The sequence below is a fragment of the Leucopleurus acutus genome (assembly GCF_964270905.1).
Source record: "Leucopleurus acutus genome assembly, chromosome: 10".
Classification (NCBI taxonomy): domain Eukaryota; kingdom Metazoa; phylum Chordata; class Mammalia; order Artiodactyla; family Delphinidae; genus Leucopleurus; species Leucopleurus acutus.
In genome coordinates this window covers 105,239,847-105,310,859 of record NC_139153.1, presented here as the reverse complement: position 1 = coordinate 105,310,859, position 71,013 = coordinate 105,239,847, and the positions used below count along the sequence as shown (strand labels likewise).

The 71,013-nt window shown below is 47.6% G+C and overlaps 1 protein-coding gene across 2 annotated transcripts; it reads left to right on the top strand.

The window, feature by feature from the left end:
• The first annotated feature begins 21,156 nt into the window (after window positions 1-21,156).
• Window positions 21,157-68,228, top strand: DUSP22 (dual specificity phosphatase 22). 2 transcript variants are annotated; one of them, XM_082847954.1, is made up of 8 exons: window positions 21,157-21,575; window positions 33,465-33,498; window positions 37,559-37,641; window positions 55,911-55,960; window positions 64,602-64,676; window positions 66,271-66,442; window positions 66,877-66,949; window positions 68,129-68,228. In XM_082847954.1, exons 1-8 carry the CDS (start codon window positions 21,555-21,557, stop codon window positions 68,173-68,175), a joined length of 555 nt encoding a protein of 184 aa, XP_082704080.1. In that variant the 5' UTR covers window positions 21,157-21,554; the 3' UTR covers window positions 68,176-68,228. The 2 variants fall into 2 exon arrangements, with proteins under 2 accessions (XP_082704080.1, XP_082704079.1); XM_082847953.1 differs by lacking the exon at window positions 68,129-68,228 and having other exon boundaries at window positions 66,877-67,613.
• Window positions 68,229-71,013: the final 2,785 nt, after the last annotated feature.

Here is a 71,013-nt window from a genome sequence, read left to right as displayed (position 1 = left end):
CATTTTTAATTTAATTCTAAGTATTTTCTAATTTCTTTTGTGATTTCTTCTTTGAACAAGAAAGAAGAAATCTTTGCTTGTTAAAGACTATACTTTTACATGATTACATATTTGTAAATTTTTTAACATCTTTATTGGAGTATAATTGCTTTACAAGAGTGTGTTAGTTTCTGCTGTATAACAAAGTGAATCAGCTATACGTATACATATATCCCCATATCTCTTCCCTCTTGTGTCTCCCTCCCACCCTTCCTATCCCACCCCTCTAGGTGGACACAAAGCATTGAGCTGATCTCCCTGTGCTATGCGGCTGCTTCCCACTAGCTATCTATTTTACATTTTATAGTGTATATATGTCCATGCCACTCTCTCACTTCATCCCAGCTTACCCTTCCCCCTCCCCATGTCCTCAAGTCCATTCTCTACATCTGCACCTTTATTCCTGTCCTGCCCCTAGGTTCTTCAGAACCACTTTTTTTTTAGATTCCATATATATGTGTTAGCATACAGTATTTGTTTTTCTCTTTCTGACTTACTTCACTCTGTATGACAGTCCCTAGGTCCATCACCTCACTACAAATAACAATTTTGTTTCTTTTTATGGCTGAGTAATATTCCATTGTATATATGTGCCACATCTTCTTTACCCATTCATATGTTGATAGACAGAATTTTTTTTGTTTCCTTTCTGTTATTAATTTCTAACTTCAACTTGTGTTTAGAAAAGGTATTTTGTGTGATATCAATTTTTAAAAATCTATTGAGACTAGTTTTGTGGCCTAACGTATGGTCTATCCTACAGAATGCCATGTGCACTTGAGAAGAATGTGTATGCTGTTGTTGCTGGATGAAGTGTTCTGTGTATGTTTGTTAGATCTAGCTGGTTTGTTGTGTTGTTCAAGTCTTCTGTTTTCTTACTTATTTCTGTCTGGTTGTTCTATCCATTATTTTTTTTTAATAAATTTACTTATTTATTTATTGGTTGCATTGGGTCTTTGTTGCTACATGCAGGCTTCCTCTAGTTGCAGCGAGCAGGGGCTACTCTTCATTGCAGTGAGCAGGCTTCTCATTGTGGTGGCTTCTCTTGTTGCAGAGCACAGACTCTAGAGGATGCGGGCTTCAGTAGTTGTTGCACACAGACTCAGTACTTGTGGCTCACAGGTTCTAGAGAGCAGGCTCAGTAGTTGTGGTGCACAGGCTTAGTTGCTTCGTGGCATGTGGGATCTTCCTGGACCAGGGCTTGAACCTGTGTCCCCTGAATTTGGCAGGCAGATTCTTATCCACTGCACCACCAAGGAAGTCCCTGTTCTATTCATTATTGAAGGTGGGGTAATGAAATCTCCAACTATTATTGTAGAACTGTCTATATCTCCCTTAAATTCTGTCAGTTTTTGCTTCATATATATTTTGAGGGCCTGTTATTAGCTGTGTAAATATTTATAATGGTTATATAATCTTGCTGTACTGAAACTTATTAATATATAATGAGTTTTTTATCTCTTACAGGCTTTTTAAAGTCTATTTTGTATGATATTAGTATAACCTCCCCAACTCTCTTGGTTATTATTTACACAGAATACCTTTTTCCATCTTTTCACCCTAAATCCTTTTGTGTCTTTGAATCTAAAGTGAATTCCTTGTAGGCAGCATACAGTTGGATTATTTTTAAAAATCCATTCTGCAAATCTCTGTCTTTTCATTTGAGAGTTTAATCCATTTACATTTAAACTACTGAGAAGGAGGGGCTTGCTTCTGTCATTTTGCTATTTGTTTTCTGTAGGGTTTATTGCTTCTTTGTCCTTCATTTCCTGCATTACTGTATTATTTTGTGTTTAACTGAAACATTTTCCTTCTCTTCTCATTTCCTTCTATGTACGTACTATAGCTATTTTCTTTGTGGTTACCATGGGGGTTATATTTAATATCTTAAAGTTATAACATTCTAATTTGAGGTTTACCAGTTTGAGTTTAATACCATACAAAATCTCTGCTCCTATACAGCTCTGTCCCCACCCTCTGTCAGTTACTGATGTCACAAATTACAAAGTTGCACACTGTGTTTCCTAAAACAATGACTAGTAATTGTTTTTCTATGCATTTGTCTTTTAAAACTTGTAGAAAATAAAGAAGAGTTACAAACCAAAAATACAATAATACTAGTTTTTATAATGTCTATGTATTTACTTTTACTGGAAACATTTATTTCTTCAAATGGCTCTGAGTTCCTGTCTAGCAACCTTTTATTTCAACCTGAAGAATTTCCTTTAGCATTTCTTGCAAGAAGGTCAGATGCTAATGATTCCCCTCAGCTTTTGCTTATCTGAAAATTTCTTAATTTCTCCTTTATTTTTGAAGAAGAGTTTTGCTAAATGTAGAATTCTCAGTTGACAGTTTTCTTCTCTCAGCACTTTAATTATCTCAACCCAATGCCTTCTGGTCTCCAAGGCTTCTGGGTGTCATGTGTATGATGAATAACTTCTCTCTTCTACTTTCAAGATACTCTTTGTCTTTGTTTTTCAACAGTTTGAGTGTAACTTACCTCAGTGTGAGTGTCTTTGAATTTATCCTGCTTGGAGTCCATTGAGCTTCTTGGATTTGAAGATTCATACCTTGCTTCAAATTTGGGAAGTTTTTAGTCATTATTTCTTCAAATATCTCTCTGCACCTTTCTCTCTCTCCTCTTCTGGGACAATGCATATGTTCCTTTTCTTGATGATGTTCCACAGATCCCTTAGGTTCTATTCCTATTTCTTCAACCTTTTTCCTTTCTGTTCCTTAGACTTGATCATTTCAATTTTCCTTTCTTCAAGTCTATTGATTCTTTCTTCTGCCTGCTCAAATATGCTTTTGAATCCCTTTAGTGAATTTTTCATTTCAGTTATACTTTTCAATTTCAGGATTTGTTTTTGTTCCTTTTATGCTTTCTGTGTCTTTATTGATATTTCTATTCTGTCCATACATTGTTTTCCTGATTTTGTCCATGTCTTCCTTTAGCTCTTTGAGCATCTTTAAGAAAGTTGCTTTAAAGACTTTGTCAAGTCTGGCATTTGGTCTTCCTCAGGAATCACTTCTATCCATATATTTTGTCTCTCTGCATGGGTCATACTTTCCTGTTTCTTTGTATGCCTTATAATTTCTTGTTGTTTTTGAAACCTGGACATTTGAATCTTATAATACGGTGACTCTGGAAATTAGACTCTCTCCATTCCCCAAGGTCTGCTGTTTTGTTTTGTTTTTTTCCCTATGAAGAAAGGCAGACAAACTTTTGAAATATTGGGAGCATCATATGCCATGCATTCTGACCTTTACATGTGACATTTTATTGCTGAAAACTATTTGTGAATGGAATGAGACCTTTCCCTTATGTTAAAAAATGTATAGTGTAATAAATCTTTGACATTTGCTAGATTATTTTGAGATCTTTTCCATTTCCCCAAGTTTGCAAATATCTTTCTGTCATAGCAGTTGAATTTCTTCTGAGGCCATCTCACAAAGAACAAAGCTTTTATCTATGTATGGTGATGAATAGAGTACAACACACCCTAAACGAAATTTGGATACTGATCAGTGGGTAAGCACACATATCAACTAAGTGACTTGGTACTACACATTATAAAGCAAAAATGATTCAAATTTGCCTCAGAAAATTATACATGACCATATGTTAAAGAACTTTGACATCTCTCATGTTTAATCTTTAAATGCCGTGGTGCAGATTTAGACCATAAGTAGCATTTATATTTTTCCTTTGTTCATTTTAGTTTTCTCTCTCTCTCCCTGCCTTCCTCCATCCTTCCCTCCATCCCTCTTTCTCTCTCTCATGGCAGAAAAAAGAAAATCTGAGCTGCTTATTTAGGACAGGTCTTGTCATTGTGCTTAATTTAAAAAGTCACAACAGCCTTAATAAAAATGATAGAATCCTTATATTCTGTACATAAAAACGACCACCAAGTACTTACCATGGGCAAGACACTGAGTTGTTTACATGTTTCTTTGCCCTGCCCATGCAGTATAATCACCCAGGGAACTTTTTAAAACACAGATACCCAGGTCTAGGCTCAGACCTGCTGAACCAAAGGCAAGTAACCAGTGGATTCCTGGGCTCCTAGCTACACTAGCCACTTTCATACATGTCACTTAGTTCTCATAACTGTGCTAGGTGGTATCTTGTCACACACTATGCCTGAGATGACTGACTCACTTTAGCAACTTGCCCAGGGTTACATGGCTGTTGAGTGTAGCAAGATTTAAACTGAACTCTGTTTGATGCCATAGCCCATGTTCTTTCCACTGTGTGATAAGTTAACAAATGCTACAAAAATTTAATCTCTGTAGGTGTTTTTTTTTTTTCTCTTTCCAGCGTTTCCCCTTGATATCCTTGGCTGTACTGTGTGTTTTATTTAAATGGAAAAATATATCAAGAATTTCCCTTTTGTAAGAACCTCTTTTATTTTTGTGGTTCCTATAATACCAGCTCCTCCTCCATTTCTCTAATTCTTTTTTGTTTGTTTTATTGAGATATAATTAACACATAACATTGTATTAGTTTTAGGTGTACAACATAATAATCTGATATATGTATATATTGTGAAATGACATCACAATAAGCTTAGCTAACACATATCACCTCACATAGTTACAAATGTTTTCTTCTGTGATAAGAACTATTAAGATCGACTATCTTAGCAACTTTGAAATATACAGTATAGTATTATTAACTATAGCCACCATGCTGTTCATTATTATATCTGAAGAACTTATTTATCTCATAACTGAAAGTTTGTACCTTTTGACAATCCTCACCCACTTCTCCCACACCCACCCATTGCTTCTGGCAAATACCAATCTATTCTCATTTTCTCTGAGGTTTTATTTTTTCCCCCATATATAAGTGAGATCATACTGTATTTGTCTTTCTCTACGTGACTTATTTCACTTAGCGTAATGCCCTCAAGGTCCATTCATGTTGTCACAAATGGCAGGATTTTTAATGGCTAAATAATATTCCATTATAGATATAGATCTATAAAATCACATTTTCTTTATTCATTGATCCATTAATGGACACTCAGATTGGTTCCCAGCCTAGGCTATTTTGAAAATGCTGCAGTGAATATTGGGTGCAGCCATCTCTTTGAGATAATGATATAGTGATTTCATTTCCTTCAGACATATACCAAGTAGTGGAATTGCTGGGTCATATGGTAGTCTTATTTTTAACTCTTTGAGGAACCTCCACACCATTTTCCACTGTGGTGTATTAGTTTACATTCCCACCGATGGTGAACAGGGATTCTGTTTCTTCACATCCTTGCCTGCATTTGTTATCTCTTATCTTTTTGATGACAGTCATACTAATATGTGTGAGGTGATAAATCATTGTGGTTTTGATTTGCATTTATCTGATGATTAGTGATGTTAAGCATTTTTTCATGTACTTATTGGCCATCTGTATGTCTTCTTTGGAAAAATGTCTAGTTCTTTTGCCCACTTTGTAGTTCAGATTGTTTGGTTTTATGCTGTTGAGGTGTATGAGTTTTATATATTTGGATATTAACCCCTTATCAGATATATGATTTGCAAATATTTTATCCCATTCTGTATGTTACCTTTTTATTTAGGTGATGTTTTCCTTTGCTGTGCAGAAGCTTTTTAGTTTGATACAGTCGTATTTGTTTATTTTTGCTTTCATTGCCTTTGTTTTTGGTATCAAAACCAAAAATCTTTGTCAAGGTCTATTTCAAAGAGTTTACCCTCAATGTTTTCTCCTAGGAGTTGTATGGTTTCAGTTCTTATGTTCAAGTCTTTAATCCATTTTGAGCTGGTTTTTTGTGTGTATGGTATAAGATAAGGGTCCAGTTTCATTCTTTGGCATGTGGCTGTCCAGTTCTCCAAACACCACTTATTGAAGAGACCATCTTTTCCCCATTGTATATTCTTGACTCTTTCATCATAAATGAATTGACCATATGTGCGTGGGTTTCTTTTTTGGCTCTATATTCTGCTCCCTCGATCTATGTTTCTGTTTTTATGCCAAGTCTATACTATATTACAAAGCCATAGCTTTGTAATATAGTTTGAAATCAGGAAGTGTGATGCCTCCAGCTTTGTTCTTCTTTCTCAAGATGGCTTTGGCTATTTGGGGTCTTCTGTGGTTCTCTACAACTTCTAGAATTGTTTATTCTATTTCTTTAGGAAAAAAATGCCATTGAAATTTTGATAGGGATGACAATAAATCTGTAGATTGCTTTGAGTAGCATGGACATTTTAACAATATTAATTCTTTCAACTTATGAGCACAGAATACCTTTCCATTTATTTGTGTCATCTTCAATTTCTTTTCTCCATGTCTTATAGTTTTCAGAATATAGGTCTTTCACCCTCCTGGTTAAATTTATTCCTACGTACTTAATTTTTTTTGATACAATTGTAAATGGCATTCTTTTCTTCATTTCTCTTTCTGATAGTTCGTTGCTAGTGTATAGAAATACAACTGACTTTTGTATATTGATTTTGTATCTTGCAACTTTACTTGTTTATTAGTTCTAACAGTGTTGGTAGAGTCTTTTAGGATTTTCTATATATAATATTATGTCATCTGCAGATAGAGAGTTTTCCTTCTTTCTTTTTGATTTGGATGTCATTTATTTCTTTTTCTTCCTAGTTGCTCTGGCTAGGAATTCCAGTACTATGTTAAATAAAAGTGGCAAGAGGAGGCATCCTTGTCTTGTTCCTGAGCTTAGAGAAAAAGCTTTCAGCTTTTCACCATTGAGTATGATGTCAATAGAATCCTCCATATAGGTAAATAGTTTTGAGAGGGATAAACAGGCAACAGTAAAGGTTACCACTTCCGAAGTATTAGTGTAAAATCTCATTCATATGCTTCATATTTTTGGTAGAATCATCACTAGACATTTCTTGCATTAGCCCATTAACTTTAGTTCTCACCAAATAATATTTCAATGTTATTTGGAAAAACTTCTGCCACTACATTGTGTTGGCCATCATTATCACATAGTAAAATCATGACCCAGTCATCTAGTCAGAATTTCAATTTTTAAGTTTCATCCATATTTACTTTTTTAGCGTTCACAGACATCACTTTGCTAAAGCTTCATCTAATAATTACCATTGCTCTAGAATAGTCTTCAATACACAGGGTTAGATGTCCAGGGTTAGGCCTTGTCTGCACTAAATGTCCCTGACTTCAGGGTCATAACTGATAAACCCAGGGGTGGGCATCTCACCTAACCTGGGCCAATCAATTTTTTTTCTCCCAGGGATTTAAAGTCTAGAAGTAAAAATGCAGATTTATATTAGGAGTTGTTCGAGGAGAGTCACATTATTGTATTATCTAGGGAAAAGCTTCACAAATCCCTCCTGCTCAGATCCTTGGAGACATGCTGGGAATTTCTCTTCTGACTATTGGTTGCTTTATTTTTCATTTGATTCTGTGAGATAACTCATTGTTCACTGCCTACTCAAGAACCCTCCCCTATTCTTCTTTGCTTAAAACCCCCAGATATTTCCCAAGATGGTCTCTCATGAGATGACTTATAATTGCTCTAAGACTTTCCAGACAATATAGTTCATCTTTGCCAGGTACTCTATTTTTCATACTTTCTTGCAACAAGTGTGGCCACATGACCCTGTTCTGATCAAAGATACACAAGAAAGTTTGAAGGAGAGATTCTGTAATAGCTCTCCCTCTGTTTTCTAACCTTGAAAGCAGACATAGTGCCTGGGACTGCAGCAACATCAGCAAGTCAAAACACTAAAGATGGTAGAGTAGAAAGATGAAAGAGGCCAGACCCTGATGGGCACCCAAACCTAATCTCACTGCCTCCAGACCCCATTCTATCACAGAAAAATAATTCCTATTGCTTTAACTCACTAGCAGTCAGGTTTTCTATTTGCAGCTTCAAAATTCTTAACTAATCTCTATGTATGGCAGGCAGAATACATCAAAGATGTCCATATCCTAATCCCCTGTGAATACACTGCCGCCTTACTTGGCAAAATGCACTTTGCAGATGTGATTAAGGTTAGGAACCTTGAGACAGAGATATTATCCTGGCCCAGTCTAAACATGTGAATCCTTAAAAGTGGAAGACAATGAAAAAGAGTGGTTCAGAGAAACGCAATGTGCAAAGGATTCAGGCTGCTAATGCTTTGAAGATGGAGAAAGCAATCTAGTGACCTCCAGAAGCTGGAAATGGCCCTCACCTTACAGCCAGCAAGAAAACATGGACATAGGTTTTACAACTGCAGGGACTGATTTCTGCCAGCAGACCAATGAGGAGGACCAGATTCTCTTCTACAACCTCCAGAAAGGAAGGCAGCCTGCCAAAACCTGGATTTTAGCCCAGTGAAACCCATGTCAGACCTCTAACCTGCAAAACTGTAAGCTAATAAATTTGTTTCGTTTTAAGCCACCAAGTTTGTGGTAAATTGTTAAAGCAGCAAGAGAAAATTAATTAACATAATATTATCTCAGGAAATTCAATTTCTCTCCCCTAGAACTAGAAGAATTTTTGTAATTCAAGAATTCAGTTTTATAAAATTAAAACCGTATCTTCTCTGCATTAAAAGGAAACTATGCTTTCCTGAGACTCTCAGACATGTGCCTGGCTGTGCCCAGTATTATCACTTATTTGTTTTGGTTTAGTTTTTTTTGTTAGTCTATACTCTAAGAAGACATGGAAATTTCTATATTTCTCTCTGTTATTCTTCAGAATTATATCTGGAGTTGTGGTTCCTCTTTGTTGCTTCCTCCACCAACTTAGACAAACTCAGCCAAGCAGAGACAAGTATTTAGATGTTCTTCTTTTAGCAGAATTAGAATCACAGTAGATGTCTAGAAATATAAGTGTGTGAAATAAAAAACAATAAGTTCTAACCTGTGATTCTATTAATCAGCTCAACGTATGGAAAATTTTTAATATTATTAAAAATTAAGAACAATTCTATTATTTAAAAAATGGTTGTTAGAAATCCATGTGGGGTTGCTCTGTAATTATCTCTAATGAAATACAGTGTTGTAAGTAAGTGTGCACAGTACAGAAAGAGTTCACATTGGAGTAGCAGTTAAGTGCTGGTGCCCTGAAGACACACCACCTGGTAGAAACACCACACTTTCCACTTACTCAGCACATGATTATGGGGAGTTACCCCCTTTTAACTTTAGTTTTTGGTCAGTTAAAATGGGAATCATAGAACCGTAAGCATTAATAACCCATACTAATGCTAAAAAATTATTTGTTGTATATGTAAAATTCAAATTTAACTTTTTTTTCTGATAACCCTACCCATACTTGAGCTGCCAAAGATATGCAGAATAATTTGACTCCATGGGAAGAGGGGAAGCCCAATCAGGCACACAGGACCCATCTGAGACTGCAGCTAGACCAGGACAACAAAGCATTCTCCCATTTCCCATCACAAAGATAGTGAGCGCTAAGGAACAAGCAACGGCCGTCTACCACTGGGAGGTGACATATTTACACAGAATTTTTTTTATTGTTTTTGTGAAATTCAGATTTAGCTCTAGCTTTACTTGCTAAACCTGGTAACCCTAGTGTTGCAGTTCCCAGCCCTCTCCCAGTGGCAGGAGCCCTCCAAGGTACTGGTATGGGATCCTGGGCCAGGACTGTTTTCTGTCCCTTCCCCAGAGATAGATCGTTTTTATTTTTAATCTTTCCTCAGACACAACACATGCTCCTTTGTGCATGTCCCTCTCCCAGGGACGTAGAGCTTTAGTCGCAAAGGGGAGACAGGCCTGGATGGGACTCGGATTTCCCTGGGCTGGCAGCACTCCCCTCGTCCACGTCTGCGCCCCACAGGGGCTGCCTCCCACCTCCTACCCCCAGCCCCAGTCGCACCGAAAGGGATCTGATGAAAGTCTGTGGGGAAGAGGCTGTGAGTGGGCACAGACTCTCCTCATGTCACCTGGAGGCCTTTCACACTAGCTTGTACTTGGCCTCTAGCAATCTGTTACCAAAATTTTAGCTCTTATCTACTTGTATGGTGCCCGGTATCTTTTCCTGCTATCTTCTACCATGGGTGGGCAAGTGCTTGTATCCTCTCTATCCTTGAAAGGGCCTACGTTTCCTTGGACTTGGGGCTATTTAGTTTACCTGTGACCTCAGGTCTCTGATGGGTTCAAGTAAAGTTATAATTATATAGTTTATCTAGTTTTTACTTGTTAGAGTAGGAGCAATACTCCTTGTCTTCTGTATGTTTAGAATTCCTTGCCTTTCTATTTATGTCTTAAGTGAAATTTCAGTTAGGATATAACAAAGTACATAGTTTTTTTATTGCAATAAATAAAATGCATGGTGCCTTATCTTTCTTATTATCCAAATATATATTAGGGGCATTTGTTTGACCAACAGTATAACCAAACAGATGCTTTTGCAAGGGACTTTTAGGAGGACTGAGAGCCATTTCTCAAGGAGGCTGTCTCTCTTTTATACTACTTGGCACCTGAGGAATACCTGCTGACCATAATTATGGTTGTCAGAACTACCAAGCCACTGAAGTTGAGGTGGATGATAAAATAAATTATTTCGAATTAAGATCTCATAAAACCATCTTTGGAGTCTCTTATTTAGAATACACAGGCACCTTTATTATCTTTACAAGTTTCGGCATTGCATAGTTTACTTCCTCATTATTTGTTGCCTATTAGAGCTAATTTGAAATGATACACTAGAAAGAGGCCTCCTGCGTGACATGTATAATTTGCTCTACCAGTGGGGTTTAAGAGTTGTTGCCTTTATCTGGCCCTTATTCCTATTCTTATTTTCTATTGCTGACAACATAACTGGAATGTGATTTATGAGTAGCTTAGTCATCACGCTAGTGTTCAGTTGGAAAACTTGAGGCATACCATGTCCATATTTAATTCCATCCTCTTTGGGTCACTCTTTTGTTTCATTTTTGTAACTCCATCAGTTATTCCTGGAAGACTCTATTTTATTCATCTTTCACTATTACCTTCCTATCTCCCAATACCTATTTTAGTACTTTATGTAAAATTGGAACAATAATTGCTTATTTAAAAAATTACTGAAATAACACGCTTATAACTATGACCTAATCATGGTGGTATTTGCTTATCTCTCAGAACAAAGGTAGGAAAAATAGTCACTTTCTACAGCAATCAAGATATTGTGATTTACGCTGTGAGACACAACACAATTTAAGTCATCATTGGGTTTTCTATATTTTCTGGAGTAATTTAGCTCTGTATTTTCTACCTGGATAACCCAGAGTATCTGAAACTCGGCATGTCCAGACAATAATCATCACTCTCCGACTAACCCTGTTCCTCCTCCTGTGCTCCCACCCTTGTGAATGGCGCTACCATCTATACAGTTACCAAAGCTAGAAACCTGGGGTAACCCTTTGCTCTTCCCCCTTTCCAATCTCCTGTATCCAATTAATCTTCAAGTCCTACGAATTCTCCTTCTTCCCTTTTCCCCAACCAGCCCTTCTCTCCATCCCCTCTGCCAATCTTTATTTAGGGCTCTCATTATTTTTCACCAGGCAATGGCCTTCTAAGTAATCTCCCCATCTTCAGTCTCACCTACTAAAATATGACATACTCCAAAAAGCCCGCAAGATGCTCATTCTAAAATCCAAATCCTGCAAAGGGTCCCCAACATCTCTGAGAGGGAGCCTAAACTTCCTGGCATGGCATATGAAGATGTCTTTAAACTGGCTCTGCCCCCCTTCCACTGATGTCTTGCCTCTCTCCACTTTGCATTCCATGTTGCCACCTTGGTAAACCACCTCAGGTCCCCAAAGGTGCCACAGTCTCTCTTGCCAACATGCCTTTGTGTCTGTAACATCCTCTTTCGGAATTGTCCTTTATTCAGGCTTCATCATCTGGCTGACGGCTATCAGGGATGCAACCTGGACTGGTGGCTTCTGAGCTAGGCAGGCTTGAGTATGAAAACGGGCTTAGCCATTTGCTCAACCTCTTTGAGCCTAATTCTCTTATCTGTAAAAAGGGGAAAATAATACCAACCTTCCTGGACTGCTAGGATGAACCAGAAATAATAAATAGAAAGGGTATGGTGGTAAAAAACAACACCACACACAACTCATATTACGGTACGAGTAAGCTTCTAAGTACTTTATTCATATTAACTCATTTATTATTCCACACCCAGTTCAAGAGCCACCTCCTCCATGGAGCCCTTCTTTTCAAAACTTGATGAGATGTCTTTGCTGATCATTTTCTATTTGTCCCCCCGAATCCATTCTTACCCTTCTCTGTCCTGCAAGTGCCCTGGGAGAGTGTACATATGGAGCAAATCACTTGGGCTCCTTTGCCGGCCTCCAGGTAGGTTTATTTTTTAAGTGAGATAGACAGCAGTTGGAGAGAGAGTCTAGGGCATCTCTTCCCCATGGCTTCCCTGACAACGTCACGGTTCTGGCAGTGGCTGCTTCCTTCTCTGTATTAGTTTTCTAGAACTGCTGCCATAGCAAAGTACCACAGACTGGACAGACAACATCTCTTATTTCTTTTAACAGCAGAACATTATTGTCTCACAGTTCTGGAAGCTGGAAGTCCAAGACCAAGGTGTCAGCAGGGTTGGTTCCTCCTGAGGCCTCTCTCCTTGGTGTGTAGGCAGCGGTCTTCTCCCTGTGTCCTCATAAGGTCTATCCCTCTGTGTGTGTCTGTGTCCTAATCGCCTCTTCCTTCTTAAGATAGGATGCTTATTTTTATAGAAAAGAAGAGCCAGCTAAGGCAGTTCTGAGTGCCCTCCTCTGAGTTCCAAAAAGCAAGTTTTACAAACTCAGCGTATACCATATTCCATGGAAATCATTTATGTGTAAGTCCCTATTTCCAATGAACTTATAAATAAATGTGAGTTGAGTGTGGGGCAGCTTTGTTTTTATTTCTGTATCCTCAGCTTCTGGCACAATGCCTAGAACCTAGTAGGTTTTCAATAAATGTTGGTCGAATGAATAAAAATGTCACCTTAATGCTTGGAAATGGGGTTGCAGAAGGATGTCTAAGGCCGTGTTACCTGGGGAGCAGTAACTAGGCTGAGGGACAGTAGGCAGTGAGGGGGAGTTAAGAGGAGAAAGAAGATGCTCAATTAAAGCATTTATGTACCCAAACCCTCCGCTTTGTGAAAATCTAACTGCTTTTAGGAAACTGTCCAGTGTCCTTGAAATAAGTACTCTTTCAAGCATTGTGATCTCGTCAATTTAATACTATAAGGAAAATCTATTAGGCTCTCATGGTTACTCTGAGAGAGTTTCTAGGGAAAATATTCAAATTGAACCTAACACAACTATTGATTTGTTTTGGGGAAGATCAATATGCATTTTTCTTCAGGGAGAAATACTGACATTGACTTTTCTTTAGCCAATACTTCCCTTCTGGAAAGTAGCAGCTGCTATAACTGTTAAGGAGAGACCAGTTCCTGCCACATAGAAGCAGCTGAAGACAGCCTGGCTCTGTCCAGTAATGGGAGACAACTGCTCCTTTTCAACATTTCACACCTGGAACTATTTGTAAATAAAGAGGAAGGTGCTTAAGTAAAAATTAAGTATTTTTTCTTATTTAAAGCTAATGTGTATTCCCCCAAAATACATCATAGATCTAGGGTAACCAGCTGTCCTGGATTGCCAAGGATTAAAGGGCTTCCTGGGACATACGACTCCCAGTTCTAAAATGAGGGAAATCCTGGGCAAACTGGGACAAGATAGTAACACTCATGACAGATGCTTTATACTGAGTGAAGGGACCAAACTGTCCCCTCTTTTTTTTTTTTTTTTTTTGCAGTACGCGGGCCTCTCACTGCTGTGGCCTCTCCTGTTGCGGAGCACAGGCTCCGGATGCGCAGGCTCAGCGGCCGTGGCTCACGGGCCCAGCCGCTCCGCGGCGTGTGGGATCTTCCCAGACCAGGGCACGAACCCACGTCCCCTGCATCAGCAGGCAGACTCTCAACCACTGTGCCACCAGGGAAGCCCTGTCCCCTCTTTTTTATGTGATAACTAAACATTTTAGAAATAAGAAATTTCATAAAATTAAAAAGAACAGAAAGTGACGGATACAAACTAAAACCATATATTTTTTAGGAAATAGGTAAAGAGGGCTAAGGGGTTATTATCTTGACTCAGTGAAACTTTACACTTAACAACCAGAAGGGAGCACGGTCTGTTTCAAGGTAGTTCTGCCTCTACCACACAGCAGACAGTTTACCTCTGCAGCCTGTCATAGCCAGATATGTAACCCTGGAGATCAGAATCAACGCTTACACCGACTCTGAAGTCCTAGAGTTACTGTTACTCAAGGAAAAAAACCACACACATACCTTTATACCAAAAAGAAACTTCATACATGGCTTGAATAAAATAACCACAAAGCAGAGAGCTTCCTGCCCCGTTTGCTTGGTTGTTACGACTGCAACGAACATAGTGAGATTTTAAAAGCAAAGGTCACCTTAAATTGTGCATGTTTTTGTTATATTCAATATCTTGCAATAACCTATAATGAAAAATAATCTGAACATGTGTAATATATATAACTGAATCACTTAGCTATACGCATGAAACCAACACGACATTGTAAATGACTATACTTCAAGAAATTATACACATTTTTAGAAGCACTGCAGTGAGGAAAGACGTCCACATACCACACTGTCTTGTATATCAATTATCTCTCTCTCTAAGCAACCACTGCACTTGCCCTCGGGCTGCCTTACAAAACCTTGACAAGCAGGAGAGGAGACTGCTATTTAAAAGTCACAAAGTTTTCTATGTTTAGAGACAGAGATCTCACATCACCTTGAAGACAAACTGTGCCTTTGATAGGGTAAGCACCATCGTGGACCCTTTAATTACAAGAGAGGTAAAGTAAGGACTCCCTTGTATTTTGAAGCAGAATGGGGAGAAACTGATGCCATTATAAAGCCAAATATAAATGTTTTTAGATTGAGACATTGCTCTAGTCTGTACAGTATGCAAGTTGTATGTTGGTGAATCAGGGCGAGCATTGCCTCAGACCTTCCTGCCCTCTTTCAGGGGTTACTGGATGTATGAGAGGTGAAAGAGAAACACACCCTAACTTCCTGTGAACCGAATACACCTCGTGCTACCGTGGCTTGACCCTCCTTGCAGCAGTTGCTCCTGTGCTAGTGGCTGTCCATGCAGATCTGGAGTTGAAGCCCTGCATAGAAAGGACACACAGGTATGACAGAGATGGTAAAAAGTGCAGGCCAACAAGCACTGGAAAGGTGCCAGTCTTTGAACAGCAATACGCAGCTCTGAGTGAAACTGTCTTGTCTGGGTGGAGGCAGGTGGTCTCCTGCAGACCAAGAGATGGTCAGTGAGAAAACACAAACGCCCCGTCGTGTATAAGAAAGAAAATGATCCTGATCTATTGTTTAGCCTGAGTAGCACTTTGTGTATAATGGTCTTTCTGTAATTCACAGGGTTTTAATGATGAATGACAAATCAAAATAATGATAAATATTAACAAATTGCCTAACAGAGTGTTGAACAATGACACCACTATGTCATATGAAATGGACTTCCCCTCTCACGACAAGTGAAATTTCTCTTGGGACATTCCATCCTCTGAGGAAACCCCCTTCTCCATCCAGCCCCCTACCCAGACACTTTTTAATGTCTTCAGATCTAGTTCAATTTCTGTTTCACATAAAAGGGGGAAAAAAACAAACAAAACTAACCAACATGAAGCTCTTCAGTAGGAAAGAATCTACAGTAACATTCCGCAGGTGCGGATCAGTCTCTCTAAGGGGAGCTGCCCCTGCCCAGCTGTTTCTCAGAGCTGGGGCTTCTCTTGCCATGTTCTCTCGTGTCTTCAGTTCAGGGCTGCCCCCAACCACCAAAGGCATTTGAAGAAGCAGAAGTACGCCTCCCAGAGGGCAGCTGGGCATGCAGGTGTGGTAAATGCAGACGGATCCTCTGGCCAGGGACACTCAGGGGCTATCCCACTCTCCACTAGATTGCAGGCCATGCAGTCACTTTGAATAGGGTTTTAGGAAGATCTGGAGACCGTGAAAACCGTCTGAATCACTTAGCTACACACATGAAACCAGCTAACATCACCTATTAGTGTACATTTGAGTGGTTATCAAGTAAGAGAAAGAGAGAAAGAGACACACAGAGAAAGAAATCTCGTCCCTAAAATATCTCATCCCTATGGGCCCACTGCACAAACAACACTGGCAGGGGCTGCATTTGCTCTCCAAGGGCTGCAGACGTTTCTGACCATCATCAGGGAAGTACTTGGTGTGTCTCCTTGCACCCAGATGAGCTAGAATACAAAGTAAGGCCCAGGTTGTATCTTATGCCAGCCTTGTCACACACAGATGGAAAGGGCAATTATTCTACTGAACCTAAAATACATTAGTTGTTCAGATTTTGTCAGCTGTTTTGGGCTGGGATCATCAACCATGAAAGGCTTCTGTTTTTTTCACCATGAAGAGTTTTAAAGGACCTGTTTGTTGTCTCAGGTAGACCTTCCTTAGTAGAGAGAGGGGAGTGCAGAGGTGGAGTCAAACTATTCCAGACAAGAAAAGGAACCATAGCCAACCTGCAAGATGATGTTCATAAGCCAGGACTGCTTTCCTAACCAAAGCTCAAAGAACAGCATGATGTCAAGGGCAGAATTACAGAAAGTGCTGGGCTCTGCCAACCACAGCTATGGCTGCAAATCAAGAGGAAGGGCACAGCAACACATGCAAGCACTGTGTTCAATCTCCCTCCCTCCCTCTCTCTCTCTCTCTCTCTCCCCCCCGCCGCCCCACCCCTCTCTCTCTCTGTCTTTCTGTCTCTCTGTCACCAGTATATACTGCATCAGTTTCAAAAACAAAGCACAGTAGGACTTTGGCCACTCCTAGATCACAGCCATCCCACATGGAAATTGCATTGCTCTAGAAAAGGCAGGCTAAGTAGATACAGCATTGACAGAGTATCTGGCATATAAAGGGATGAATTATTTGTGAACCATACATCTGGATAAATGCAACAATCTCCCAGTTGTGTTTTCTCTCCTTAATCAACAAACATCTGGAAGTTTCCCCACATAGTAGGGGCTATTTCAGGTGCCGGATACTACTATTGATGACAACTTGTCCCTGCCCTCCTGAAGCTTACAATTTTGGAAACTAGGTATACTGACAACACACAGGCATATGTGCTACAACCTGTAGGCTGACAGCAGTGTCCCCTTCCTCCAGTCTTTAGGGACCCGGGCTCTGTCTTATTCCCCCTTTGCCTGATACTCTGCCTTACAATCTGCCTCACAGCTCCATTCCTCCACAACTGGGCAGGCCTTGCCTCTGCCAACCCAGCTGGGAGCTCTACATGTCAACGTAGTTGACTGATGCCCAACTACGTGCCTGCTGGCATCTCTCCACTTACCTCCTCCCAGACTCTCCACCACGTCTCTCCGCCCTGCTTACCTACCTGGGTATTCATTCCTCCTGCTGTTTTCCCCTGACGCCACACTCTCCAGTTGTCAGTGCTCTGAGATCCGCGGTCCCCAAACCTCTTAAGTGGAAGAAGGAAACCAAGTTCATGTTCAGGAGACTGCTTGGAGGCTGGAAATCAGTGGCCTTTCAAACGCTGAGGTCACTGAAGGGGCCACCCTTGTGCTCACACTGCTCGGCATGGCCCCAAGCACTCAGCTGGATGCCCACTCTCCTTCTGGACACTTCTGGAGAAGCAGAGGAAAATGTTTTGTGCTTTTGCTTCAGTAGTTATAGACTCTTTTTTTTTTTTAATTTATTTCCACAATTCATTAGGTTCTAGCTTTTTCTTTTAACTTTCAGTCATGTTTTGGCTAGATTAGCTCTTCACCTTAACCTCTTGCTCTTAATTTGTTCTAATTTGACCGTGTGGCCTGAGGATTCTGCAGAGGGCTAACATCACCTATTAGTGTACATTTAAGTGGTTACCAAGTGAGAGAAAGAGAGAGGGCAAGAGGCACACAGAGAAAGAAATCTCGTCCCTAAAAGATCTCACCCCTATGCGCCCACTGCACAAACAACACCGGCAGGGGCTGCATTTGCTCTCCAAGGGCTGCAGACGTTTCTGACCATCATGACAGAGGGGTGCCACTGGCATCCAGTAGTAGAGGCCAGGGATACTGCTAAACATCGTACAACGCACAGGACAGCCCCACAAGAAAAAAAAAAAAAGATCTAGCCCCAAATGTCAGCAGTGCTGAGGCTGAGACACTCCAGACTGCAGTATGTTCAAAAGGCCAAGGAAGATTGCTTCACTGCTTCCCACTTGGGCCAAGGTTGATCTCAATTCTCCGAATTATCAGCAACACCCGCATGACCTGGCTGTGGCTCTAAGGGCTGAGCTTCTGCTTGTGGGCTTTTGCACACTCCCACCTTAAAGTTCAGAGTTATTGCTCACTCAATACACCACTAACCGGTTACCCTTAACCACATGCGTATGGTCCCTGCTGGCCCACGTGACTGGTAACCATTCCGCACTGTGCACACATGACAGCTTTATTTGTTTGGGAGTTGCTGCCAAAATGTGTGGTGTTGGCTGTGCTGAGACACAGGAAAACAGCAGGAAGAAAAGTAGAAGTAAAAATCTTACATGGAGTGAAATTCCACTAGGCTTATGATGCCTTAACAATTTTACGAATAAGAATGCAAGTGAATAGATTCTACTCTAAACGTGAATCTAAAGAGATTCTAAATAGATTCTACTCCAGCTTCCTCTAGGAGTCTTCTTCCCTCCCTTCTTTCCATTATCAGCAGCTATAAAGAATAAAAGAGGAAGACAGGAAGGAGCTTGGAAATGAGTATGTCACCTGTTCAGCATGAGAGCTGAACCTGAAAATCTCTGAGGTGGTGCTATGAAAATTAAAAGAGAAAACCAGGACATGTCAAAATGGATCAGACTTTCTCTTTTCCTTTTCTTTAGTCACAGAATTGCAACACATGACAATGATAATTTTGGGGTTATGATGCAGAGAGTTGGGGTTAGCTTCAAGGATAAGGTGGACGGGAGTGCAGGGAGATAGAGTCCCTTGTGGAAAACTTTCCCGACACACCCATGCACGCACAGACACACGTGCACACACACGCACAAAGACACAGACACACACACAAATACAGACACACAAACGCACACACACGCACACACCATAGCTGGTTCTGAGCTTAGGAGAGCTTGTTAAGCAGATGGTCTGAGCTAGAAAAATAAGTTTTTAAGAAATGAATAAGAGAAAGAAAATGTTCCAAATGGATGGCAGAAGAAAAACTGGGTGTGGCTCTGTCATTTATGGGCAGATACTAACTCAAGAATTGTTCATGTTTTCGAAAGTTCATCTGAACTGGAAGCAACGACAGCACAAGCAGAGGAGGGAAATAAAAGTCGTTCACTGATTGCTGGCTAGGACCTTTGAAAATTCACAGTCCAGTGCTCTATTTTAAGGAGGAAAAAAATGGTTCAGAAAAGCTGATCATCTTGCCCAAGAGCACTCTGAGATTTAGGGACACAGGCTGGTCTTGGGATTCCCCAGGCAGCCCACTAACCATGCTGTGCTGTCTATAAGCAGGAAGGCAGTACAAGTAATGATGGTGAGGGGCAGAGGAGGTGGGCTGTCCAGGTGACTGGGATGGGGGAGGGAAAAGAGGAAGTGAAGGTGGTGGGGAAGGAACACCCCAGAAGCAAGGGATAGGAAAGGTCCTATCCTACCCATGGGGGACAATTTGGGTGCACACCAAGGGGGGCTTCCTACACGTGGGGCTCTGGTACCTGTTGTGGCCCAGAAGACATCAACAAGGAGGGAAATGACTAAGATGGAGTCTGCAAGTTCTTTTCAAAATGTCAGCCTTCCTTAGAGCCTCACTACTGTTTCCTCAGTCTTCTGGAATTTGTGAACTTATTCCACAAATATTTACTGAACACCTATTTTGTGCCAGGCCCTGTCCCTGGCCATGTGGCTGCAGCAGTGAATAAGACAGACAAGGTCCTTTTCCTCTGCAGGATGCTTTCCAGTGAGATAGATAGCAAATAAATACGAGAATGTCCACTCATCTTAATTGCTATGAAGAAAACAATACAGGGTAATATGATGGTGACTGGAGAATCTCCTTTAGATCGGGTGGTCTGGAAAAGCCTCTTTGAGGAGGTGACATCTGGGCTGGGAGCTTGAAAGGAAGAGCCAGCTAGGGACTGAGACGGCTGGGTGGAGAGCACAGCCCACACAAAGGCTCAAGGCCATGGTCAAGAGATCAAGCGCCAAGGGTGGCACGTTCAAGGGACACACAGAAAGTCTGTGTGGCTGCGACTCGGGAAAGGAGGAGCAGATGAAATGAGGTCATCGGAGGTGAGCCCGGCCGTATCAGAATGAGGCATCCGTTCATTTAACAAATAATTATCAAGCACCCACGATGTGCAGGGCATTGCTGAAGGTATAAAAATGAAACGGCTAAACGCCTAGTTCAAGGATTCCGTCCGCAGGGAAGAAGTCAGTTTAGTAAGGGTGACAGACTACTTACACAATTCTGCTACAGGTTAGAAAGTGTTCCACTCCAGGCAGAACCACAACGCAGACATTGCCGTGCTGCTTAGCAAGGAAAGGGGCTTTCCGGAAGCAATTGTATCAACATACCCATGCAACTACTAGAGCCAGTTTACAATCTGAAGGGAGCACACTGGCCGTCCAAAGTCACGGTATGACGTCTGACATCCGGACATCTGCTCCGCCAGGGTCGGGAGGTTAGGTCATCCCAGAGATGAGTCACCGAGCCCACCTCCTCCACCGGGTGAGCCTTCTCGCTCTTCGTGGGTGCGGCAGGGCCGTAGGAATCCCCCCACCCGGACTAAATCGGTAGCACTCAGAAAACCCAGCCAGGGGAGCCTGCAAGACCAAGGCTTCGATTAGCACCTGATTCACCCAGGCAGTCAAGGCAGGGCGGCGACTGCCGGTAACAGGCCCCCAGTGGCCCCGGGGAAAGGCCTGCCGGAGTTTTGGTGACCCTGACCCCCGGGGAGCGACCCGTGACACGCCTCACTGGGTAGGGGCTGCGCCTGCGTGACCACCGGCCCCGCCCCGTCTCGGAACGCGCAGGGCGACGGCGGTCGGGGCGGGGGTGCGCGTGCGCCCTGGGCCCGGGCCCCCGAGTAGCCAGAATCCTGGAGGCCCCCGCTTCCAGGAGTCATGTCCCTGCACCCCGGTCCCCGGGAGACATAATCCCAGCGCCCCGGCCGGGCCCCTAGGAACCGCGTCCACAAGTCCCGGGGGCCGGCGTGGCAGGCGCCGGGCTCACTCCGGGAGGGGGCGGGCGCCGCGAGCCCCTTCCCGCAGGGGCGCCTGTGCCGCTGTCCGGCGGCCGGGGAGCCCGGGGGCCGCGGGGGACAGGAGCGCAGCGGACAGAGAGGCCTGGGCGCCGCCGGTCCGTGTTGCTGTTTACGCTGCGGGCGCGCAGTGCCCCCTGCCCGCCCTCCCGCTGCTCCCCCGCCCGCTCCAACATGCCCTCAGTGCGCCTGCCGCCGCGCCCCGGGCGCTAGACCGCGCGGCCGCCATGGGGAATGGGATGAACAAGGTAACGTGTCCCTCGTTCCTGCCCTCTGCCTCCACTCCTCAGCCTGCCTGCGCGGGGCTTTGCCGGCGAGGGGAGCCCTCCGCGCCCCGTCCGCGCCCCCGGGCCCCCGAGAGGCGGGGGCCGCCGCGTGCCTGCGTCTGCGAGGCCCCCGGGCCCCGCCGCTTCCGGCTTGTGGCTGAGAGCTAGCCGTGCCCTTTAGCGGTGCCGGCGCTTGTTCTGCCCCGACTTGGGCTGAGCTCACAAGGATTGTGGTTTCTGCCTTTTCTCCCCTCCCCTTCACCCCCAGACTCGGCTCTTGAAGCCTCACCACCCACATCATTACTAAAGTGGAGTAGATAAGTGTCTTCTCTTCCGTAATTTCCTCTTCCCAGATTTTTTTTTTCCGTGTACGCAGATAACTTTTTCTTGTGGACAGAAAAGTTGACAGAGGCCTAAATCCTGAGGTGCTTTTAATTCCCTGGGGGGCGGGGGGGGGCGGGTGGTGAGAGCACAGATTCAGAGCTGATTTATCCGGATCGCGTGGTTTCTGCGCAGGGCGACCTGTGCCTTCTAGAATAGAACACCCGGCTTGCTCTGCTCTCCGGCGCCCCAGACCCTTCTTCCGAGGCCGTGGGATGGTCTGTGCCTTTCCTGCCGGTGGAGGGGATCAGATTCCAGCTCTTACAGTTGAGAGTTGCTTGGGGTGTATTCATGTCAAACGCAAGGTTAAGGAGCTTTTGATCTGGTACTTCTGGTTTAAAGAAAAGACTTACAAAACTTTTTTTTTTTTTAAAGCCCTCATCTTCACGGGTCTTTGAAATGGTCCTGGATCAGAGATTAGTCTCTGGTCTGTTTCTCTTCCCCGGTGTATTCCACTCACCAGCGTCTCGGCGCACTTTCAGCTTCCCTACTGGGTGGTATAAAGCTGATTTGTCAGCCCTGGGGTTCTTTCAGCTGGAGTGTTAGCAGTCCAGGCAGGTAGGAAAGGTACCCACTTAACTCTTCACCTGCCACGTCAAGTTCACTGTCATGGAGACTCAGTTTATATAAAAGGGGATTGTGTGGTTTAGGCCTGCGTACCGGAGGTTTTTTGGTAACCAGAATGGTATTCCTTGTGAGGGCTTTTTTGGTGGGAAGGGTGGGTGGAAAGAGACTCTCTTTCTTGGATAAGTACTCGCAGTATGTATGTCCCCATTAGCACTGGAATCCGTCAGCACCACACGCTTCTGCTTTTTTAATGCAAACAGAACAATAAAGGGGCTTCTGCGAGTTTGTGGGCTCTGTTTGCCTTCCCATTAGTTGTGGTCACACCTCAGCTTTACTTTGTTTTTTTCCTACAGTTATTTCCCCTTGAGGTGTTCACTCTCCACCTCTTTCAGCATTAATTTGTAATATTTTTCTATTATAACTCAAAGAACGTGTTTAGGCATACAAATCATTGCCTAAGTGTTCAAAATTAATTGCAGGCTTTTCAGCAAAAGCAGTCATATTCATATCATGATTTTTACCTTTCAAAGAAAGCACTACATTTCTTGATGATGTTATTCTCATGACCATCTTATATTGTACATAGAGCCACTATCTCCAATGTAGAGACGGGGAAACATACATACAGACAGATTTAGAGACACCATTAAATCAACGAATTGTTATTGTGTACTTACCATTAGCCAGGTGCTGTACTGGTTGAGGGGGCTAGGAGAGGTGCAATGGTAAAAAACACAGACAGAGGTCTTTCACAGAACCTTCAGTATAGACCAGCAGTTGCCCGATAGAAATATAATGTGAGCTATATATGTAACTTAAATTTTTCTAGTAGCCACATTAAAAAAGTAAAAAGAAACTAATTTTAATAATATATTTAACTGAAATATGTTGAGAATATTGTTGTTTCAACATTTAACCATGATAAAGTTACTCTTAGAATGGTTTGTATATAGTTTTTTGGGCTAAGTCTTCAAAATCTGGTGTGTATTTGATACTTAAATCACATCTCATTTGGGATTAGCCACATTTTAAGTACTCAAAGCCACTGTGGCTAATGGCTACTGTATTACACAACACGGGTTGTGTGAGTGTGTGAGAGTGTGTGTGTGTGTGTGTGTGTGTGTGTGTGTGTGTGTGTGAGAAAGAGAGAGAAAACAAACACAAGGTGGGGAGGAGTGGGGGCTCCAGAGGATGACAGGCAATTTCCTGAGAGTCGGGTAAGTAGATGTGATGAGCACAACCTAGAAGCAGCATTCAGTCCAGGCCAAGGATCATGCTGGAGAACAGATGTTTAAGCTGAGATCTGAAGAATTGCTCTAGGTTGCAGGGTTATTTAGTGGCAAAGTAGATTGCTGGAAGCGAGAAATTAAAAGCCTTAATTAGAATTTGCTCATGTGTTAGTGTGTGACTTGGAACTAGGCTTCATTTTTTCTGTTAAAAATTTTAAAAAAGAATGGTTGATTTGCAGACCTAGTGGAATTAGTATAAGGTGCTAGCCGTAGAAATGCTTTTCTAAGAACATTTATAGATAAAAACGCAGTGCCTTTGGAACTGAAAACTTTATTTGCCGTGTGTGTGTGCCCTGAGGTGCCTGGGACAAGATTTATTTCCAGTCTCACAAAAGTCGGTCATCCTTGGCAAAAGGAAACTTATGAACTAAACAATGCAGCAGTTTTTGAATACAGCAGTTTTTATTTCTATTCTTTGTCCTCGTGGAGGATCTCCTCATCAATACGCCCCCAGTCTCCTGTGTGGCAGAATATCGTGCCCATCTCAGTTAGGTGTACACAACGTGCTACTTGGAGAGTGTTAGGGGAAGAAACATCTGTGTTCTGGCCAATTAAAGATGATGAGGAGGGCTTCCCTGGTGGCGCAGTGGTTGAGAGTCCGCCTGCCGATGCAGGGGACGTGGGTTCGTGCCCCGGTCCGGGAAGATCCCACATGCCGCGGAGGGGCTGGGCCTGTGGGCCATGGCCGCTGAGCCTGCGCGTCCGGAGCATGTGCTCCGCAACGGGAGAGGCCACAGCAGTGAGAGGCCCGCGTACCACAAAAAAATAAAAAATAAAAAAAAAATAAAAGATGATGAGGAAACAGAGAATACAGCAGTTGTAATCTTTTTTTTTTTTTTGAGCCTCATACAATGTGCCTGCAGTTTATAAAATCTAAGCCTCACTATAGCCCTAGGAGTCAGTCTGTCTTATCTTACTCTCTGTGCAGATTAGGAAATGGAGACTCAGAAAGTAGCATGTCTAAGGTCCTAATGCTAGGAAGTGGCCGAACTGGGTTTTGAACCCAGTTCCCACTGATGTTGAAGATAGTGGAAGTCTTTCTTTGAACTAGAATACCAGTTCATTCCAAGTGACTTCTGAAGACACTGAGAAAAGCTCCCCGGAGTCCCAAATTAGTTGCAAAATAGGAAAAGCCTTCTCCTCTCTCCCTTCATGTTTGATATTGATATAAGGAGGAGAGGGTTAAGTCAGGCAACTACAACTATTTTTTCATTGTTTTTTGTGCAGTTTCCAAATAGATCCTCTAAAGTGACCAAAATTATAGTCACTGATGAACTTACGGTGTGCCAAGGCCTGTTTTGAGACTTCACCACATGGAGTAACTCATTGAATCCCCACCACAACTCCACGAAGCAGGTGCTGCCATTTTCATCCCTGCTTTACAGATGACCTGGCCAGAGTCACCCACTGGGTGAGTGGCAGAGCCTGGACTCAAAGCCAGGTGGCCTAGCTCTTGGCGTCATGCAGGTTGCCCCGCCTTGCTGCTGAAGGCCAGTCTAGCAAGTGTCTCTAGTAGGATTAGGTCAAACTAAACAGGCTGCTGCAAGCAAATGTGTTTCTGTGGAGCCTTTGAAAATTCCTAGTTGAGTCGAAGTTTTCTCAAAGGTCTGACCCCCAAATCTTTTGGGGGAGGGCCTATAAAGGAAAGTCCTCATTCTCATCTTATTAGTCTTAAGTACTATAATAGCCCATTAAAAACAAAAATCTAATCTCTCTGGCCAAGCATTCTATTAGAGAAATGTGCATGTTTTTATCTTGAGCAACCTGAACTAATGATCTAAAAGTGGGCTGAGGCATTACCATTCTAGGGCAGGTTGTGAGGACCCAGCGTTGCTTCAGTTCATCCAGCACACAGCTGCCCAGTCTGGCGGCCTTTTCGTTCCTCACTGCCCTGTTTCCCCTGAAAGCATCCTACCTGGTGGAAACAGATGCTGCCCAGTATTCCATGGGCAACTTGCTCATGGCAGCGGGAGGCAAACACTTAGCTTGTTGCATCACTTTTCTATGAGAAGACCACTGTTGTGAAGGAGGGGGCAGAGCTGTCAGAAAGCCTGATCTGTGGTGTCTCCCACTCTGCTACTGCATGGGTGTGTTCTTGAACAAGCCACTCTGTTTCTGAGCATCAATGTCTTTATTGCCCTTGATCCATAGGGATGGTGGTTTGCTTAACTAGTCTCCTTATTTGGCTCTAAAATGAGTATAATGTTACTTCCCCCAATTACTACCCAGATTCTTGGGAGAAGCAAATGAGAATGTATTAGAAGACGTTTTTGCAAACTGTAAAGTACAAATATGCACTGCTATTAGTGTTCTTGGATTTTTCCCATCAACGGTGACAGCGAAGACATCTGCTTTAGATATGGTTGACACCTGTTTTAGGATGACTTCTCTTCTTAGGAAGACAAGGGAGTACAGTTGAGAAAGGGGTATAGTCCAAGGGCAAAGAGCAAGGAGAATGCGTCCCCCTAGGCATAGCCCGTTCCTCAACCTCTGCACTGTTGACACTTGGGGCTGGGTCGTTCTTTGATGTGGACCCCAGTGGGGGCTTCATGGCGTTGTGGTGAACAACATACCAGCCTCCACCCGCTAGATGCCAGTAGCACTCTCCCCTCATGGTGACAACCAGAAATTTCTCTGGGCACTGCCAGATGTCCTCTGGAGGGTAAAACTACAGTTGAGAGCCACTGGCCTGGGGTTCTCCATTCACAATCTCCCGAGCCCTGTGTGATATGGAACTGAATCGTTATCAGAGGGTGGAATAAGGCTGAAAAGGTTGGGAAGCATGGTTTTAGTTTGGGAAGGGGCTGGAAGGTCAGACGTCCTCGTGCTGTTAGATGCTGCTGTTTCCACAACGGAGCACCCGATGTGGCTACCTTCATAGCTCATTCGTCTGTCCGTTCACCAGTTCATCAAATTAGGTTATGGAATTCCTGCTATTGTCAAGGCACCATGCTAGATCCTGCAGTGGGAAATAGCGTGAAAGACGAGACCCTGCCACCCAAACTGGTCGCAGGCAGCCTACAGAGGAGTCCTGCAGGAGGGAGCACGCCGCAGGCGGCGTGGCTGTGGGCCTGGCGGATGCAGGGTTCCATGCTGGTGGTTTCTGTCTTCTGCACACCACCCCTTGTATGTTTTTTCTTCTCAACATTACAGTTTTATTTCATTTTAAAGAAATAGATGCTTAAGGCACTGTTCTAAGTGCACGCAAGAGTATTCTCAGATTCTTCCTTTCATAAATGCAAACTGTTAAGTTCATGGCCAAATGGTATTAAGAAAGTCTGTGACATTTAGACCTTCAGGGAATGCACCAAAGTCTTCCCCGTCGCCCCTGGCTTTGAAGCCCACAGAGTCCTTTCTAACCCAGGAAGAATTAAGATGCCCCGCCCTGTGACCGTGTACTGCTACCTGATCAGGCATTTGATCTTACATCTGTTTGGGGGGTGCCCTCGGATTCCATGGCATCCTGAAGTACTAAGAAAAATGTTTAAAAAATAAACTTAAAATATTTCCTGTCTTAGAAGCAATGTTGTTTTGTGCCCAAGTGCTTTTTTGTGGCGAAGGATTTGATTTTGTCCATGTGTCTGTGGTCAGTGTTAGGACAGTGTGGCTGTGAAGGAGGCTGACCAAGAGGAGCCGTCAGCCATGGGCAGGCCGGGTTTCTGTGGGATAACCTTCGTTATCTCTCCCAGACAGTGTTCTAGTAGAAAACAAGGATCATTTTTGACCAGCAGAATGTCAGAGAGTGTTTCCCTTTGTGGTGTGTTTCATCACCTTTTATTCAGTGGTTATCGCTTCATGTGCCCATCTCTGGGCCTGGCTTTTGGGACACAGCAGGGAACAAGACAGACACAACCCCTGCTTTAAGGTCAATCAAAAAAGTAAGGAAACAAATGAAAAAAATTTAGGTACTGATCAACGTGATAAAGAAAATAAAACAGGGTAATGTGACAGAGGGTGCCAGGGAGTTTGATGGTCAGGGAAGATCTCCCTGGGAGCTGTTACCTCATGTGAGACCTGAGTGACAAGCAGCCACCCAGGTGGATGATGGGGCATGAACATCCTCAGCACAGGGAAAGAACAGTGGTTTCCAAGGCCCAAGGATGGTTGGGACCAATTCTCTACTTTTCTTTTAGAGCCGTAGAACATTCCCACGTGGCATTTACAGACGTTTTCCTTGATCTATCCTTACTTCTCACTGTGTGGTGATAACTTCACTCCCCCTGTGTTCTTGCTTCTGGCTTGAGTTCAGACTTTCCATGAATTCACTGGTCAGCCGCTTTGTCCCAGATGCACACTCTGCCCTTCCCTGGCCTCCCCCATGGGCCAAGAAGAGCCATGAGCCTGCTGGGAAAATATTTCATTTCATTTTCTCTTTCTCTGCACTTAGGGCTTTACCAGCAACAGTAATACCAGGGGAGTCAACCAGTCAGATTTTTTGAGTTTTAAGTTTGAACTGAGGCTGACTGGTATAGAAATTTAAATATTTACGGGCTTTTTTTTCTCCTTGAAAACAAAAATGTAATTTCTCTGCCTGGCAATGGCCAGTTCTCCAGCCTTCCTGGATCTTGTTTTGTAATTTTATATGGAAGAAACTACAGAAACTGGGATTGAGCAATTTGCTTTCTATTTCCAGCCCCTGAATCTGTAGCTTATTCTCCTAGTCTGGAAAATGGAGTTAAAAGTTTACTGGCACAACTCTGTCCTCTCCTTATAATTAAAATATTTAAGTGCATGTAAAATGTGCATCTTACATGATTTTTGGTAAGTTGCCTCCTTGATGTTGCTAAGTTCAGACCTCTGTCCTTGCCAGCGCTCTGCCCCGGGGTCTCTTCTGGGAGCCGCTCTCCTTTAACACCAGCCCCAGAGCCACTGGCCCTGAACAGAAAACTTCCCAGAGCAGAAAGGGGTAAAGCTTGATCTCTCAGGCCTCACTCATCATGGTTTTCCATCTTTCTCTTCCTTGCTTGGCCCCCTCCCACCTGACTCACGTTGTCTACTTGTTCATTCGTTTGTTGAAGAAACATTTACTTAAGTATCTACCAGTCAGTGGAGAACCACTCAAGTTTAGAGAAAACATATTCACAAATACGATGCAGGCAGCAGATAGAGCTCATAAACTAGATGTCTATGGGCCATGCTTAGCCTACAGATGTTTTATTTATCACAGTATTTAAGGTTTTAAAAAAATACAGTTGACAGTATTTGAAAATTGGGCTGTTTCCCATAAAACCCAGATGTTGGAATTGGGGATCCTGGCCTGCATCTCTGCATCATCACCTTGGCCAGGCATGGGGCGGAGGCTAAAGACATAGAAACCTCCATCCTTGAAGGTCTTTCTTGCTGAGGTGTCGAATTTCTGATAGCTACTTGGAGCGCTAAGGAGATTTTAGTGTGTTGAAGGAGGCTTGAGGAATCCTTTGGAGGGACCAGTCCAGAGGTATGGAGGACTCTAAGAGCTGTTGCAGTAGGTCAGGCAGGAGCTGAACAAAGGCACTGCACCAGGGCCCAGAGGCGCAGACTAGCTGGGGATCTGTGGAGGAGTGGAAGCTAGTGCTGACTGAGGCAGGCGTGGTGTCCAGAGGAGGGAGGCGTCTCCTGTTGGCTCCTGGAGTGCCAGCGGGGCTGCCCTTGTAGGTGGGTGGGGCTTTGCTAGTCTGTGACTTGCTTGAAGGTCTGTGCAGTTCATTTGCATTTGTGCGTTTTTCTGGGTTGAACGGCCAACATCAGGGTCCCTGGTTGTAAGCAACAGAATCCAAATGTGACTCCTTTAGGTAGAATAGGTCAGAAGGCTGGGAAGTCTGGAGAACCAGATTTAGGCTACCTGCCAGGAGCAGATCCTAGAACTGGTCTGGTGAGAGCATTTCTGCGGCTGCCCCAAGATGCTACTGCTGCTGCCAGTGGGTCCTGCGTGTTCCACCTGCCCTACTGCAAGAGAGGATGCTCTGAGTTGTCTCTGGCTTCGTCTGGAGGAGCCGTGGAGACGTGTTGCACTTATGTCCCATGTCCCTGCTGTAGCAGGAAGGCAAATGGGAGTGGGGATCTTATGTAGGAAGAGCTGGGCTCTGCTTCCCACTAAGACTCCAGAGTGGGGATGGGGATTCTCCAAACACAGGAAAGGACTTCAGAGGCTAGGAAACCAATAAAATAACTGTCAATTACAGGGTTTATAATTTTCAAACATACCCATGGGATGAGGGACCCCAAAGAGTGAGCATCTCTTCCCTGTTTAGAGAGAGTATTGGGAGCAGAGCAGGTGATGTTCCAAGGTGGAACCAGGAGGGGATATTGGGAAAATAGGGGTTATCTGGCCTGACTGCAGATGAAGAGAAGTGGGGAATCCTTTAGAGGTAGGAAGCCACGTTGAAATTCTCAGCTCATTTTCAGTTTTGGCCTTCATTTTCTTGGGAGAGGGTTTGCCAACAAACATTTTGACCTAGAAAATGACCCAATGAGAATATGGCTTTCAGAAATTAATTTGATGAGACAGAGAAGTTCGGTGGCTACTGCTCTAGCCTGCGAGGTTCTGCACTGGGACCCTTGGCCTCACAACCAAGGGGTAAGGGCCGTGATGGGACTTGGTAGCTCACTGAGAGCTACCAAGGGGAGGGGTAGCTGGGAGGGGGCTCCACGTTTTTCATTCTGGGTGACGGGGAGAAGGTGACACCGTGAGGGCACAGGTGGGATCAATAGTGGGGGTGGGAGAATAATGGGGTGCAGGGTCTGGAAGACGCCCTGGAGGTGAGTTCCAAAGGATGGATTCAAGGAACATACAATCAGTTCGAGAGCAGTAGAGCCCAGAGATGAGCTAATCTCATGCCCCTGTTTTATTTTATTTGAAAATAATATGAAATATATTAACTTACGTTTAGTAGAGAAGGTAGTAGAAGTACAAAGAAGAAAAGCAAAAATGGGCCATAATCTTTTCCCCAAATAACCCCACTTGACTTTCTGGAAAAACTAAATTGAAGTAATGCATGTGCACGATATGTGAAAGTGCCAACGGAAATCTAGACGTGGTCTTTCCAGACCTCCCAGCCCCCAGTGTCCCCTGCCAGAGGTGAGCACAATAAGGAAAGCATCCCTTTATATTTATCATGATCTTCCCCAGATACAGTAGATAAAACTACTTCTCTCTAACAGCCACACACACCTAGCATCTCAGTGGCACTTAACCTAGAGCCTGCACACTTGCAGCGGCTGCCCCTCCCCTGCCCCTTCCATCTCGCCTCCTTCACGCTTGCTCCCAGGAGAGACGGGCCTTCCTTCTCAGGGCTGGCTGTCTCCACCGCCCCCTGCCTGTCCTGCCTCTCTCCCAGCCCGCTTCTTTTGGACATCAGGGCCCCTGAGTGTCATCGGCTCCTGAAGGTCCTCGGGGACCCCAGAGTGGTCAAGGCGCCTCTTCCCTCCCTAAGCAAGCAACTCAGCAAGGGAAGTGGGACACCGGCAGGGCCATGTCTCTCGGTCACACTGTATCCCGAGTGCCCAGAGGGTACCCGTGTGTGACAGGAACTCAGGAAACCATTCAGCCACTCTGATGCATTCTGCAACTTTGGGGAAGCAAACGTGCTCCATGATTGTGTTCTGGTCCATTGTAACTGTCAGCTGTATGAATTGGGAGACTGCTGTGGTCAGTGTTAGGAAAGAAAAATAATTTTGACACATTGGAAATGGCAAGGATGAGTCTATTCAAGACCATTACAAGTGGGAGATGGAGCTCCACTCCCACTGCAACCGGGGCAGGTGAGGGAGTGGGTGGAAATCACTGATGGAGCTTGATCAGAGCCAAGGGTGGAGGAAGAGGGGCTTGACTGATACCAAGAGCGGGTGGGCGCTTGACACCTGGCTCAGCAGGGTTCTTGGCTAAATCTGGCCAAGGACCAGCCAGGTGGAGAAGACTCGAAGTTCGGTCAGGGAGGAAGTCTGTGTCCCCATCAGTCAAAGGAGCTGGGTGATGATTTTGCCCTTGAGTATCTAATGAAGATAGGAGAGACCCTGGAGAAGCGCAGATGACACGTGAAAAAGCTCTGTGCAGGCAAGAGCTGCCAGAGAGCATCAGTTCGAGGCGTCTCCCGGGTGAACTTGCATTGTTCTTACGTTGTTTTAAACCAGGAATGGTGAACTGTTTACTCCACCCTTCCTCCCAGGAGAATCCCAAAGACTGATTATGTTTCAAGAAAGACCTGTCAAGTGTTTTAGTTCCTTGGCAGTTTTCCATTTCCTGGTTCCAGGGCTAACCCTGCCCGCCTCGGTGCCGCGACTCTCTCAGTCCCCTGGGGCACTTTCCAAGCCAGTTTTGCCTCCCCGGGTATTGAGTCAGCCAGAGTGACCACACGTCTCCATGACGACGATGTCACTTCTGGATTTTGCCTTTTGTCCTAGATTATTAATAGTACCTCTTTTCACTCCCACAAGTGTCCTATTTTGGTCGATTAGTTCTTTGGTCCCCCATGACAGACGCTGACCCTGGACCCAGTACTGCTGTGTCCCAGTAGATCCCCACAGTGACTTTTTCGTGGGCAGCTGGTTGTCAGGAAGATGCTTGAAGGAATCCAAGCACGTGAAGGACGTTACTACCTGCTGCTTTCAGCTTTCTTAGTGGAAGTGGAAAAAAACAACAGAGAGTGTGAAGCAGATGGGGCTGAGAGGTGTGTGTGGCAGTGGTGCTGATGAGGGTGTCGCCAGGGCACCAGGGGTTGCACTGAAGTGTCCCCAAGGCCAGTGTGCTGTATGCACTTGGAAACCATATACGTGGTGTAGCTTCCAAAGCAGTGTCCATATTTGGATTTCAGAGGTTCCATACAGAGTATTGGCAGGACAGGAATTGGCTTCGTGTTTTGCAAAGTGGGGGTGCTTTAAGGTGAGAATTACAGTCACCCGTTTCCGTCTCAGGTCTACTGAATCATTCTGTGTGGAGCCTGGGGCTGGGGGCTTCCCAGAAACCTGAAGTTTTAATAGATTCCGCTGATTCTGGTGGATAGGCGGGCTTGAGAACCACTGCCTTAGAAGTAGATGTTTTGCAGCAAATGTGTGTTCTTATTAACGTGCCCGTTTAGACAGTTCTTTCATTTAGCAACTCTTTATTGAATGGTAATCACGGGCCAAGCCCTGGGCCGGGAGCTGGGTGTGCAGCCCAGCAGAGGGGACAGGCCTCCACCTAGTAACGTCCATGACAGCATCACTGCAAGGGGAAGACGGTGGGCGCTGAAGCAGGGCTCAGGACAGGCCTCCCCAGGGCATGGGTCGGAGCTGGGGCCTGAAGGATAGGGAGAGCGGGAGTAGAGCTGCTGCCTGGCTGCGGAACAGCATGTGCGAAGCCTCAGACTGCAGAGGGCGGGTTTGCTGGAGCTGAGAGAGGAGTGGGAGAGGGGGAAGCAGGGGGCGGGCAGGCAGGACGGGTGGAGGGGATGCTGGCGGCGCTTGGTTTGGGGCTGGACTCAGAAAGCCGGCGAGCACTGCGAGCCCTGGAGACAAGGATGCTTGTCGTCCGTGCTGTCCACCTGGGAAGGTGCTGGGAGGTGGGTGTGGTGGGCACAGGCCTGGGCTGCGCTCCCACCTCCTGGAGGGCCCCGCCTCGTGCCAGATGCCGTCAGCCGCGGGCCTGTAACACTCGCGTCTGGTCTGTGTCTCCCTCTAGATCCTGCCTGGCCTGTATATCGGCAGCTTCAAAGGTGAGTTCTCCTTTTTTACTATTGTGGTAAAATACGTAAACTGTTAAATAGGCCATTTTAACCTCTTTTGAAGCGTGCAGGTCAGTGGCATTAAGTCCATTCACACCGTCGTGCAGCCGTCACCACCATCCGTCCACAGAACTCCCATTTTCCCAACTGAATCTGTCTCCATTGGACACTAACTCCCCATCCCCCACCCCAGCCCCTGGAAACCACACCCCTCCTTTCTGTCTATGAATCTGATGGCTCTGGGGACCTCGTGTGAGTGGAGTCATGCAGTGTTAGTCCTTTTGTGACTGACTTATTTCACTGGCATAACACGGTTGATTCACTTCTGTAGCCTGCGTCAGAATTTCCTTCCTGTTTAGGCTGAATAACGTTCCAGTGTGTGGATGGACCACACTGTGTTTGTCCATCACCTGTGGACGGACACTTGGACGCCCCTGCTAGTGGTGAGTTCAGTGTTTTAAAGATTACCTTTAGGCTCTCACGCATGATGGAGTCCAGGTGTAGACGTCAGTTCATCCAGAGTCTGCTCTGGACGTGGCCACCACTGTGCTCTGGTCCTTGTACCCCGACACCTTGGCCAATGGCTGGCAGAGTGGCGTGGAGCCCTGCAGATTCCACCTTGACCTCTGACTTTTTTAACTCTGCACGCTTGCTGGAGCTCTGTTATCAAAAGAGGATGGCTAAAAGGCACATTTAGCAGCCATGTAACTTTTTTGTCATCTTTATCGCTTTTATTTTCTAGTTATTAATAAATTTTCAGAAACCCATTTTTTAAATTACCTGGGGGAAACAAGTGGCAGTTTCATCTCTAGCAGATTATTCTTATCCTGTGTTGACTTTTCTGCTTACACATGTCTCTGCAGCTTGTTGAGTATTTGTTGATATGCTGTCTGCTACTGACCTTTTATTTTTAGCTCGTTTGTCTCAAAATGCTCTGTAGATGCAAAGGTGAGTAGCAACCCACGGAGCAAAGTGCATGCGGAGGGGAGGGGCTGGTCCCCACCTTGTGAGGCGTTTGAGTGTGTGTGATGGGGAGCCCGGTCTCCCTCGCGCTGGAGATGGACTGTGCGTCATCCATGGACTTGGCCCAGGACGTGTGCAGAAACAAGCCTCCTGTTTTGGTGGCGAGGGCCCTCCTCACCACGCCTCGCTCCCCAGACAAACAAGAACACACTCCTGTCTGTTTTCTGGTTGCTTAAATCTGTGAGCTCAGGTTCACATCGATTGTTAAAACAGTCTCAATGACTTCTCTGCATGATGTTCATTTCCTTTTCCCCCTGGGCTCCGAGGGCAGCTAACGGCCTCAAAGAGAATTCAGCACAGTGAGCTGACAGCTGCTAATTGCTGCTAGAACCTGTTAAAAATAGTCCTGGAGTTCCTAAATTAGTAAGCTCTGTAGTTCTGAAAAAGCAGCAGTGCTTTGTGGCAGGTGGGGGAGTGGTGCTAGAATGCATGAACATCTTTATGGTTATTTAGTGAATTATTATTAACGCTTTCATGGGGAGAGGGGAATGTCTTTGTTTTTGAAAACAACAGAATTTAAGATAAATTCTTGGAAGTAGAATTGCTGGGTGAATATTTTTACAAATCAGAGATTGTAATAAATACCAACCAAATTCAATACTCCTGCCAACAGTTTCCATCACGCTCACAGGTGGTGCCAGGCTGCTGCTTGCCAGACCTCGGTTGGAGCAGCAAAGGACTAAGTTCTCCAGAGATTTCATGCTGGGGGGGCTTGTGCACGTGCACGTGGGCTAGCTGATGACCCCACGGCCCACCCTCCAGCTGCATTCACACCGCTACCACGGCGCCCATGGCTCTAGACAGCCATCCACCAATAACATGTAGTCCTGAAGAATAAATGTCATCATTCCAGGAGTGTTGGCTGAGCACTCATGCACGTAAATGGGCGGACAGAGCCTGTGCTTCTGGGAAAGAGTAATCCGAAGGTGGCGTATGCATGCGGACGGATGGCGCTGCAAGAGAGTAGAAAGGAGTGCAGAGCAGAAGGGGCACGAGCGTCCCCAGGAGTCACTTCTGTTTTCTCTGGGGCCCAACAGTCAGTTTTCTCATCTGTGGTATCAAGGGTGGTAGTATTCAAAAACAATTTTATCCCCAAACCACCTTTTTTGTTGTTGTCTATCTTAACCTGTGTTACAAAAGTATATTTATGGGGCGATGAAAATACTCTAAAGTTAGATTGTGGTGATGGTTAAACAATTCTGAATATACTAAAACCCATTGCATTGCACGCTTTAAAAGGGTGACTTTTATGGCATGTGAATTATCTCAGTAACACTGTTTCTTAAAAAAGGAAAACACGTATATTTAAACAGTCTTTAAAATTCAAGTCCTGGGTGGAGTCAGAATCTGGAAGAGCCTGGCCTGGAGTGCCTTGCGGGGAGACCCCGCCCAGCTGCTCCGAACGCCTCGCTGCCCCGCCTTGTCTGGGCGCCAGCAGCTCCAGCTTGACCTTGTTTCACCGCTTGTCTAAAATGCACGTACTGGTGGGGACTGGAAAACCACACCTCGGTGAACACGTGGGGTCTGCCTGCCTGTGGGACCCTAAATAATTTGAGTTCCCGCCGAATTCAAAACTCACTGAAGCCCCGGCGTGGCGGAGCTGGCGGAGGGTCTGCCGGGCCGGGTCCTCTGTGATGGCCGTGGAGGCGCTTGGGGTTGCTGCGGCAGTTAAGAGAGCCTTAAAGTAAAACCGACGTTCTAAAATTACTTTTAGAGATCATTCTCTTGACTCTAAAAGTGTTACATGCTGATCGCAAAATGTTTAGAATGGCCTTTCGCAGTTTCTGCTTAATCACCAAGGCTTGTTAGAAATGCAGATTCCCAGCCCTGCCCTAGACCTTGACCTAGGTTGGAGCCCAGGAGTCTGCCTTTCTAAAAGAACCCAGGTAGTTCATAGGCATGTTAAACTCCTACAACCACCTGTGTTGGATACACACAAAAAAACTACAAAGAAAAACAAATTAAAGCACTTGTAATTCCACCTCTTCGAGATTATCACCGTCTGGGCTAATTCCTTAGAGCCGTTTCCCCACTGTGTGTGTTTGTCTTTACGTGTTCTAACAAACTGAGTTTATATTGTATCTGTAGTTTGGCACCTGCTCCCCCCTCCCCCGCTAATACCGTATCCTGAGCATTTTCCCGTGTCATTGATATTCTCCAGAAACATCATAATTAAACATTTGATTTTCAGTCCATTTTACCCTCTGTCATTTTCAAAGGCTTGCCCCAGGCCAGAGCAGGGGCAGAGGGGGAGCGGACCTCCTTGATTCTTGCTGGGCCCTGTTTTGTAGATTAGCAGAAGTTCCAACTTGAGGGGATTTATTCCAACTTTCTTCTACACGTATGATCACTGGAAGGGAATGTAATTTTGGTGTCTCCTTAGTGTCATCTGCAGATAATTTAATAGCCAACTTATAACTTATGGACTATTTTGTTTGGAATTTCCAGAAAATGTTCCATTTTTAGTTTTGCCATAAAGTGAATGTAGATGTTATAAACCACAGACTTATCTGCATCTGGAGCCATTCCCTGGTGTTTGACATTAGGGTTGATAAGTCTGGCAGATTCCTATATCTTATATAGTAAGTTGCTTTTTTGTATTTAATTTTAACTTAGATTACTAATCATTAAGAGGTAGTTAAAAAATATTTGAAACATCTTTCCTATTACATGTTTCACGTAAAATACTAACCTAAGGGTCTACAACTTAACAAGTGTCAACTACAAAGTGACTCCCTCTAAACAGTAACACTCATGATTGTAAAGTTTATTAATCTAAATATATTTCAAGTTTTATATGACTACTTTTTAACAGAAGATGTGCCAATCAGAAATAAACTTAGTTATCTGCAGAATACCTCAAAGCAATAATCCTAGATTCCCTAAGTCTAGATTATTCTGGTCTAGTCAGTTATGAATTTTTAAGAGAGAAGCAGGCAAGTCATTGTGTGTTCTTTTGCCGGCTAAACTTAAGGAGTACTTCACTTGCAGAAAACACTAAAATGTCCTCCTCTTTCTTCTGTGACAGATGCCAGAGATGCAGAGCAGTTGAGCGAGAACCGGGTAACACACATTCTGTCTGTGCACGACAGCGCCAGGCCAGCACTGGAGGTGAGAGAACTGCGGTGCACGCGTGTCTGCACTGTGCTCCTGGGCCCAGGGGGCACTGACGAAGCAGCCATGTTCTCTGCAGCACCGCTGTGCCCCTGTGTCACCGGCCGTGTTAATCTTGCGCTCAGGCCACGTCTGTGCCTGGTCCGTGGCGTGGCGGGAGGACGCCTTCTCTTCCTGATCGTCCTTCTGTTACGCTGCTAGCTTGGCTTTCTTGGCTGCATGCCAGAGGACAGGCTGATGCTGCGTTTCCCTTTGGACCTTAAGGACATTTAAAACCTGTTTTAGTTCCTTTCAAAATTATCTCCCGTTTTAGAATCCAGAAGAATTCGGGCTGCTCATTTCCTGATTTTTTCCATTTAAGCTCAATTATTTGCTAGGAAATAAAGGCAATGGAGGGTAAATTGTCCCTGGAGATTTTCCAGGGCTTCTCTGCGCAGACTGTCAGTGCAGAAGCTGTTGTTGTGTTTTAGGTTTTAGAGTAAACAGGGTGTGTCTGCCTTCACACTAATTCCAAAAGCATCTTCAATTTTACCCTAATGGACGGTTTGAGCTGTTGGCTGGGAGCAAAATATATTTCTGTTTATTAGCCTTGACAGAGCCCAAACTACCTCTTTGTAGAAAATAATGCGAGTGTGGTTGTGATGTGTTTTTCTATTTTAGGGTTGGGTATTGGAGAGGGAGGTGTGGCTTGTTCTGAAAGAAATAATCCTAGTTCAATCAGTTTACACTTAAATTCATATTATGCGAGAGTAGGTAATATATTTTTATTTCAAATTTATCTATTTTACTTGTCCATTACAGCTGCCAGATTTCAGTCAGTTTCAAATAAATGAGGATATAGAGTAATAAGTGATTCTACTGACATCACCATACAGAGGACGGTGGGATGTGAACAAACCTCTGTTCCTTTCTCCAGATTTTTGAGCTTGCACTTCCCTTTGTTGTTTTAGCTCATGGGTTTTGTTAAGGTGCTATAACTTGTGCTGCAGCGTGATTTTATTGGAAACAACAGCAACAAAACATCATTTTTCTGGAGCCTAACATTTCCCTAGAAAATAGCTACTCCACTTTTCATATATCAACAGTAGTTTATATTAAACATATAGCCAAGCTATGGCCTAGATGATAAGTTAAACGTAAACTGGTCATGATTTACTTCCTCTTAAATCACAAGATGAGGCTTGAGGTTTCCTTTATTTTAATAAATTGCATAGATGTCCTCCCCACCCTCGCCCTCTAGGCTGCCTCGCACCCTTGTGCCCTGGTCGGCACAACACGTTGTCAGGTAGGAACACGGCCCCGGAATCCGTCCACACTGTGCCTTCCGTCAGATACCAGATCGTCAGGCTCACAGAACTTCCTCCTTGCGGGAGTTCTGTGAGCCTTGCTGCCCTGCCCGACACTGGAGGTGCTTCTCTGATGGATGAGATCAGGTTTGCTTATCCTCTGAACCCTGGGGTGATGTGGTCAGTGGAGGGAAACAGGTCCGAGCCTCCAGGTACCAGATCTACTGCCTTTTCCCCACGGGACTGCTCTTATTTGGCAACATCCTGTTTCAGCCTTTGGGTGCTTTTATTACCTCTCTTGATAGTGAGTACTTTCCTGTGATTTCATTTTATTAAGGGTTAGACCTTCGTTTTATAGCATGACATACTTTAACGTTGCCCCTCTTACTTTATTCATTTTTAACTTCACAAGTAATTCATGAATATATTCTTAGTTTAAAAATTAAAACGATAAATTCTCTGATTGCACAGGTGGGGAAAACTGAGGCGTCAAAAGTTATCTGATCGGGCGTGCTTGCCTTGAGTGGTTGGGGTCGAGGACGCTCTCCAGGGCCCCAGAAGCTCCGGACCTTTGTGTAGCCCTCTGCCTGATGCATGAAGGCAGTTGTCTCTCTTAAGTTTCAAACTCAGGTCCAGAAGCCATAATTTCACCCAGCCTGAGATGAGTCAGGGAAGTTACTTGTTTGCAGTCGGTAGGGAATTAATGGATAGATTTTATGTTTCAGCAGCTCCATGTTTTGCTGGCCCTGATCCTTGGATGGAAGTAGGGCAGGAATGAGGTGAGAGGGCAGGTGGTTTCAGGGCCCTGATAAAGGGTGGAGGGATAAGAGATAGGAGAGAAGGGAGCTGGCACCTCGTGCCCTTTCTGAGATCTTCAAAGCCATGCATGTTTATAGAACAGGCCCTAACCTTCTCTGGGCAGCCCTGGGCTGGGCTGGGCTGGGCTGGGCTGGAAGTGGGGAGGTAGTTACTATCCAAAATAGAAAGGTTTCAGTCCTGTCACATCCATGCAGGGGTTCTGTGAGCCTTGCTGCCCTGCACGGCACCGTAGGTGCTTCTCTGGTGGATGAGATCAGGTTTGCTTATCCTCTGAACGCTGTGGCGAGGTGGTCAGTGGAGGGAAAGTGGTCCAGGGCTCCAATTACTATCTTCTCTCCCAGGCCAGAGATTTTCCCAGAATGTTTCACTGCCTTGGTCCTCTTCTAGCATGACTGATGCTTCTGACTTTGCTAGCAGTACTAGTAGATATTGGCACATCAGCTTTGGAAAGGTTGTACCATTTGTACCCCCACTGGCAGTATATCAAAATACCTATTTCCCCAAACCATCACCAGCACAGAGTTTTGCTCTTCTTTACTTTTAATTAGCAGTATTTTTGTTTTGTTTTATTTTCTGTGAATGCCTTCCTCACACCGTCGAGTCCCCTGTCCAGACAATTCTTCCATTTGAAGGCAGGGAGCGGATGGTTTACTCTTGAGCTCCTGCCGCAGGCAGGGCCCTGGGACGGGTGCTAGAGATAAAGTGATGCCAGTGTCTGCCATGGTGAAGCCCTCAGTGAAAAAACAAAATACACACGGTAACTCTTTTATACATGTTACTAATAATTACCATCAGGCTCAGGGCAGGAACCGCTCAGAGAACAAGGGTCCTCCTTTACCACGTCAGTCTGGAGGCATTTGCGGTGCTGGGCTTTTGGCTGGGCCTTTGGAGACAACTGGGGATTTAGAAAATTTGGTTGGTACCGCCCTGGCTGGTAGAGTACCAGGATATGCCTTCTGGTGGGGCCCTGACTCCACGGAATCACATCGGTCCTGCTCATCCCCCATGGATCCTGGGGACCCAGCCTGGAGGATAGCAGTGTCCTGGTTCCTTTGTAGCATAACCAGAACTGGCGGCCTGCCCACATCACCTGCTAGCAGATGGCGGAGCCTGGGGAGAAATCATTGCCATGTAGTTGAATTTCAAGTAGGAATTAAGCCGAAATCTGTAATCATGACATCTAAGGGGGAAAAATCCCTTCCTCCGATTCCACATTGAGGACTGGGTGGGGCAGTGGCCTGCGTTTGCTGAAAGTGTTTCTCTATTTGTGGGCTGTGTTTTTAGTGCCCACCGGTTGCTCCAGATTTGAGGGATGGTGTCACAAAGACAGTGCTTTTTCAATCAGAAACCCCGTGTTGTTTGTAGGTGCTGAGGAAGTAATATTGAGCAATGAAAGGTTTCTCCCTTCCTCTGAAAAAAGAACCAGAAGTCTATCTTTCTGATGTAAAAATTTCAGAGTTTGTTTCATCTTTCATGTTGGGTATTTAACCAGAGCACCTGCAGGAAACAACTATTTTTCACTATTAACAAAAATGCTTTAAAAAGTATTCTCATTCCTTCTCTGGGCTAATAACAGAAACAATTTAATGTTTAAGTGATTTACATTTTAGGATTAAATAGAAAACAAATCGTTTATATACATATATTCAAATCAGGGCGTTGCATGCGTGATGCCACATGGATTTTCTGAGCTTGAGTTCGGCTTGCGTATTCTTCCCATTTTAAGTTGTGACTTTCGTATTTTGAACCATTTAAGCGTTTGTTTCTGTTTTCAAGAATAGGATGTTTTCATAGGCCAGCATTTACTCCTGGTGATTCTGTTTTATATTTCCTTTAACACAAAAGACATCTTCTTGAGTTATCCAGACTCAGGATTTAATTTTGTTAGTTTTCTGTGTAGTTGACCACTTCTCCTGGTTCTGCCACTTACTGTTATTTATGTGTCTGTACATATAGGTGTGTATCTCCAAGAGATGCCCAGTCTGCTTGGACAGTGGTGCTGAGAGCCTGAGGGGCTCCTGTAGGGACCTCGTTCCCCTGCTGCATTTCTGTCTGGTGACCCACCCCGTTTCTCACCCTCAAAATTTTTGTTGGCTTCCTAAATGTAAAACAAGCCCAGTCCAAGGTGTGAAATGGCATTTGAAGTTTGAGAAACTGTGCTTCTGTGTCCACTTCTTTCTTCCACCCTTCTTTTGCCCACCCAAGTCCTACCCTCCCTCAGACCTTGGCCAAGCTCCTTTTCTGAGAAGGATACTCCCAGTGACCTCCAACCTCAGGAATTCTTCCCTTTTTCCTATAATACTTATAGTTTGCGCTCTTTGTCGGGCCCTGAATTGTGAGTGCTCTGTGACAGACCCTGCAGGCCGTCAAATGGCCGTCTGACCTCCGTCTGATGGCCTAGCTCCTCAGCTGGCCTCAGGCCACTGCGGGCAGTGGATTTCTGCCGCGTTGGACTTCCTGGGCTCCCCAGCACTCGGCCTGGATCTGGTTCTGCAGATGCTGACACACTCAGAGCCGAGTGCATTTAAGCTCCACTCCCAAGTGAGAAGCCATGTCTTCGGTCGTTTGTGGCTGACTTCAGGGTGTGAAAGAAGAGCAGTGTCAAGAATGGTATATTGACCACCAGTGATCTGTGAGGCCAGAGGTCTGTTAATGCAGCGTAGCCTCACTGCCTTCCCCCCACTGTCAGGAAGCCTGGGCAGGCGCAGATGTTCTGCCATACACAGCTGGAGTGGCCTCCAGTTCAGAATTCCCTCTTGCTAAGTTCCTGCAACCACGTGACTCTCTGGCTGACCTCTCAGCGGTGCTTCATCTGCCTTTGGTCTGCGTTGGAAGCCTGGTCCTACAAGGAAAGCACAGTCTAAGACACGGACAGTGGACGACCAATTAAAAGAAGACTGGCCGCAGCCAGGGCAGCTCGAGGTTGGGAGGGTTGGCTGAGACATCCTCTCGGATCTCGGGAGCTTGTGGCCGGATCATGAAAGGCTGGGAGGACTTTCCAGGCACCGGGGCCGTGTTCTGACTCATCAGGGAGACCTTGGTTACCTTGTCCTCCTCTGGAGGCTTCGTAGGCAGACCCAGCTCTGCCTTTCTGCCTACCTGGTGACCATGTCAGCTCAGCTCTTAGGACTCTGAGGCCCCTCCTGTCCATGACCTTCAAGTCACAGGGGCTATTGGCCACATTTCCCCTGGCACGAGGAACAGAATTGCTGAAAGCCACATGCCTTGTCCTGTACACACAGGTGTAGGCAGGGAGGTTCACTGCAGGTCTGTTTGTAATGCAAAAAATTGGAGCCAACCCACATAGCCGGCAGAAGGGTACCTGTCAGCGGTGATACACCTGTGTGAAAGAGACACTGCAGCAGTTCAAACAGAAGAGGAAGGCTTACATGTGTGCACTGGAAAAGGTTGATTGCTAAGCAAAAGAAGCAAGTTGTAGAATAATATACACAATATGACCCCATTTGTGTAAAATTGCATATCAATAATGTATTCCTGTATGTACATAAATAAGTGTGTAAATGTACAGATAGGAGCTTGCAAGGACCATATCAGACTCCTGGGAATGGAGCAGTAGGATAGGAGAAGAGGGTGGAGAGGATGAGTTTCACTTTTTTCTCTATTTATTTTCCACAGTGGGAGTATCTTCATAGTATCATTTTGAAGGAAGAGAGGTAGGGAAGGAAGGTAAGCAGGTGGCCACACTTGGTGTCTGGAGTGGTGACAGGTAGATTGCACTTGGGTGTCCAGGCTTGGCTGGAATGGGTTCTGTGTTTGGTAACAATGTTTCCCATGGATTCACATGTGAACGTGTGGCCTCAGACACACTGCATGCTTGTCATCCTCCTGGGTCAGTGGATGCAAAGCATCTCGTTTAGTCATCTTAATCTTCAAAGGGAGAAGAAAGCCCATGACACACCTCTCAACTGTGCACATTTTATTTTCAATATCAGTTATGTTGTACTTCTACTTGAACGTTTCAGTTAAATGAGTTTATATCCTTTTTTAGGATTCACAGATCCCCTAGTGATACAGCTTGAAGCACTGGGCAGGGTTTCCTGGTCAGATTGGTCGGTGTGGATGAGTTCTGTTACTCTACTGGCATTACAGAAACCACCACACTATCATAATTGCTGATGAGGTCCAGGGCCTTTGAAAGCAAATCGTTGTTCGACCTGGGATCGTTCTCAGGCTGACAGTTGTTTCCATCTCTCCGGTGAAGTCTCTGAGTATCGGCGGCACCTCCTGGGCCAAAAGTTTGCAGCTTTCATGTGTTGAGGCAAATTTCTTTGAAGCCAACCCCAGACTTGAATAGAAATGACTCAAATAGAAATGATTATGGTAGGTATCGAAAACTGTCTAGTAATCGCTCTTTCTCGAATCCAGCCGTGTCTGAGTTCCCCGTGTGTGGGCCGTCAAGCGCGAAGAAGGCGGCTCCCCTGGCTGCTGGCCTTCTGTGACAAATGGAATTCTGAAGCCAGAATTCCAGCGCAGATGAGCCAGAGGGGCTGAAACTGCCGAGGCCTGCGTTGGTTCCAGGCAGGAAAGCAGTGCTTCTTGTCTGTGAGTGAAAGAGGTGTGTTAACTTCCCTTTGCCCGGCTCCCTGGAGCTCCTGGTGTTTCAGCTGTGGGCACGCTCTCTAGTTCTCACACTTACTGACCAGCCTCCACCACGTAACTGAAGACTTTTGCAAAACACTCTTCTTCCTAGACTTTCCCTCTCAGTCAAGTCCCAGTTTCTTGAGCATCTCCTGCTGAGCTTCCGTCTCCTCTCTCTTCTGCAGACGCCCCTGTGCGATCACGTCCTGTGCATGGGCGCCAAGCGCTGCTTCTGGAGGGGACTCTCCTAGCTCAGACCCCTCCCAGAGTCCTCAATAGGGAGTATGCTAGTGGCAGGATCTGCCAGGATTTCCAAACCGAGGTCTCAGGAGAAGCATGTGACACGTGGTCTCTCCCCTCTGCTCCAGCTGGAATGGCAGTATGCACTGACATACTGCGGCAGGATGGCCCGTAAGTGCTGGATGGTAGTTGGTCTGTTTATACAACGTCCTCATGCCCATGGACTGGGGGTTGGGGAAGACTTTGTGAAGAGGAGTGTTGAGGCAGCCTTGCAGGACTGGTATGTCCGCTTCAGTGGGGAGGTGTGTCTCAACTGGGCTGGTCAGGAAGGGGGTCAGGAAGGGGGCTGGTCAGGAAGGGGGAAATAAGGACACGTGTGGATGTCGTCTGGTTGCAGAGTGGAGAGGGTGGTCAGCGTGGGGGGTGAGGGGGGTGCCACGTTCAGTTCTCCTTTTGGCTAAATTGGGAGTTACTCCTTCAGATTCAGCAATGTTAATTGAGCACCTACCGTGTAGCAGGGATTGGGGATAAAATGCAAAGAGGAGTACGCTGTGGCCCCACACTAAGAAGAGACAGGCAAGAAATCCTTAAACGGTGCGGAGCTGCGAGTGCACGTCAGAGCTGAGGGGCCTGGGGCACCGTCCCCGCTGGGTCAGCCAGGCCTCGCCACAGAGCGGGCAGTGTGGACTGACCCTCCAGGATAGGGGGGTCTGCTGGGGAGCGGGGGATGGATGCTGGGTGAGGGCGTGTGTGCAGGGCACCGGGTGTGCAGAGCACAGGGCTCAGCGGGGCAGGAGCGCGGGGAAGATTAGGAAAGGTTTATTCGTCAAGCCGAGGAGTCTGAGCTTCGTCTTGTGTGAAGCAGAGACTCAGCAAAGACTTAGGAACAAAGTCAGGTGACTCCTTCACATTTCCTTTCCAAGATTCTGACTAGGGGATGGGATGGAGGGAGGGAGACAGATACCAAGGAAACTGCTGGGAAGCTCTTACGGTAATCCTGGTCAGAAACCGTGAGGGCTGAACTGGGACGCCAGGAAGTAGAGGAGTCATCTGCACAAAGAGACACAGCAAGGTTAGAAATCAAAGGATGGGAAACGGGTCTCCAGCAAACATGAACCAAAAGAAAGGTGGCATAGTAATAGTCTTATCAGACAAAATAGAATTCTTGTGGGCACCTTATAAAACCCTAAGCAGATTTGCCATTTTCAGGTGCTCCTGTAATTCATTGCCAGGTAGGCACTGCCAGTGGGCCCTGTGCCTGCCACACCTGCAAGGGAAGTGGCCCAACCTGACTCCAGGAGCTGGGGGTGAAGCAACAGTACCAGCTGGTGCCGTCGCCTTGCTGCAGCCGAGGCCCTGCCTTCCCCTCTCTGTGCTCTGACTCCTGGGATGTTGCGGGATGTTTGTGTGTGTGCCGGGGCAGAGACTGGCAGAGGCCCCGGGTCTGGAGTGAGAAATTGTTTCTCTCCTCTCAGCTATCACCACGAGAGGAGCACAGGTGTGGTTCCAACATCGGTGACTGAGCAGGGCGTCTGCAGCCGCTCTGCTCTCTCTTCTAAGGGAAAATCACTGAATCCGCGATGAGGGCGGAGGCTGGCTGGCGGAGAGGGCACGGGTGCGTCTGCATTCGGGGTGGGATCCCCCTCCTCTTGAGGGCCAACTGTGGACAGGCTTGGTGGCTTCCCAGACTTTGTCCTAACTAAAGGAGCGTCATCCATAGAACTACTGCCAGAGCCAGAGAAAGGAGAGGCCACCCCGCATTGTCCCAGTGGCTGCAGAGGGACGCCGCCGCGACTTGTGCGATCACCTGAGGCGTCTCAGACAACAGAGTGGAGCCTGGGCTTCGGCTTGAGCGTTCCAGGCCTGGAAACTCTTCCTAACCAGAGTAGTTCAGAGGTCGTTGCCGACCGTACTGGCCTTCAGAGTCCTCAGGGCCTAGCGATGGTGGAGCTGGTCCGACCTGAACTTACCTGTGTAACCAGACCAGCCCCACGGAATCCGAGTGGAAGACACTCCCAGATCCCCAGATCAACCCAAAGGGACTGAATTCAAACGGCCTTGTAGAACACCCCGACTCATGGCGAAGAACGATCTTCCCAAGTGTTTGCCTTTCTCCCACGCCCCCTCCCGTGTTCCTGTAACCTGACACTTCCCCACTTTTCCGCTGGAACCCTCTCCTGCTGCCACCCCTGCACTTGCAGTGGCATCAAGACCAGTGGTTTCAACCAGTTGTCTTGACGTCCTGTCCACCCCCATGAAGGACCTCTGGCCTCCCCACACAGTTCTCCCCTCTGTGCCCACTGCGAGAGGATGCAGCTGTCAAAATAAAAATGGCCCGTCGGCTTGCTTTCAGCGGCAGCGTCTGGGAGGGAGGGCTTGGTGAAGTGTTGCCCTTCAAGGAAGGCCTGGGGCACTGAGCAGAACAGAGTCAGTCTTAGAGCAGAGCAGGGAAGGCGCCCCTCCCCTGTAGTGCTGGAGGTTGGACCCCCACACTGTGGTATGTCGGCGACCCGCGCGCCAGGGAGATCCAGTGCAATCTGACCGTCCACACGTACCTGCCTTGGAGAGCGCGCCCTTCCTCACGCCCAGGAGAAGCAGGAGTCATGGACTCACGCGCTGGCCTTTACCGCATCCCACCTCTGCGTGTCCGTACCCTGACCCCACCCACGCAGGACTGGCTATCTCGCAGGGCAGTGCCCTGCTCTGGGTCAGTGTTTGCTTCATTCTCGAAACACACCATTTCTGGGGTCTGACCCCACCTGGAGGATGTGACGTTAGGCCCGAGGGACCTTGAATGCTGCTTAGAAAAAGCTCCTCAGGTGCCGAGGATTGCGCCCCAGTGGAATCTGCGGCGTTGGCCACTCGCCTGTAGGGAGGTCTCGTCCCATTGGGAGGGAGGGAGTCTGGACTCATTTGCTTGGCAACCTGCAAGAGGGACCACAGACAACATTCCAAATGCTGAGCTCCTTGCGGAGGAGGGGCTGGGCACCCTCCTGCACAGAGGCGAGGCCAGCCGGCAGTGCACCCACGCATGAGCCCGGCCCTCCAAAGCCCCGGGCGACACCTCTGCAGCCTGGTCTGTGCTGGTGACAACACACGCCTTGTTTCTTTGTTAGCACCTCCAGCCGCTCAGTGCTTCACAGGTGGAATCAAATCTCCTTTTTTAGAAAAGTCCTGTGTTGGAGAGAAATTCCTCTGTGCCTCTCTCCAGAGTGAGGAAGAGAGCCAGGCACAAGTGATGGTTTAGAATCAGGCAATCCCAAGGCCTGAGCCCCCGAGGCCTGATCCTCATATCCCGTGTGTGGAAGAGGAATGCGACGTGTGATTTACCTAATGAGCTCCAGGTTGTCACAGTGACCTCGGAGGCGTCACTGTCCGACCAGGGCTCAGCACACCTTCTGTCAAGGGCCAGATGAGGAATATGTTTGGCTCTAGGACCCTGAGGTTTCCGGGCAGCACTCTGCCGCCCCCTCCCACCCGTGTCCTGAGAGAAGCTGCAGGCCACAAGCAGATGAACAGGCGGGCTGTGTCCGGACACACACGGGCCTGTTTGTCACCTCTGGACTTGGTGGCCAGGTGGCAGGGAGTGTAGCTGGGGTGCACCTCAGGGACTGAGCCAGCGGTTTCCAGGGGCCTGTGTTGGGAATGAAACTTGGGGCCACTGAGTCCCCAGTTTAATGCACTCCTGGAAATTTCTGAGCATCTGGCCAGCCTCCACCTTAGTAATAGTCTTTCGTTGTTAGTGAGATGGGCCCAGCATCCTGCTGAGATTTAGAGCTCATAGGACCCTGCAGATGGAGACATCGCCCTTTAACACGGCTTGGCCTGCCTGCCTGCCCTGGGCGGTGCTTCCTGCCAACTCTAGGGACCTCTGGCCCCCCTGGACACAGGACTCTCAGGGCACATTGGAATTTAATATTCTAAAGGTGGATCTCCCTTCCTTCACTTAGTGACCATGTATTGATGATCTCTGGAGAGAGAGGTGCCTAGGGTGCTGCAAGAAAGAGGAGTGAGATGGGACCCAGGCATTGAAGGAAACTGGGGTCTAAGGGAGATACCCTCAAGTCAATTACCGTCCTCTGTGCTGGGGCCCCGGCACCCTTGGGGTCTAAAGGAGAGACTGACCCTCAAATCAGTTACTGTCCTTTGTGCTGGGGCCCCGGCACCCTGTGCGGCCCATTGGGTGCTGGGTGGCAGTTAGAGAAATCGCTGGAGTCAGCCTGGGACGGGGGTGCTTTCTGAGGAAGTGCCCCCCAGGACTCCTGAGGGAGAGAAGGACCCACAGGAGCCTGGGGCGGAGGAAGCAGGAAAGTGCAGGATGCCTGGGGGTCTCAGGCAGCAGGTGCCTGGGCTTGGTGAGCTGGAGGAAGGGGGGTCGTAACAGAGCCACAGAGCTTGGGAGGGGGTCGTTTTACTTTGCAGACGGGGTGTTTCACCAGCCGAGACACATGATCAGATAAAAATCCACCTTTGTGTCTTTTACAGGCAAACTTGGTCCACTGCTGATCACTCCTGAGGAGTGTTTCATTCACAGTGACTTTCAACGTGGTCGTGTAGCATTAACACCCGTTAGGTTACACCGTAGAATTGCTCGATTTGGAGAGATTTTGCCGAAACTGCCCTGTTTTCACGAGTCACATCGGCGCACCAGCAGGTCCTCAGACAGAACCCAGGTCGCGGAAGAGGGTTAGGTGGTTAGGCTGGCGTGACCTCCCCATCGCCCGCCCTCGCAGCCTGAGGGACTCCAGCGGACTGTGCCCGTGTTAGCAAAAGGAGTTAGAGCAAAAATAAGCCTTTGGGTTCTCCACCTGTTGACCTGACGAGTCAAATGTATGTCGTTTTTTGACTAACCTGAAAGAAGCCAGCAGGTGCTGGAGGGTTCTCATTTGCATTTTTTCTCACAAAATCAAACTGAGGGCTAAATCTTGTCTCTCCACTCTGACCTTCCCACCCCTCCCCTCCCCACCAAGCACCACAGAGTTCTTGGAAGTTGTTATTTGTGGTGGTGTTTCCTAAATTTAGCTGATGCAGGAAGAATCAGTGGCAAGTGGGGACGTTAAGAAAATGCATCTTCGGTTTAGAACCTGGATTTAAGACGTGTATCATGTGGCACAGCTAAAGGGCCACAGTTAGCTTCTGGGGTGATTTTCTACAGTAGTTTCTTTGAGATTTTTGCTGCGGTATAAACAACCAAACAAGAGAGATGGCGGAGCCTCACCCTCGGGACCTTCCCTGTCTGGTGTTTTGTGCTGATTTCCAGCTCTTAGTCCGCAGACGCACATCGGGTTTTCCAGATGTACCCTCTTTATGGATATAACTTTGTACTGTACTTTTTCCTTTTAAAATGTTATTGGCTGGGTGAAAATTCTTACATCAAGGAGAAATACTAATCAAAGTGTATGTGCCAGGAGCTGGGCTTGGCTTCCACGTACATGAGCGATTTGGGCATCTTCCTGGGCTTTCTCTGCACTGAGCCTCTGCCAGGAGGGGCCCTGGAAACAGACAGTGAGGCTGTCAAACCTGGTATGTTTGTCCAAAAGCAATTCCAAGTCAGCAGTTGCCATCTGTTGGGTATGTGACCTTTAAGAGTGTGGCCAGACTAACTTTTTCAGAGTTTACCTACCTTTAGGTTTATATAAAAGTGCAGAAGTTGTCAAATTCATAGTGACAGAAAGTAGAAGGCTCGCAGGGGCTGGGGAGGGGTGGGAGCTAGTGTTTAATGGGGACCGAGTTTCCATTTGGGAGGATGAAAAGGTTCTGAAGATGGGCGGCAGGGATGTGAATGTGAATACATTTAATGCCTGTGAGCTGTGTACTTGTTAAAATGGTTAAAATGGTTAATTCTATGTTATGTATATTTTATCACACCAGAAAAGTGGAGAGAGTGATTGTCTCAAGTGAGAAAGACTTTAAAAATTAGTATATAAGCTGTGGTCCTGCTTCTGATCAGGTGTGAGACAGTTCAAATTGAATTCTTTTTTTATTTAACACTGTATTTCCAGTCCTATTTATTTATTTATTTTTTATTTTTGGCTGCGTTGGGTCTTCATTGCTTTGCGCAGGCTTTCTGTAGTTGTGGTGAGCAGGGGCTACTCTTCGTTGCCGTGCACGGGCTTCTCATTGCAGTGGCTTCTCTTGTTGTGGAGAACAGGCTCTAGGTGCACGGGCTTCAGTGGTTGCAGCACATGGGCTCAGTAGTTGCAGCGCGTGGGCTCAGTAGTTGTGGCGCACAGGCTCTAGGGTGCGGGGGCTCAGCAGTTGTGGCGCACGGGCTTCGTTGCTCTGCGGCATGTGGGATCTTCCCAGAACAGGGCTCGAACCCATGTCCCCTGCATTGGCAGGTGGATTCTTAGCCACTGCGCCACCAGGGAAGTCGCCACATTTAATTCTCTTTAATTTTATGTTTCTTTTCTGGACTCAGAGTTTTTTGGGAATGTGGTGAAACTAGCTTTTCATGGGGTCTTCAGCTTACTTTCTCAAGCCGTGCAGTACAGCCCCCAAACATGCTGGTCAAAGGAAAAACGCAGTCTCTTCAGGGGTCCTCCCATGCACACCCAAGTTGCTGCTGGCACTGAACGGGATAAATGAGAAACCAAGATTTCTGATTATGTCGTTTCTGCCTGGATTTCCCGACTCTGGCCCCTTAAGTGAGCCCCTGCTTCTCCTACTGATGTTTCCTCTTAGGTTGTAAATAGGCAGGAAGGAGTTATTTTCTGTAACTGGTCTCCATTAGCTTCCTGGGAGAGAGAAGACAGCTCTGAAGGGCTTGGCCTTTCCTTTGAAAAGTAGAATGTCAACTAGGTTCTTCAGAAGACTCTTACTTATGATGTTTCAGAAAGAAAAGAACAGTGAATTTTAGAAATTGTACTTGAAACAAGCGAGAGTTTGATTCCTTCACTAGTCCTGAAATCAGAACCTTGGCCCTGCTTTTCAAGTACTTGCCTACGTATCGTTTCAAGTGTAATCTTTAGTTTCAGACCCAAAGAAAGGCAAAAACCTTACTCTTGGTGGTTACTATGCTTGTTGAAACAGAAAACTGAAAATTATTAGAACTTTTGCGAATACGGACTTAGAAAGCTTTAACCTTTTGTTCAAGAAGAGCCTCTGGAATACTTTCTCAACTTTCTTTTCAGTCAAGTGATGACTACCGCTTCTTTGAAAACCTAACAAAAACAAAAACTTCATCCAAAAAGCGCTTCTTGGCAAATCCCACCTAACTCTTACTTCTTTTCTGTATTTTCCTAATTTTTTTCCTACGTTGTGTCACATTAGTGTGACATTATGTCACACTAATCGATGTGTCACTTGGTATTGTGAAGATTTAGTGTATACGTTTTTTGCCTTTTTTCCTCCCTCTGGTTCCCATTTCATCAGTATTGGTGCCATTCTCAGGACATGTGAGGCCATTCAGAAGGTCATGTAGTCCAAAGAAATTGGCTGCTCTTTCTTTGTCCCCCGTAGAAACCATGGCCGTCTTAACTGAGCTTCTTTTTGTACTTCAGTGGGCACTCCTGGGCCAGCTCTCTAAGGTGAGAGTCTGTAACTCGACATTTATTAGCTCCATAAAAGTTTAATGTCAATTAGCTTTCCAACAATCACTTCTTTGAAGATCATGGAAATACTGAATTTTTATTTATTTAGTAAGAATTTTGTTTCAAAGAAGATAACTGATTTTAGGGTTTTTAAAAAATACCAGCGGCAAATACGAAGGAGGAGATACCCCCAGCAAGCGCTGTAGTAAAAGGGAGACCATGGCTGCTGTTTTCATTGCTTATGAAGTTTTCAGGTTGCTCTAGAATTTTGTCCTATAATAAGACGTTCTTTATTTTTTTGCTAAACTTTCCGTAACTTAGCTAAACATCTGTCTCTCTGAACTCCAGCACTACAGAAAGGTCCTTTGTTTAGGTCCAAGTAGATGAAAAATTCTGTTCCACATCATATTAAAACATTTGCTGAGCCCAGTTCTTTAATAATTTTAAGTCCGTCCGGCTTTCTCATTAGCGTTGCGGTCCTTCACGCTGCCAGCACTCTTGCTGCTTTCTGAATTAGTAATTAACTGAATTGTACACATGTGCAGGCATCTGAAGCCTTCTTTCAGGCACCTTATGTTCTGCAGTCTGTGGCCTCCAAGAAAGATACTTTTTGTGCTTTGTTAATGACTAAGCCAGGATAAGTAGACGTTCTTGGGTGGTGAGCAACTGAACCTTTTCGACAGTTTTGACTCCTTTCTTCACTGTATTTGCATAGTTTGTTCCCTTCTTATTGTAGATCACGGTGAGCTGCTTCTTAGCTGTGTCCCGCTGGAGCGTGTGTGTGCGCGTGCCCCCAGCATGGCGTGCCTCTTGTTTCTGTGGTCACCAGAATAAGGCCTGGGCACGTCACAATATTTTTCTCCCCTTGTACTATTCTTACGATGTGATCTTCATGTTAACTGATTTTCACCTCGTTCTTATCATCCAGCAGACGTTTAGTAAGTGCCTGTGGTGTGCCAGGCATCATTCCAGGGAAGGTTCTTACTGCTGTTATTGTGTCTTTGAGAGAACATGGTCTTATATTGTATATTTTCAGCGTCCTTCCTTTGCAGTAGGGGATCCCCAGACTTGTGGCCAGGAGACCCTTTGTTCCTCCTTAAATGCGTCACAGATGGGAAGCCATCATTGCCACGTGCCCGTCCCAGCTAGTGAGGCTGAGGGGACCGACATGGCCGAAAGGTGCTTCCTCACCCTCGGCAGGCACGGAGTGGGGACACCCCTTGCCACCTTCTCCCGGCTTGCTCCTGCTGTGTGGGGCTGGCCTCTTTCCTTTCGTATGTCAGGCACCACAGAGGGGAACGAGACCCCGTCCAGAGACCCCTGAAGCAGCAGAGCACCCCCCCCCCCGATACCATGCTGGCGTTGATGGCGGACGCTCTCGATAAGCTGAGAGCCACTTACCCTCCCCTCCTCTCTTCCTTCTCTCCTTTTTTTCTCTCCTCCCGACACATGGGCCGGGCCGGCTCTGGATTCTGCAGGATTAAGGGGCTGTCGGTCGGAAAGTGCGGCAGGTGCTTTCATCCCACATTAGAGGGACCCGCCTCAGCATCGCTGACTAGCAGCTTGCTAGGACCGACAGTCGCAGAGAAGGGAAAGTGGAACCCTGAGCACCCTTCCCGTCCCTCTGGAAGGGTTGGTCTGAAGGAACTTGGGGGAAGTGTGTGGGAGGGAAGCATTTCACAAGCTTCTGGGCCTGATCCAGCCGACTCTCACTTCAGAGTAAAAGGAAAAACGTAAATGAGTCATTTCAATGGCGGATCACAAGATGATCAGTGTGTGTCTACACCAGCAAGCCTGTTGGCCTCCATGAGGGGAGGCGTGAAATGACTTTTTAACAGTGTCGTTTCCTTTTCCATTTTCTTTCCCTTCATATCAGGGCTGTCAAACCTCTCTGGGTTTGGAGCTGCTTAGAACTTCAGGCAGCCGCTTCACTGTTTCCAGCAGAGCACGATGTCCAGAGTCCAGGGGACGGGGACGGAAGGAGACAGTGAGGTGACGAAGCGAAGCTTGAGTGAGGGACAGCCTGCTGCTTCACGTTCTTCTCCCAGCAGCTAACCCGTGGCGTGTTAGCACGTTTGGCCACGTGTGGAGTGTTCCGCTGTGGTTAAGTAGCAGTAAAACTCGTCTTCTTGGAGATCCACGGGAGCCTTTGTTAGAAGATGTCGTGACTGACTCAAAACTGAAAAATATATAGATACATATACGTGTATGTGTGTGTGTGAAATAAGCAGGAGAAACGATTTTTCTGACCTCTCATAATGGTGGGGGACAGGAAGGGGAATTGTGTCACTCAGATCTTAGTTGCAGACAACAGATTCCACTCTGAGGCACTTCAGCAGAAAGGGGCTTGTTAAGAGAGAGCCGAGGGCTATGATCTCCTCCGAAGAGCTGGAGAGACAGGCTGCCAACTGCAGCTCGAGGAACAATACCCAGTGCACAACATACAGCTGCCCACTGTGACCTGCTGCCACGTCCGCCCAGCACTTCCCGCCTCAGCCGCCACCTGCACCTGTTGAGCAGGTGCTCTTTACCCATCTGACACTTCCCGTGTCCTGTTTCCAAATCTGCCTCAAGTAGGTGTGTCAGATGATGCAACCAGGTCCTGAGTCTGCACCCTAACAGCAAAGGAGGTTGAGAAACATAGTTTCTATAGCTTCTGTGTTGGAAAGTGGGATCCACAACATGGAGGAGGACCACATGTTCCTCACAAGACTGCACTAGCAAGTACAACACAGAAATTCCTAATGGTACGAGTTGACTGTAAAATTTTAATGATCAACTGCAAAAAAAATGGCAAATAATTCTAGAAATAATAATTTTATGCCTTCAGCTGCTAAGGGACATGTGGTTGTCTGTACCATGATTCCACATGTTTCTCCTTCTTTGACTCTCTTAGGTTGGTTACTTTTCTAGTTTCTGAAAATGTTTTCCCTGTTAATTATCTATGACCTGGTGGCTAGATTCTGTTAGATTAGGCTATCAAGAGAGAAAGGTTTAAAAGTGGTTTACTTAAGTCTTCATGAAGCCATATTCCTTCGCAAAGTTTGCTGAGATTTCTAGACTTTTTTTTTTACTTGACATTGAAGACCTTTTGAATTATACTTTAAATCCCTCCAAAGAAGAGGCAACCAAGCTTTTAATAAAACTCAAATTTGGCATGATTTTTTTATAGTATGAATTTACATAAACATTTTTATAGATTTTTATAGTGAACAATGTGAAGTTCATTTTTTTTCAAATTGGGTCATTCTTTTAAAAAAATATTAGTTTGGTATGTAAACTTTTACTCTTCTGAAAAGCAAGCAAAATAAATCAAATTGTTTCGAGTGTGTGAAGCTCCTACCATTGCATCAGTGAAACTGTAACTCTCCTCCTCCTAAGACTGTCGTATAACATGTCATCATGATAAGGTTTTTACTATCAGTGCTTCCTTTTTGGCCATTCAGGATCTTAAATGAAGTAGATTTAAAGAGTAGAGTATTTGAACAAGCATCAGAGATGATAGTTTTGAAACTTGTAGATGCTCCCTGGGAAGGACTCAGTCATCTCGCTTCTTTGATAAACCCTGTCTAACCTACAAACGAGAGCATGAATATTTGTGTGCATGGTCATAGAAAATGACCAGGAACTTAACTAAGAGTTTTCCTCCAGTTCCTTGGCAATAGAAGATGAGTGAAAAACTTCTCCTTTTTACTTTTTATTTTTTGACCTGAGTAAATAGTTCCTTTAAATACGTTTCTCCACAGAGTATCATCTTTTTATCTTATTTTGTTTTTTTATCATTCCACAGGGGGTTAAATACCTGTGCATTCCAGCAGCGGATTCACCATCTCAAAACCTGTAAGTTTTTTTCTGTATTATTTGGACATATTAAAGATAAAGGACTTAAAGCCATCAGAGCAGAGGGACCTCGATGCACAGCTGCCGCCCGGCCGCGATGGGGGAGGGCCAGGAGGTCAGCGCTGCTGGTTTGCCGGTCCTTCCCCTGTGCAGCTCTGACAGTGGGGTGTGTATGAAGAGCCTAATTTTGTACAGGGTGCCTCAAACCAAATCTTTAGCGTGTTCACCCTTTCCCTGGAAGCTGTTGCACTTTGTCCAACAGAAACATAATACGAGCCACAGACACAAGCCACACACATGATTTTAGATATTCTAGGGGCCACATTAAAAAGTAGAAAAGAGACAGGTGACAATAATTTTAATAATACGTTTTATTTAACCCAATATACTCAAAATACTATCAACTCAACATGTGCTCAGCATTTTAAAAATGAGATATTTTATATCCTTTCATTCATACAAAGTCTTCAAAACCTGGTGCGCTTTTTATACTTACATCACATTCCATTCGGACCAGCTCCGTCTCAAGTGCCCAGCAGCCTCACGTGGCCAGTGGCCACCTGAGGGACAGCATCCTTGGAAAGCTGGTCTGAGTTGAGAGACCACGTTTTTCTGGTTAGGAAAGTCCTGCCCTCTCTTCCCCACAGCTGAATACATCTCCGGTGCCGCTTTAGCTCTGTGTGTCCCTCCAAAGAGAGATTCATAGTCGCTCTCCTTTCCAGATTCCCCACAGTCATACGAGACCTGTGGGACAGGGGTTGCAGACCAACGAGGTTACAGCTGTGACACCACACTCCTCGGTGTCTGGAGGTGATGTGGACTAGATGAAAGTTCTCCTGAGCCTGGATTTGAACCAGGCAGGCTGAGAGCCACAGGAGTCGAGGACATGGCTGTTCAGTACGTCCGGCAACCCAGCCTCTGCCTCAGACTCACCTTTGCTGCCTGTTCTAGGGCAGACACAACAACCCTTCCAGAATGACATGTTGCTGCATTTCATCAGGGAAGAGGCTGTGGTGTTGGAGAATTTGGGAGTCCATGGGCTTGTCAGGATTGAGAACCTTCATGGTTCTCAAGCTTTATCGCCTGCAAGGCCTACATATCAGAAGTACAGACCATACAACTTTACCACTCTGAAGGCTGTCCAATACTGAATGTCAGCCAACCTTGGTTTTTCACTGCTGGAGAGCAGAGAAATCACAGGTTATGCAATAATTTTGTGAGGTCTACCTGTTTGGAAAAACGGGAGGCTATAGTCAGATGGACTGATGGGGGAAAGAGTAAAGGTGAGGGCAGGGGCAGGAGGTGTAGAGTCAGACCAGGAAGGGGCAGGGGAGGCTGGATGCAGGGCCAAAACCTCCTACCCAAAGCCTGTGTTTCCACAACAGCTCTCCGTGTTTCACAGAAAAGGTCAGTCTTTAAGATCGAGGATGGTGAGGAAAGATTTTATAGGGTCACCAGGAAAACAGTAGTAGCCTAGATCTGGAAGGAGAAGAAGTATCAGAGAGCCTCCTTGGTTACTAGTCGTGTCGAGAAACAGAAGTGGTTGGAGGGCATGGTGTATACGGAAGGAAGCGAGCCACTGCCTGTCTCTTGAGGCCACGGCAGTCTTCTGCCCATGTTTTAGTGGCTGTTTTGAGAATGGTTGCTCTGCTCTTATCTCAAACCGAAATTCTAACATACTGTTGAACTTGTCGTACCTGATTGGCATTCTGACCCTCCGGAAGAATCTGACTGCAGCAGCCCGTGGGTGTTCATGGTCAGGGCAGATGGCCACTCTGCTCGAACCGCCCCAGGATGCTTCAGCTTCGGTGGAGGCAGGCACTGTGCTCCACGTCTGGGGCAAGGACCCTAGCTCACCAGGTGAAGACAGCGCTCAGCAGTCCTGCCCTGTGCAGACAAGTGAGCGGTAGACCCAGACTGCTTAGAGATCTCAGGTTCAAAAGCAGCTCCCTCTGCCACGGGCCAGTCATTCTAACGCCCCTGAACTTCAGTTCTCTCATCTGCAAACGCCTGCCTCCAGGATCTGTGGAGATGAGACCATGTGTGTGGAAGTGTTCTCTGTGACCTCCGAGCACTTTTGAAAATAAGTGTGTTTTTACTCCAAGTGCGTTGGTGCGTCCTGAGAGTTACAGATGCTCAGGAGGTCCACTGCGGATGCTGGGAAGGTGTGATCCAGGGAAGGACGGGGACAGAGGGTGCAGCAGCCGCTCCCCCGACTTCCGACGTCTCCTGGGTCTATTCAGATCTTCTGGCAAAACCAGCCTGAGCCCAGTCAGCCTGGGGCCAGAGGACTAGCTCATAAGATTTGAACTTGTTCTCTGCTGTCCCAAGCGTGTACAGATGTCTTGTTACGATGTGTGGTTTGCCTTCTCACCCTTTCCTGGAATCGGGCCAAGAGTGTGGTCCAGCAGGTGGGTGCTGCGGAGTCTGTGCTCGGGGCTGGTGACAGGTCGAGCTGGGCAGTGGCCGTTGCTGCCGTCGTGAGTGAAGCCCTGCAGCGGCCTGACCTCGGGTTCAGTTGGAAAAGGGGGTCCAGACCATAACTCAGGGAAAGACAGTTGTGCTCATAGGCACATGTGTGATTCTTTAGGGAAACTTTTGTTTTTGATCCATTAGTAATAGCAAAGCTTATACACAGGTAGGGATTTAGGTGCATAAATGTGCACGATTCTATAAATGTTTCTTGCTTTAGTGAAGTTATATAGAGATCGTGAAGTTAAGCTTGGAATTCGAGGGTACTTCGTATGTTAAGAGACAGCCTATGAAATAGTTTGAGTTTCTCTACCTGTTACAGATATTTCACTGGAAAGCACAGCCTGCCTTTTAACCGCGAGCATGCATTCATCGTACAGTGAGACGGTTGACGCTGGCAGGCAGAGCTCTTGACTTCTCTGTATCACCCACGTCGCTTTGGGCAGCTTGTATTTATTACTCACCAAGTAGTAGGCGCATGTGCAGGCTGACCGTGAACCTTCAGCTTCTGTATCATCAACCGACGTAGATGGTCAGGAGGCAAATCCTCTTACTGCTCTGGAAGCCCAGTTAGAACCAGAGGCCCTTCAGTCTCGCAGCTTTTACTTCCTGGTGCCTGAGAGTTCCTATATTTAAGGACAAAAATAAATTCTAGAAAACTGTATTGCTTATTTTTTTAAACTTAAAGATTTTAAAAATTATTTCCAACTTTGGATATAATTTAAGGTTTGATATCCTAACTCTTTCCCCACAAATCCCTATACCAGCAGGAATTCTTCTTGCTAATTATGCTTAGTAAGAGGGTTGTGACCTTTGGAGACTACCTGCGTTCGGTCACCGCAGACGCGCCAGAAAGGTCAGTTTTCTGTCTTGGCTGTACTCCTCACAAATTCCCCTCTGATCTTCCAGGAATTTGAAATGCAGAACCCTGACCGGAGACAACAGTAACACATCAGAATTTTAGCTTGGTCCCCACTACCGCCCTGCCTCACAAAGTCAGGACACATGAAAGTTCAGGTTCTCACAGTGGTGACAACCCCACAGAACCCAGGCTGGTGCGTTCTGCGTGCTTTGCAGAATTGGAGGCATCGTCGGGTTTACATCAAATGCACACGCCTTCTGCCAGTGGCAGCCGTGCAGTGGTTGAGTGAGCTGAGGCTTTTGGAAATGTTTGCTTTTGCTTTCTGTCTGTGCTTCCCTGGGCAAGTCATTTGAACCTCACTTGTCTCCCCTGTGAAATACCTGTCTCACACGATTTCTGTAGCATTAGGTGAGGTAGTGCAAGTGTGTAAAAAGACACTAAGTGTCTCCAAAGAATCAGATTCCATATTCTGCCTCTTCAAGAAAGGAGTGTTAACGTGTCTTGAGAGTGAATGGTTGGAGGTATCGCAGCTTATTGTATTCATTCCTAGTTTAGTATTTATCAGATTGGTGTTTGGATTTAGACACCATAAGGGAAGGGTTATCTTTTTTGTCTTCTCTGTGGAGCTGCAGCATCGCATCTTCGCAGCAGAAACTTGGTGACAACAGTGGCTTGGGAGTCGAGCAGGGTCTCAGGTTCCTGGGGTTTTTGTGGAGAGAAGAGGCACCAGAAATGCAGAGAGCTTGCGTTAAACCCTCCTTGCTTGGTTCCACCTCCCGTCTTTGTGTGTGTGTTTTCTGTAGTTTAGTCTTCTGTACTCCCAGCTCTCTTTTTCTCTCATTTACATTTTTCTTTACTTTTATTATTAAAAAGCAGTTTTGCAAGATCAGAGCTAAGTGGGCCCTGAGGTGCTCTGTCCTGCTTCCAGACAAAGATGCACATACACGACTCCTGAGGACTCTGCAGTCGCAGAAATGAGAAATATGTCGAAAACGTGTATTGCGCTTTTCATAAGACTCTTCACTTATTCAACTTAAAAACCTATTTTTTAGTCTTAGACTATGTCGTCCTTGCTTTTTTGGGGTGGAAGTGTTCTTTGTAAAATGATGTTGTAGTAGATGGTAGAGAGGGGATGTTTTTGTGTTTGTTTTTAAAATGACCTTATTTGGCAAAATGAAAAGTACAGTACACATATTCCCCGCAATTTTTCTTTAAATGTTGACAATGCAGGAAATGTAAAAGTTGCGGAAGCCTTGACATAAATGTGCTGAAGGCTGTGTGCAGTCTGCTCCGGGTGGGGAAGTTTCCTTCCCGCTCACCTCGGGTGCAGTGAGAGCTGCCCGGTCAGCGCAGGGCCTGGGGGGCTGCACTGACTCTGCCCAGGAGGAAGCAGCTCTCTGATCTGAGCGCACCCTCCAGAGCCTGCACCCAGAGAGGACACTCCACCCATAGGCTTTTTTTTAAAACATTCTTTTCTGAGGGAAAAAACCCCTAAGGGTGCTGGCCTTTCCTGGTCTTTTTCTCCTTTGCTTTCCTGTATACATACCGCACACACGTGCACACACACGTGCACACACATGTTCATACTCTCATGAGGGGCAGGAGGGGTGGCCTGGATCTTGTGGCTGTGCTGTCAGCGCAGCCTGGTTTGGCACTGCTGGCTTTGGGGTGAGCCCAGCTGCCCCCCGAGGTGCTGGGCCAGACCTCCCACAAGCAGAGTCCCTCCCAGCAGGACAGGACCGCCTCAGACCTCCCAACAGTGGGGACCACAGCCTCCAGGTCTTGCCGTCTTGGAGTGAGAAGAGATTGTCCAGACGCAAAGAATGAGCGTCGTGTGGTGCGGCTTGGCTAGGTTCATCCAGCACCCTTTCCCGAAGGTCAGGGACACCCAGCTGGTCCTGCTTTGGGCGTCTGGATGGAGAGGGCGGGCTGGGACACACTTCCCAGTGCGGAGGGCCAGCACAGACTGGGGAGGAGGACGAAGGGGACAGTGGCACAGCTGCCGGGCTGTGTACCAGCCCCACGGAAGGGCGTCTCTCGCCCGGCCCCCGTGCTCTCGGCGATTGTCGGCAGCTCCACACTGGCAGCCACGCGCACGTGTAGGCACGCGTCCTTTTGGACGCGCCCACGTGGCTGTCCTCCGGCAGAGCTTGACCGCGTGTCTTTGTGTGGAAGTAAAGGTACAGCATGAAGAGCAGGAATAGGGAACCGGCGTTCAGGGGAAGCCTGTGGCGGATGTGCTTCCCTCTGGCCTTCTGCTTTGATCCAGGGTTGAGCAACGTGCGGCCCGGAGCCCCGGGTATTTCCCACTGTGGAGGAGGGGGTGTGATGGCCGGGCCAGGGCTTATGTCACGAGCTTCCCTGGAAATAACCTACCCCAAGAGCACTGAGCGCACCTGCCTCCTGGCTTTCCTTGGAAGAGGCACTTCCAGGAGTGTCTGTCCGGCTTCGCCTCGTGTCCGGTCTTGCCCATGAGTCAGGTTTCGAGGTGGGGCTCCGAGCGGGCCCTCCGTGGGCATCATTAAGCTCCTGGGCCGGAGCCCTTGTCCCAACACAGCGATGGGCAGGAGCCATCGGTGGGTTTTTCCTGGACTTGACGCCTGATGCAGACAGAGCCGAAAGAGGAGAGGCTGGGGGGAGACCCTCCTCACAGCTCCCTTGTCGGGGGGCCCCTCGCACACACGCTCTGGGCTCCGGCCACTTTAGGCGTTTCCCTGCTGACCACACCCCACCTCAGTCTCTCATGCTGAGGTGTGGCAAAACTGACCCTTGAACCCAGCACCACTCCTTATTTAGGACCTGGGTTTCATCCTGCGTGTGATTTCGGACATGCAGGCATGAAAGGCGGACAGAAGAGGTTCCCACCCTGGGATTTCAGTAAAGGGGCTCACTTGTCGTCTCTGTAAGGTGTCGGTGGCCTCCCCGGGCCGACAGGTCCCCGGGACAAGCCACCCGCCTGGCGTAGCCTCCACAGTGTGTTCCGAGGCCGTCCGTGCTCCCCACGCGCTCAGGCCGTCGTCTCTCGTTTCCTGATTCGCTCTTCCTTTGCTTGGAGGGTGCTCTTCCCACCTGTCTCATCTCAGACACAGCTCTCCTGGACCAGAAAGAGCCCCACAGAGCACAGGCTAGAGCATGGGCTGCAGGCGTGGAGAGGCCTCTTGGGAACCCTTGGATACTGCAGTGTGGCCAGCCTAGGGTACGGAGGCCACTAGCCTGCAGTTGAGATGAGCCTGGGTCCTGGGCGAACTGCCTAGCCCTGGACCTACAGTCAAACCTGCCCACCCTCTGGCGTGTCTGCATCGGATACCACGAGGCAGAGGGTGGACGGGCCGCCTGTAGCCACTCCTCGGCCACATGAGTGGCTCAGTGTCTTTAAAACCGTTGCACTTGTTAATATCAGGTAGACAGTGCTTGGCTGTAAATAGCAGAATATCTGATTGACAGTGTTTTCAGTTATAAAGACATTGATTTACTTCACTCCCTGCCCAAGAAGCCTGGGGTGGGTGCTCCAGGTCTGGGCAGCAGCTCCTGGAGCCCCCTTCCACCCCGGAGGCCTGCCACCTGTGGTTGCAGAGCGGCTGACGCAACTCTGGGCATGAGCCACTTCCCAGTCCTCTGGCAGGAAGCCTGGGGCAGAGATGCCCTTCCTTTTATCAGGAGGGGCCCCCAGCCCACAGCCTCCCCTTTACTTCTCTGTGGCCGGAACTGGAGGGAAGACGGGCCTCCGAGGGACTGGGAACTGCTGCCCCGACAGCCTCAGGGTGACAGAGGAGACCCCCTCAGCCCCAGCACTTCCCAATCATCAGAAGAGTTCACCGCCAGCTCCGCCTGCTGAGAGACAGGATGGGCGGCGCTCCCCGCCCTGGACCGTCACTCCTGCCTGTGCACGGGCAGCCTCGCCTCCAGGGCCACACCCTCCGCCCCTCCCTGCTCTGCTGCCTGGCCTTCCTGGCTTCTGCCTCACAGCCCTGCTCTGAGGAGGTCTCCTCGGATTTCAGGATCACAGCAGGAATCTTTCCTTGCCTGTTTTACAACAGGTCGGTTGGGGGAGTAGCGTCGCGGCGCCCTGCTTACTTTGTACGTTTACACCTGGAGCGTTTGCCCCTGGGAAAGTCAGCAGAAGCACCCCTTGCCCTGCTCTATAGTCAGGTTTCAGGTGAGAGTCTAGAGTCTGCGGGTGGGAGCCTGGCCCCTCCACACATGGCGGCATCAGGCCTGCCACTAGAGTTTCCTCTGTGCCAGCTGCCCTAATCTAGCCGGGCACCGGCACTTAGGTTGCTGAGTTTCCTCTGCAGTCGATAGCTGGCTGAGTTGGTTTGTCCCACCACCTGAATTTCCCCATTCTTACTGGATTCATTCACCCTGACGTGAGACAGCAGACCTAGTTTGTGTGGCTGGGAACCACATTTTATTCAGCTCTGAATCTCTTGCATCTTAGCAGAGTCCCTGCTAAATAATCAGTACTCAGTAGGTGTTGTGACTTTAGTCCATGGGCATCTTTAGGTGTTTTGCTGCATTATAAGCCATTCAAAGGCAGGAGACATCGAAAAGACGTCCTCTGTAGTTCCCCTCAGAGTACGTGTACTTAACCCACCTACCCGTCTAGAACATGCTGGTGCACACAGCTGGGCAGGAACCAGGGACAGGGGAAGGGGGTCCTATAAAAGCCGAGGGTCAGGAGAAAAGATCTTGGTTTCATCTTCATGCAGGACCTCAGAGTTTGCAAAGCACATTGTTATATGTTTCTTCATCCCAGCCTGTGACACATAGCTCCCACTTTCTAAGTGAGGTTAAGGGAAGCCAGGTGATATTCCCGAAGTCCCATATCCAGTGAGGCCGAGCGGGACTGGAGCAGCAGTTCCCCTTCCCCGGCCTGGAGGACGGGCAGACAGGACCTATCCACAGACGGTCAGAAGTGAACTGGCTTTAGGGCTCAGGGAGCCCACACTGGGTGGGCACCTCCCTCGCCTGGGTGGCTGGTAAGCAGGTCATGGTACTGCTGAGTGTTGAGGGACCCAAACCGACCGTGGGGCTGGGCAGGACCCACCCCCCAACAAGTCAGTGGCAACTGTGTGTTTCAGGGATCCCTTGCAGAGAACTTCTGACAATTCCAGCGGATGGGCTGCCCTCCCGGACCTCAGCGGTGTGGGTCGGATTCAAAGCCGAGGCCGTTCTAGCCCCGGTCGGTGACTGGGGTCTGAAGCTGTGAACTCAAGACCTTTACAATAAACCTCAGTGGAGTTTTCTTTTCATCATGTGTTGACTAAAGTACAGAGATGTCACGTCTCTCCTTTTTCCTCACCCCAGGACAAGACATTTCAAAGAAAGTATTCAATTCATCCACGAGTGCCGCCTGCGAGGTGAGGGCTGCCTTGTTCACTGGTACGTGTGCCCCTGCCGGATGGCCCCTGGCCTGTTCTGCTTACCTCCCCCAAACGCCCAGTGCACACCCCACCTGACCCCACCTGCTTGTTAGTCATCGTTTGCTTTTGTGCAAAGAGAACCGTACATTTTTTCTTTCCTTTTCACTTAGGATTTTCATTTTCTCAGTTAGATTTCTGCAGGGACTGTTGAGGTCACGACACAGAAACTCCTTTTCCAGCCTTCCTCCGAGATCCCGACAGAATATGGGCTCTGCCCGGTGCCCATTCAAAACACTGCTTCTTGCTGGAGAGTTTAGATTGCACGTGTGGGTGTCACACCAAAATGACCATTTCTTCTCAGTTTATAGATTGGAGCTTTTATGTGTTTGGGGCTTACACTTTGCTTTAAAGAGAACTGAATAGACTCTTAGAATTGAGCAGTTCCTATGCAGCTCTCCACCTGCATTCAGCTGCCGTCTGCGTGGTACACACACATACACCTGTGCACACATCGTGCAGAGAAAGCTGCTCTGAGACACAGAACTCAAGCACGGTGCCCCGCACCTGACACGTCGCAAGCACTCAGGGAATGTGGGCCCTCGTTTCATCGCTGCCCATTTTCATTTTACTTTTAAAAAGAGCAGGACATGTGATAAACACAAAGTGCAGGTTTTGTGACATTTGCTTCAAAACGCTTTGCGGCGCAGAGCCGCTGCAAGGGGCTGTGGAGTCCTGTGCCTGGTGAGAGCATCTGCCCGGGTGCAGCCCGAGAGCATGTATGTTTTAGCGCTCTCTCAGTTCTGATACGCAGGAAGAACCGCTACTTGAGAGTGGTTTTTCACTGTTATCATTATTTATATTTGAATATGTGCAGGCCTGATGCTCTAGGAATTTGTATCTCACACAGTTGTGTCGATCTGAAGATAGGCTTTTCTAAAAATGGGAGATTTGCTAAACTTCCCCATCTTAGCCGTTGCTGAGCACTCCAAGTCTGACGCAGCACAGCCTCTCTGTGACTGCCGTAATTTGCATGTGCATTTAAAATCGGTCCCTTACTCAGCCTGTGAGAGAAAATTGACCGTTATGGCCTGCAGAGCGTGCCCACGCTGGCACTCTGCTTATGTATGTGAAGAGGACCACAAAATATTTGGTAAGGGCTTCCGTATTTAATGAGTTTTCTAAGTTATAGACTTGGCCCTTATATCCCTAAGAAAACCAGACTCTCAAAACGTGAAGCTGTCTGAACGGCTGCAGACTATAACTGGGTTTGTTGCTCAGATCCTGGACCCCCCCAGTCCCTGGGTGTCCTTTAGTTACTTTATCTGTCCAGGGAAACGGGGACTATCTGAAGAGGAGCTCAGGAGCAATAGGGAATCAGACAGTGAAGTGTCCGGAGACACAGCCAGTAGAAAACCAATAAAAAAATGAGGCTACACAGGTAAAGGATGCCTGAGATTCTAGTGTCATAAAGGAGAGAGAGCTGGTGTGTTCTGCGTAATTTCCTAGTAACGCGCTGGCTTGCTGTGCACTCGCACTCCAGGGCAGGCAGGCTTCCGCAGTGAGCCTTCAGAGTCCCCGACCCTCCCTTGCCTGTGTGGTTCTTGGCCCTGCAGCCTGGCCGGCGTCTCCAGGAGTGTGACTCTGGTGGTCGCATACATCATGACGGTTACCGACTTCGGCTGGGAAGATGCCCTGCGCACTGTGCGTGCGGGGAGGTCCTGTGCAAACCCCAACCTGGGCTTCCAGAGGCAGCTGCAGGAGTTTGAGGAACACCAGGTCTGTCAGGTGAGCGTGCTCAGGGGCTGGGAACACACCTCCGTCTTTCCGTGCCCGCCTAGACTTGTGGAGGCTGGAAAGGCCCCCAGAGGTCGGCTGGTCCGAGGACACCCCTTCAGCTCCTCTGCAGTATCACTGGCCACTCGTCCACCAGCCGCTGCGGTCATTCCCTTTTCCCACTGTCCTCAGGCCCCATGTTAGTTTCTGTTTCTCTGCCTTGGGGTCAAGTACCGTTTCCTTGGTCAGGCTTGCTTTCACGTTCTCAGGCCAGAACCTGGAAGAAGCAGTCATTTCTCTTGCTAGACACTGGCTGGCCAGCCTCAGAGCTGACTGCCCGATGCCCCTTGGCCCCCTGTTCATAGGGGCAAACCTACACCATCAGGTAACAGGTGGGAGTGTAGGGGATGAGCTGTGTGACGTCCTGGTTTGTTTCACTTCTCCAGTTCCGCCAGTGGCTGAAGGAGGAGTACGGAGAGAGCCCTTTGCGGGATGCAGAAGAAGCCAGAGGCATTCTGGGTAAATACAAAGAGCAGGGGCGCGCGGAGCCCCCGCCTGGCGCCAGGCGCTGGGGTGGCCTCCCGGCCTCACCTCCTCTGGCCTACGGCAGCTGCACCACGGAGACCTAGCTGAGCCCTTGGCGCCCCTGCCCGCGGACAGGAAGGGGTGTCCCGGTGGATCCAGGCCCCCCCGAGACCCCAGCAGCCCCACTCCCAGCTTCTGCGCCGCAGGCTGGGGAGTGTGCACGCGCGCGCTCGTGTGTGTGTGTGTGTGTGTGTGTGTGTGTGTGAGCGAGCGTGAGTGCTGGATGTGCACGCTGCGGGAGCTGCCGTGAAAGCCACACTGCCGGCGTCGGCCTCACTGCCTTTCCCCGTGCGAGGTCTGCTGGAAGGCACTTGGAGGTGGCCGTGGAGGGCCCCCTGCTGCAGCCGGCCCTGCCCAGGCCAGCCCTGCCCTTCCGCGCCCTACTCGGTGGTGCCTGCCTGAACCGCCTGCCCTTGGGTCGTGTGGGGAGCACCCTAGACGCCCGCCCTCGGCCCCCGTCCAGCTTTCCCTCCTCCCAGCCCCCCGCTGCTCTCACCCTGGGGGCCTCGTCACAAGGCTTTGCATGCACCTTTGGGATTTGGGAAGAAAGAGCATCGTTAGGCACTGTCACGGTTTGCGCTTAAAAATACATTTAAGATGCCTGCGCACTTACTAAGCGCCCTTGTGTCTGCTGTGGATTTGGGGTTTGATCTCAGCCACCTCATGAAATGGTTTTTGAAAAAGCGTTTTTCATTTTTCCAATCAACTCTGCCTCATGGGTGAAAGCGTTTGGTCACGATGGCTTTTGAAGCCAACGGGAAAAGGATCGTATCATTGGGCCACTCGAAGCTTCTGATGCGGGCTTTGGGGGTGCCTTGTGGTGGGTAAAGCCGAAGCCAGGCCAAGCCGGGGGCCAGGCTCCACGCTCGTGCGGGCCGCAGATGTGCAGCAGGAAAGGAAAGCGCAGCCGCGGAGCTCCTCACCTACAGCCACAGCAGTTTGCTCTAAAGTAATGTTTTCCTTAAACCAAAAAGAAATGTAAATATGTTAACAGAAGTATTTAGGAGTCAGCTTGAAGGCTTAAATGCGGGTACAATGTGAACGCCTAGATCTGTTCCTGTAACCTGAAATGTTGTCCTAATATCGGTCGCCAGTAACATTCTTTCTCCACAGCCACCCCAGGGATTCTGAAGTACTGGGCCTCTCTCAGAAGACTGTAATGTACCTGAAATATTGCAAGGCCAGAGTTTAGGTGCTGCCCAGAAGAAAAGCAGTCAGAGTTGATTTTTCAGTGTCCAGAAGTAATTTGTGAACGCACCTGTTTTCATTTTAAACAATACATAGGCAGTTGTGTCATCATATGTTGGGAACTACGCGTCCTCTTTGACAAGGGAAGGATTTTTGCCTAATTCCCCTGCTGTGGCTCCTTCTTCGCCCGTAGCCCTGCTGCCCCCAGGCCATCTCAGGGCCCTGCTGCCCCACCCGGTGACCATGTGGTGATCGCGGTTGCCACTCCTGAGGGCCCTGCTGGGCACACCTGCCCCTGGGGACTGTCTCCTGGGCTGTTTCGTCCTGGGGTCTCGCCTCCACCACACGTGCATGCATCTGAGGTGAAGGGCAGCTGCACATGCTGCGCCTGCCCTTAGCTGGGGTGTGGATCCCACTTGCTCTTCCACGGGCGCCACGAGGCACGTTCGGAGGCTGCCCCTGGCAGTGATGCTGCTTTATTTTAAGGCCACTGCCATCCTCCAGAAGGAGAGTAGTGACGGCAGGAGACGTGAACTACTTTTCCTGGGAGAGAAAGCAAGTCCCCCGCTTGAGCAGAGGGAAGTCCGGGGGGTGCGCAGGGCCATCTCCCAACTCCAGTCTCAGCTTCAATGTGAAGGACAGTAGCTGGTGTGAAGAGCAGTTTAAGTTGATTTCCCAGCGTTCTCTCGTCTAACTCACTCCAGTGGGGGAAGAAGGAAGTGTAATGTTTTACTTAAAGGAGAGGTCTGGCGGGACCACGGGAGCTGAGGCGCGTGGGCTCAGTGGCTGAAGGAGGCTTGACCTGTGTGCTGCGTCTGCAGCGCCTGGACGCTCCTGGCAAGGGCTCGGGGCAGGACACTTTGTGCCAAAACGGCCCCTGATGGGTGTGGGGTGACGGGCACCACAATGCTTGTTCTGACTTAACAGGCCTACCTGGGTGAAGAACAGGTGATCCAGGTGGAGGTGCCAGGCCTCGAGGCCCCGAGGTGTCTCCACTGCCCACCTGTGAGGGCGCGCCGGGGGGGCGCGAGGAAACAGCACGAGGGACAACGGCCCCAACCCTGTGGGCTCCCCTACCCCTCGTGGCACCCACGACAATCACCCAGTAATCGGTGCTCTGCAGGTCACGGACTATCACCTTGAAGCCGTATAAACCCACAGAGAAGGTATTATTTCATTCACTTGAGGCTCAGTGAGGCCAAGAAACACACCGAAAACTAAAAACGTTAGTGCTGCTTTGCCTGAACCCAGGTTTTGATCTCAAATCAGTGTGCGATGCGAGAGGGAGGGGCAGAGTGCCCTGGGCTTTGCACTTCGAGGTTTGTGAGGCTCTAACGCCAGGGCCCCTGGGAGAGCCAGCACCACTGCTGTGTGCAAGCTGTCCAAGCCAAAGGCAGCACCGCTGCCGTGTGCACGGCTGTCCGAGCCAAAGCCTCTGCCCGCTCCCCCCAGTCTCTCTGGGGGTTTTGTTTGGGGCCATGGTGGGTGGTGGCCAAAAGCACACGGACGTTTCCGTTAGAATGGTATTAACCGTGCTTAGATGTTAGAGGCAGAGGCCCCTTCTCCGAGACCAGAGCAGGTGTTCAGGTCACATGGACGTGGGGACGGTGAACCCCCCTGTCCCAAGGGCCTTGCCTTGTTAGAGGAGGGGGTCGTAGCCCTGGCAGTTTCTTTAGGCTGTCTTTTCTGTGATGTTCTTTGAACACAGGTCTGTCCAGCCTGGGTCTCAGGATCGTGGCCCATGGTGGAAGAGACCTGCACTGCCTCTCTTCATTCAGTCATTTGCCAGTTTGCTTGAGAAATGCTTAATCGTCCCAGCTGACACTCTGGGACTCAGGCAGGGTGCACAGACCCACCCCTGATTCTCAGAAAGACTAGCTTGGTGGGGTCGGCAGTTAGGAAAACTGGCGGTTACAGAGCCGGCCATAAGCACTGGTATAGGTGCCCCTGGTGCTGTGTGTGGGGAAGGCACAGAGAGGCCATTCCAGTTTGGGTGAGGGAGGTCGTGTCCCAGGACGGCATCTCGGAGGAGGTGGTACCTAATCGGGGCCTGAAGCATGAGTGCTGGAGTTGGCTGGCACAGTGGGTGCGGGGGAGTCCAGGCAGGGGCCTGGCATGCGCGCAGGAGAGGCCACAGTCTCTCTGGGTGACCAGAGCAGGCACAGGGGTGGGCGCTGATGAGAGGTGCAGACAAAGCTGCAGAAACAGGCAAAGGCCCAGGCTTTCGCTCTCTGCTTGGCACAGTAACTGGTTTCCTTCTCACACCAGCCCTGGAGCTGACCAAGCTCAGCGGGCGGGTGCCCTGCAGCTTCCCGCAGTCTGGTCCCCAGGCGTGGAGCCTTGCAAGCGCGTGGACGCCGTTTTGCAGGCACGGAGTGGGGCTTGCCGAACGTGCTGGGCAAGCAGGCACCGTGATGGTGCGGGGGAAGGGGGCCCACGCTGGGGGCCTGTCGGGAGGCAGCAATCACGGCCATCCAGGCGACAGTCGTGGCGCCCAGAGCGGGGCTTTGGTGCGGAGGCGAAGGGGCTTGCGGGAGCCTGGGGAGGGGGAGGCCATTGCTCCCAGGACCAGAGCCCGTGAGGGGCTTGCTTCCCTGCCGATGGCTCTTCCCACACCGAGGTGGGGTGTGGACTCTGGCACGTTGAGGGCAGACTGAAGGGGCCGCTGGTCAGAGGCGTCCACGGGGCTCACGCCCTGCTGGCACCCAGCTTCGCGCACCAGGGGCTCAAGTCTGTCCACAGACCCGGAACAGACTCCCAGACACCATACTTGGGACAATTCATGTCCAATCCAAATGTCCAATTTATTA

Excerpts from the sequence above, each read along its gene's own strand:
- DUSP22 (XM_082847953.1), top strand. The coding sequence starts at position 21,555 with ATGGGGAATGGGATGAACAAG. Across the intron at positions 21,576-33,464 it reads TGGGGAATGGGATGAACAAG|ATCCTGCCTGGCCTGTATAT; the intron begins GTAACGTGTCCC and ends GTCTCCCTCTAG. Across the intron at positions 66,443-66,876 it reads AGGAACACCAGGTCTGTCAG|TTCCGCCAGTGGCTGAAGGA; the intron begins GTGAGCGTGCTC and ends TCACTTCTCCAG.